The sequence below is a fragment of the Chiloscyllium punctatum genome, chromosome 51 (assembly GCF_047496795.1).
Source record: "Chiloscyllium punctatum isolate Juve2018m chromosome 51, sChiPun1.3, whole genome shotgun sequence".
NCBI classification, from domain to species: Eukaryota; Metazoa; Chordata; class Chondrichthyes; order Orectolobiformes; family Hemiscylliidae; genus Chiloscyllium; species Chiloscyllium punctatum.
The window spans coordinates 28,474,168-28,546,256 of NC_092789.1; positions in this window are offsets into that span (position 1 = coordinate 28,474,168).

Here is a 72,089-nt window from a genome sequence, read left to right on the forward strand (position 1 = left end):
CATTACAGACGCTCGACGTTAGCTTTTGGATAGTGGCTGCCTTCTCCAACTGGACAGTGACTCCAACATGGAACATCAGACCATAGTGTCTACAAGAGTCACAAAACATATTTCATCCTGTGATCTCCTGTCCACTGCTTCCATGCTCATAGTCTCCAACCCCGCTAAAGCCCGCATTTGCCTCCTTCCTAAAATTCACAAACTCTTCTGCCCATCTGTGTTTTCTGTCCACTCTTGCTCCGCAGAGCACGTCTGTTCCAAAATCGATTCAATGTTTTTCTCCTCTTCATCGGTTCATTCTGACATACATCCGCCAGTCCTCTGTCGCTTTACTCCAGTTTCACACCTTCCAGTTGTCGGGCTCCTCCCAGCTTCTCTTCACAATGGGACATGCAATGCCTAATCATCACCACCACATGAGGGTGGTCTGAAGGCGTACCACACTTTATTGAACAAAATGCCCCATCCACCACGGCAACCCCTCTGTCTGGCCCACCTTGGGCTCACCCTGAAGAGCTGTTCTTTAGGTCCCCTTACCTTCTTCAGATCGGCGAGGTCTGGAAGCCATTGTTCAGGCATGGTTCCTAGTGCAGCCTTCCTCTTTGTGAGGTACATGGGACATTCCTTATTCCGGTCCGACTATGGTCCACACCCAAAAATCTACCTGTGAGGTATCAACGACATTATCAGTATTGCTTCTCTCTCTCATTGGGAATTGTAAAGGTTTACCTATTTTGCTTCCACTTTCTACCCTCTCTTACCTTCAGGTGCTCCACCACTGACCTGGTCGGTTCCCTTCGTTGAAATCTCTATTTAAATTTATGACATCAGATTGTTCAGTAACAGCCAGTATAAGCCCACTGACACGCACAGTTACTTTAACTATGTATCCTCACTCACTGCCTTCTATAAATACGCTATTCCATTCTCAATTTCCTCCATCTCTGTTGCATCATTTCTGATGATGCCACCTTCGACAAGAAGGCCTTATGGAGTGTGCTTATTTATCCTCAACCTAGAATTCCTCAGCACTGCAGCTGGGGTCCGGATCTGACTTTGTCTCACTTCAACCTTATAACCTTTCTACTTGCCCGACAGGATCGGTAGGGTCCGCCTTGTCCTCACTCACCAGTATCAGCGTCGAGAGGAGCATTCACCACGAGTTACATATTCCCCTCCCGTTCCTTGTTAGCCATCCGCAAAGAAGATTGCATCCACGGCGCACTGATCTACTCCGTGATTGTCATTTTGTCCTTTTTTTAAAAAGAGAGCTCGTGAAGGCAGAGGTGCCGGTGAGACTAGGAAAAGCCTAGCTTAACATTGATAGTGGAAAGGTCATGTTTTTCCAGTTCAAGTTAGTTCTTGTTTGGTTCAGCTGTGGCAGTTACAAGATTCCAGAGCTCATCTTTACAAACAAGCACCCATTAAAGTGTTCAAAGATTTTGGTTCTGAACATGATTTCTTGAGCAGGACAGATTGAGAATGAAAGGAGTTAATCGAACAAACTCTAAACTGCTGCAGAGCTGTTCCAACAAACCTCTGTGTCTCACGTATTCTGTTCTCCAGTCTCCATCCAGACATCGAATTCAATTATTTTCATCTGTCTTTTGTGTGTCTCTGCCCATCATTCCATAAATGTCAGGATCAGTACTAATCATGTCGAAGTTTCAAGTAGGTGCAATGGACCAAGTTAGCTATTTCTGCTGTTGACGTTTGTAAGTGTTCGTGTATGGATGTGTGTGAGCGTCTGTCTTTGTGAATGTATGTTTATGGATGTGTGTGTGCATGTATGTGTATGTATCTGTTTGTGTCTGGGTGTGGGTGTGTGAGTGCTTGGGGTAGTGGTGATTCTGTTGACATGTACGGGTGCGTGTGCTTGTGTGTGTATGTGTGTATATAGGACGTCGGCCTGGGTATGTCTGTGTGTGCGTAAGTGTGTATGATTTTGTGTTTGCAGATGCATGTGTGTGCAGGGTATGTATGTGTAAGCCCGACCATGTGTTTGCCTTCGACTGTGTGAGAGCACGTGCATGCGTACGTGTGTCTGTGTGTGTGTGTGTGCCTGTGTGTTTGTGTGTGTGTTTGTTTTCCCCTCTCTCTGTCCCTTTTTTAATCTTGCCAGTTTCGAGTGATTGTTCAGATTCGATGGGTCGATTGGCCTCATCCAACTGAGAATTGCCATTTCAAATAAATAGCAATGAAGTGAAACAGCTCCAGGAGTCCAAGGACGAAGAAGAATATTAGCGTCATGTTCCTGTCAGGTCCTCCGAGACTGGACAGCACGAAGCGTAAAATGAATCAGACACCAATTGCAATCCCAGGTCCACGGGTATTATCTCCAAAAGCTCCACAGCAAGGGTCAAATGAGAAGTGGAGCCCTCCATCCTGGTACCAGGAAGAGAGCAGTAATAAATGGACTGATCGTATGAGCTAAGAATCCGATGACTCTCACCCAGTTTCTGTCATTTTGTCTTGTACCATCTTCCCATTCTTTCACTTTATGTATCTCCTCCTCTCTCGTCTATCCCTTACCTTTCTCTTAGCTTCTGTCTTTCTCTGATCTTCTGTCTCCCCGTTTAATTTGTCATTCACTCTGCCTTTCTCTCTGTCCGCCAATATTTGTCTGTTGGAGAGAGTCAGTTCTGCAGATGCTGAACATCAGAATTCAGTGTGCATTGCTGGAAAAGCACAGCAGGTCAGGCAGTATCCGGGGATCAGGGAAATCGACGTTTCGGCTCGGAGCCCTCAGGAATGAGACTGGGAGCCTCGGGGGTGCAGAGATAAATGAGAACGAGTTGGAGCTGAGGAGAAGGTGGCTGAGAGTGCAATAGATGGATGGGGGAGGGGATGGGTGTGGATGGGTGTGAAGGAAGATTGACATGTGGAACAGGTCACGAAGGCTTTGCTGAGCTGGACGTTTGGAACTGGGGTAAGGTGGTGGGCAGGGAAAATGAGGAAACAGGTGAAGTCCACTTTGATCCTCTCGGTTTGAATGGTCCAGAGGCAGAATATAAGGTGTGTTTCTTCGAGGCGTTGGTGGTGAGGGAGTGGCGATCGTAGAGGCCCAGGTCCTGCATATCCTCAGCGGAGTGCGACAGGGCGTTGAGATAGTCGGCCACAGGGTGGTAGGGTTGATTGATGTAGCTGTCCCAGAGATGTTCTCTAAAGCACTCTGCGAGAAGGCGCCTGGTCTTGCCCGGCCTAAGGAGGGTGGTGAGTGAGGAGGGGTTGCAATTCCTGAGGTAGCAGGGGAATGTGCCAGGAGTGGAGTTTAACTCATTAGGGAGCATGGACCTGACAAGCTCGTCCCGGAGGGAACGATCTTTGCGGAATGCAGATAGCGGTAGGGAGGGAAATATATCCTTGGTGGTGAGGTTTAATTGTATGTGGTGCAAGTTTCGGTGGATGATGCGAATTATGCGGATGTTTGTGGAGTGCAAGTGAAGACCGGGGGTGTTCGGTTCTTGTTGCGGTTGAAGGGGTGGGTGTCGAGATCATAGGTACGGTTGGTGAATGAGATGTTGTGGAAGGCATCTTCAAACACATGGTAGGTGAAATATGAGCCTTCAAGGGATGAGGTCATCTTTTCTTTTCTGTGGTGGACCTGGTCCTGATGGGAGCAGATGCGGCAGAGGTGGAGGAATTGGAAATACCACATAGCATTTTTGAAAGAGGTAGAGTGGGATGAGGTGAAATCCAGGAATCTGTGGGTGTCGGTGTGTTTGTTAAAGCTGACAGTGTTGAGTGCGCCCTCGCGGATGGAGACAGAGGGGCCTGGGAAGGGGAATCAGGTGTCAGAGATAGTCCAGGTGAATTTAAGGTCGTGGTAGAATGTGTTGATGAAGTGGATGAACTGTTCGACCTCCTCACGGCAGCACGAGATGGCGCCAATGCAGTCATCAATGTCGCAGTGGAGGAGGTGGGGAGTGTTGCCGGTGTAACTCCGGAAGATGGGCTGTTCTACGCAGCTGACGAAGAGACAGGCATAGCTGGGGCCAATTCTGGTGCAGAGGGCTACCCCTTTCGTCTGGACGAAATGAGAGGATTGGAAGGAGAAATGGTTGAGTGTGAGGACCAAATCAGCCAAACGAATGAGTTTGTCAGTGAAAGTTTTCTGGCCGTGGCGTCTGGAGAGGAAGAAACGGAAGGCTTGGAGGCCCTAGTCATGGCGGTTAGAGGTTTCATGGGACATCAGTCCATGGTGAAGATGAGGCGTTGGGGGCGGGGAAATGGAAGGCTTGGAGGAGGTGGAGGGCGTGTGTTATGTCCCTTACGTGAGTGGGAATTTCATACTTGTTGTTTCATTCTCTGATTCTCTTCGTCTGTCCCACATTCTCTCCCCATCTCCATTTCTCTGCTACTCACACTGTGTCTTGAGTTCAACCTCTGCCTCTCTGTCTGAAACTCTGTATCTCTTACTCTATATGTCAGTTTACCTCTTTCACTTGGTCTTCTGCTCGGTTTCTCTCATTCTGTTTCTGTCTGCCTTGGATCGCCATCCTTCCGAATTCATTTCAGGCTCTAATCATACTGATTTTGAAATTTGAGTCCAGATTCTCCATCGCTGGTCTATTCTCCAATAGTTTTTCAATCGCGCTTGTAAACCTTCTTGTTTCAGACACTTGCATGAAGTACCCTTCTTAACCTTGTTTGCTTGAAGACGAACAGGTCCTGTCTGAAGACTCTTCTTGCACAGTGCAATTCAGCATTGGGGTCCTGCAATAAGCGCTTCTGCACAAGTTCATTCCAAAGACGCTGGAGCTGAGTTGTTCCGAACTGAATACGTTTGAAACAAGATGAGCGAGCTCTCCTTTCTCGGATTAAGGAACTGGAAATATTGACTCTGCGATCGGGTTTCAGAACAGTACAATGCCAAGTGATATGTGGTGCGAACATGCAATGACTGGACTCACGATACCTGCATAGTGTCAACTCACCGCTGTCCCACTTTGACAAAGGGCCGATTGTGTTACCTCTCTGGACTTTGGTTGATGCCGTATGAAGATAGAGAAGGAAGGGCATCATTGGTCTGAGTATGTCCCACGAATTTGAGTGCCTTCCTTATTTCATTAAAATTTGATACAATCTGGGTATGCTCCATCTTACTGCCTTGGCACTTCAAAATCTGCATCTGAATTTCAGTGGTTCAAATTGCTGATCATGATACCCGTTCCTACACAGGGCCCCAGGCAGATGTCTATACCAAGATTTGGGAAATGTATGTGTTCCTTGTGGAGAAGGAACAGAGAAGCAGAAGTAGGCCATTCAGCCGATCAAGATTGCTCAGCCATTCAATGTGTCGTGGTTCAACTGATCATTCTTGCCTCCAGTTTCTGCTTCTACCCGTTAACCCACGATTCACTTCCTGATTAAACATCTGTCTCTGCATCTCAGCCTTTAATATACTGACTGGCCCAGACTCGACTCCTCCTTGTGGTAAACAATTCCACAGATTCATGCCCCTGGGAGCACAGCCCCTTCAGCAGTCTTGTGCTCCTTTAACACTGCCCCCACGTCCCAGGATAGTGCTCACTCCTTCAACACTGAACCTCCAAAGTCCGGCACTCCCTCAGTACTTACTTTCTGACAGTGTGCCACTCATTCAGCCCTGATGCTGTTACAGGGCCTACTCTTTCAGTAATGACCCTCTGACTGTTGAGCACCCTCAGCGTTAATCGTCTGACATGACTGCACATCTTTAGCACTTAACCTCCGATAGTGCGAACATCCGTCAGCACTGACCCTCCACAGTGCAGAGCTCCCTCAGCACGGACCGTCTGACAGTGTGTTACTCTCTCGGAAATTGACCTTTTTCCAGTGTGGCACTGTTGTAACACTACCTTTCCGACAATGGAACTCTCTCAGCGCTGACACTCCAGCAAGGCAACACTCCCTCAACACAAACCCTCTGGCAGAGCCCACGACCTTCCAACAATGCCCACAATCTCAGCGCTGACCATGCAATAGTGCTTCCTTCGTCAACACTAAGTCTCTGACAGGTCAGGTCTGACCCTCTGACAGAGTCCACTTCGTTAACACTGACCAGGTGACAGTCTTTTCTCCCTGGCACTCTGACAGTGCCATCTTCCTTAGTACTGAATGTTCAACGGTGCGAAGGGTTGCAGACACACCGTCCCCCTGATGGGACAGGACATCTCTCGACATCGTGATGAGTGTGACCTTCGAGTTTTGGCTGGTTAGACAAAGCAATGCTGTTGCTTGACTCTGGAAGTTTGGGACTGAGCAATAACACGGTCATTGTAGTGGAAAGCGAGAAACAAGATGTGAACGAGGGCATTTCTACTTACTGATTACCCCTCCACACCACCACCACCCAGCCCCACCCAAACGCTCCCCGTAATGGTGAGAACACCCTGATTCCAGTGAGAAATACGAGTCAGATAAGATGCAGTGATCAATGCATCGAGCTTTATTTTAATCTTTTCGGACGCAGTGGATGATAATGCTATCGATTCGATGGAATGGAGCAGAACCCGAATCATAGATCTGGCAGTGAGCATCAGTCGGATCTCAGTCATGCCTCTCTCTGCGACACACTCTGTTTTCTCTTACTCAGTTTTTCAAACAGTAGAACATGCTGGAGGCGCATAACCCCTTCAGTGTAAAATCCCTTCCGCGACAGTAGGTATGGTTACACGTTGCTCCGAAAGTGGACATCCGTTGTAGAAACCTGAAAAACACAAAGCATTATTATTACGATTCATTATTATAAACAGTCTGTGCTCAGAATAGGCCGAAGCAAGGATACATCGAAGAAAACAGTGCAGAGTGGTCAAATAGAGGAATATTGAAAGCGGAATTATCCATCGTGCTCCACGTGTGCAACAACTGAAGGACGTAAAGTGAACTCTGCAGTAACCTCTGACAGAGGATCATGGAGATCCAGGACTGTGCACAGATATCCAAGTGTGATCTTACCGAGCGATATGGAGACCAGAAATGTTCATCGTGCTTATTTTTTTTATGAGGGATATGGTGAGCAAAACTGCATGCTGAGTTCCCAAAGTTTTCCCAATATGTGGTATGCAGATCAGAACTCTGTACAGTGCTCCAAATCTTTTCGACTGAGGGAAATCTCCTTTCATTCATCTAACTCCAAATAGTGCATGCTCAATTAACTTAACCACGGCTTTGACGACAATTCCTCCATGCTCAGGCCAAGCAGTCGATCCTCTGTGTAGTGCTTCCAATGCCAATCTGTATTTGTGTGGTTAAATAGAGTTAAATATTTTTGCCATGTCCAGCCATAGTTTGACCAGTCCATTGCACGATTTCAGCAAAACCACACGGATTATACACGACATTCCTTTTGAAATGAAGCTCACATTCCAGTTGCTGTCCCTCGTTAACACTGCACATGGATGCTATATTTTCGAAATTCATGGATGGAGCCCCGCTAATCACCCGGTTCTAGAATGTTCTGCATTCTTTCTCCATTTTATAACATTGAGCTACTCTATTTTTCCTGTCAAAATGCACAACATCAAATTTCCCCACATTATGTCGCAACATCCATTTTTTTCACATTCACATAGGTTCTTTATGTTCCTCTGTAGTATCTTTACATGATCCAAATGACTTGTCTTCCAGACTATCATAATGTCATTGCAAACTTGGTTTAGGTGCATTCGCCTCCCTCGTTCAAGTAATTAATGTAGACTTGAGGTAATTACAGCCCAAGCACTGATCCCTGTGGCAGTCCCCGAGTTACAATGTGCCACCCTAAAATTATCCCCTTGTCCCGACTCTCTGGTTTTTATTATTTAGCCATATCGTTGATCCGTTCTAAGGTACTGTCTCCAACATCTCTTTCTGTAATCTTATAAAACATCTTAATATGTTTCCAATGCTTTCTGAAAACATTATTTTAAAAAAAGTTAAGGAATAAGTCAGCAGCATTACAAGCTTATTTTAAGGGTCTCATGAGCAATACATTAAAGGAGGTGCACCGTTATGTGAAACGGAAACGACGTTCATAGTTCAAGTCAAAACTTTAGTGAGGAGACAATGGCAACTCTTTGCTGAGACGTGATAATCTATCCGATTATTGCTGCAGTCCAATGATTGGTCTTTCTTGCTGAAGTTTTGTCCAGGTCAACGAAATGTCCTTCCGTTGAAGATTTTCTTGCTGTTAATTTAGAGCCATGTATTTCAGTCCCGGTACCCTGTTGTCCTTGGGCCATTCTCCCCTCATCCCCATGTAGCTTGCTTTCTTTTAATTTCAGATATTTAGGGAAGCTTGGAGTGCTCAGTGTGAATCTTCATTGTCGATTTGAATTACTTCTTATCACCCAACGCTCCAAGTCTTGTGTTAATGATGAATGAGAATAAATAATAGTGACCAATGGCTCCATCATCAACCCATGCCCTGTTTGGAACAGTGTTAAGCATTGTCCCATCAACGTTCCCAATCCATCTTTTTGCAATGCTTCACGTCACCGCCCCCAAGCTTCCCACTGGAGTCATGCTAAACTCCAGTCCTCACAGAAATTAGTCATAATCCCAGCGCCTTTAAAACCAAAACCAAAATCTCCCCAACTCAGTGTCATCGAGCTGCAGTACGTAGATGGTATTTTTACATGTGGATGTTATCTGAGGGTGTACTCAAGACCATTGTCAGCACCTTTACGGGTTCAAATGATAACATGGGTCTCGTCCTGATCATCCACAAAACTGGCTCACAATTATCCTGGCTCGGCATCGCTGAGTGAATCCCCGATTATCAATGTCCAAGGGGAGGCTTTGGACCTTCCAACCCCTCCGGAGTACCGTGTCGACCATAGCAGGTGTTGCAAACAGATCCAACACTGCCTCCAGTGTGCTGGTACCGCCCTCTTCCGTCTGAGGGAAAGGGTGTTCGAGGACAACAATAGCAGATCCAACCACAAACTCAAATTATACCGAGCTGTGGAGATACCCAACCTCCTATGTGTTTCTGGGAGGTGGACTGTCTGAAGCAAGGACTTCAAGGTGCTGAAGAAGTCCCACCAATGCTGCCTGTGCAAGAGCTTGGAAATCAGTTGGGAAGACAGATTCACCAACACCAGCGTCCTCGACCAGGCCATCATCCCCAGCATCGAGGCACTAAGACACCGCCTCCGATCAGCTGAAATGGGCTGGGTACATCGTCTCCATTACTGACACGAGACACTCCCAATCAGGTGCTGTACCCCCAGCTCTGAAACGGCCGGCGAGCCATAGGTGGACAGAGGAAGTGCTCCAGCAATACAATCAAGGTTTCAGTGGGCAAGTGAAGCATTCCAGTCGAAATCTGTGAATTACTGGGCCATTGGATCATTGGGAACGTTTCGATCACCTTGTGACTTGCTGTTGGGGAAAAAAAGGAAATCCAGGAGCAAACAGCACAAGGGGTGCGCTAGCACACCAACGCCACGCCCATCCCTTCCCATGGCTACCTTTTGCCCCAATGTAACAGAGTTTGTGGAAGACCTCATCCGTCTATCAGAGCTTAAAAATGTGTTGCTAGAAAAGCGCAGCAGGTCAGGCAGCATCAAAGGAGCAGGAGAAGAAGCTCTCCTCATCCGTCTATCAGCCAACTCCAGACTCTGCCTGCGAGTGGGAACAGACAGCATCGTCTGTGACTCAGCGTCAATGAGATGATGAGATAGGAAGAGCGGATCCTGTCACAATTATCACAGTGCCTCTGTCACAAATTCCAATAATTTCCTTGTATGCAGTACCTCAATACAATGCTGTACACTGGCATTAACAGTGTCCTTCTACTTCTGTGTTCTGACACTTTTGAGTCACAAATTGCGTTCATATTCGTTAATGATCTGAGGCCACGTATTTTTCGGTCATCCCATTGTTATCCGTAAGTATGAGTGCTCCCCATCCTGCTTCCCACTCTGCCTGACCTTCCACAATGTTGTGTATCCATGCATATTACTACCCCACCTTTATGTTCCCCCTGTGACCACATCTCCCTGATGAGATAGAAATCACGATACACATATTAACCTTTTTCAGAAACTTCATGATTCAAATTAAGAAACAGTAGCTTACTGTTTCACCACAATTCCCTGTCACAAACATTATTTGCTCAGTACAATTTTAGTGAAACTCAGGCCATTCCCGTTTCTTTCTTCAGACGTATCCCCATGGTGTTCCAATATTTCAAAATTTCCCTGCAGACTTTGGAATTTACTTTCACCTGAGCCGTGCTTCTCCTCATCGATGTCAGTTTATTAGTCTCTGCATAATTATGGTCGTATGATTAACCAGAGCACTGGCCCCAGCACCGTTCCAGATGAACCCATTCTGATGTAACAGCTCACTCAGGATAGTTAGCAGTCTTCATTGAATATAAAGTACTCACTGCATCAGTCTAATTTCTGACTCTTCCTATTTCTCGGTCTCCGGCAGGTACATAGAACGTTCTTGACTCAACAGACTTCCCAAAAACATCTCGTCCATCCCCTCATGGAAGACGGTTGGTCAGCCAAAGAGAGATGGAGAGTGAGATCTGGACCCTTCAGTCAATCCTGCAGTCGGTAAAATCACTCACTGGAGACAGCATGTGGAGGCGAGCGGACTGCTATATTCAGACCCACATAACAGAGCATAGATACAGTACTGTACAGGGAAACGCAATGCTCTCGGCTTCATTGCCACCAGCTTGTGAGGGACATGCACTCACCTCTGTTGACTGGTCTTTACTGAGACTTCATAGGGGATTCAAGGCATCAATCCTGCCCCGTGCTGAAAGAGTGATCCTTGTGATATCCTTTCGAACATTCTTCTGTTTGTAACCACCCCTGGAACACTCCCTATCTCTGTCAGCTTCAGACATCCCGAACTCTCTAAGCCATAAACGTCTCCAGTAGACACGACCTTCCTTTATCTCTGTAAATTCCGACAGTCATGTCTATCCGTGTAAGCTCCTCCTCCCAAGACATCTCTCCAGGGTCTGTATATTGAATTCTTTGAGGATGTTACAAAACACGATGATTGCCTGTTCAGAAATTACGGAGGCATGGAGTACAGGGAAATTTGGCTGTCTGGATACTTAATGAGCTGCCCTATTGAAGACAGAGTGGCAATAGACAGAAAGCATTCAGCCTGGAGCACGATGACCTGTGGTGTTGTGCAGGGCCGGCTCTTGGACCTCTGCGCTGTGTGATGTTTATAAATGCCTTGGATGTAGATGTGGAAGAGTGGGTTAGTCATTTTGCTGACGACATAAAGGTGGATCAAGTGGTGGATACTTTGTAGGGCTATTGTAGATTGCAACGTGGCATTGATAGGATGCAGAACTGGGCTGAGACGTGGCAAACACAGTTACAGTTGGAAAGCTTGAAGTGATTAATTTTGGAAAGTCAAATTTTAAAGCAGATTACAGGGCTCAAGGCAGAATTCTTGGTGGTGTGTAGTAACAGAGGGATCTTGTGCTTAATGTGCATTGATCCCTCAAAATTGCCACATAGGTGGACTGGGTTGTTGAGAAGGCTTATGGTACGTTGGCTTTCATTAGCTGGGGGATTGAGTTTAAGAATGGTGTGGGGTTGATGTAGATCTCTCGAGATCGGGTAAGACCAGACTTGCAACATTGCTTTCAGTTCTAGTCTCATCATTCCAGGAAGGATGTTGAAGCTTTTTAGTGGTTACAGACGTGCTTTACAATGACGCTGCCTGGACTCCGGGGTATTTGTTATGAAGAAAGGTCAAGGGAGCCAAGGCCTTTCTGATTGGAGCGAGGAAGGTTGTGGAGCCACTTGATAGAGGTGAACATGATGATTAGAGGTTTAGATAGAGTGAATAGTCAGCGATTTTATACCATGGCAGAAATAACGATCACAACAGGGTTACTATTGGAGGGCTTCGGAGAGATTTCAGGTTTCTGTTCTTTCCACAGAGTGGTGTGTATTTGAATTGCACGGTCAATGGTGGGAGGAGAGTCAGATACGTTAGGGACATTTAATAGACACTTGGATAGGCACATAGAGTATAGTAAAATAAAAGCTATGCAGGTTTGTTTGACCTTAGAGTAGGATCAAAGGTTGCATTGTACTGTGCTCCATGTTTCACGTTCCGTTTGGTGGACTGGGCAATGAGTTCAGATCAACGTTAAAGGCGATGGCATCTCGGAGGAGCTAGTCAAACGGATATAAAATTGGCTTGACAGTTGGAGACAAAGATGGTGCGAGACGTTTTGATTTGCTGACTGGAGGCATGTGCCCAGCGGTGTCGTGGGTCCATTGGTATTTGTTTTTTGGATAAATGATTTGGATGAGAATTTTGGTTTCCTAGGAAGTAAGTTTGTGAGTTACACTATAATTGGCAATATAGTAGGTAGTGAAAAAGGTTATCTGTGATCCATAAGAATTAACAGCATTTTTGGAATAGTGGGACGAAGAACGGCAGATACAGTTCAATTCGATAAATTTGAAATGATCAATTTTAGTGAAGCAAACCAGGACGGAACTAGGCAGTATTGTTTTGGCATTGGGGTCGTGTTGTTCATATGTTACCTCGGGATAGAGGTCCACAGTTCTTTAGAAGTGGCTTTGCAGGTGGACAGAGTAGTGAAGCAGGCATTTGGGTTCCGTTTCTTCATTGATCAGAGTAGTGAGAGTAGGAGTTGGGATGTTATGTTGTGGTTAAACAAGACTCTATTGGGGCCACCATAAAAGTATTGTTGATCAGTAGGAAGAAATCATCTGGTTCAGTTGCAATAAGTTTGGGATTCTTTAGAAATGGACAACCGACATTTTAACCTGGTCTGGCTCACAGTGACCTCAGACCAAAGCAACATGGCAAGACTGAGCTGCGCTCTGGGCGATTAGCTGTCGGGCAAAAAAGGCAGGTAAAATCAGTGACACGCTTAAATAAAAATACATATTTCCCTCCCTACCACTGCAAACACCTCCAGTTGCAGCATTTCCTTTGGGTTTGGTCATACCGTCAAGCCTGGCGACTCTCTGCAACAATAAAACCACCTCCAGCACCTTCACTTCTACCTTTTCCTCTGTATGTCATTATACCCCGACTATGATTACACTTCCCCCGACCCTCCTCCTGCTGGTATGCAATACCTTTAATATTTGTTCCTAAAACACTCCCTCACTTCAGATTTTAATGTAATGTTTGGTGATCTTCCAAGCGAGGAGAAAGTGAGGATCTTCCAAGCCTCATAATATACTATAATCCGTTTTGTCGTCAGTGAGGGACGAGTGGGAATTTCATGCTGAGTTTTTGTCTGTTTCAATGGAATATCATTTTGTTGGGTGATTTACATTGTTCCTTCAAATTTTTATCAATGATCATTTGCAGACAGACATTATTCTTTGTTTAGCCTGTTTCCCTTTGTCAGTTTTCCCCTCAAACCCATGGAAAAGGCAAATTTGTTTCTAGTTGTAGCTTTCTGTGATTCTCTTTAAAACTTTATTTTCCTTTAAACTGCATGTCATCAAAATTTCCCAGGGGATCTCACCATGTGACATTACTCATTCACTCTGTTTCATGACACATTTTTCGATCTGAGATCGTTATGTCCCTAGACAGTTTCACAATGTGTTATTCAAAGAAACACTAACAGAAATATTCCCAAAACCCATTCTGCTATGTTACTCATGCTAATGTGATTATCCAAGATTATACGAATACTGAGGATTCCCAAACTTATTGCAATGCCATGGTTAAACATTCCAATTAATTCCAGTTAAATGCAGTGATCAGCAATGAGATGCTGTTAGATGTCCTAAAACCTTTCTCATTCGTGAATCCTTGGCGGGTAGGAGCCAGAACTCACATCCATACTGACATTCATTCATGAACTGAGACCAAATGCTTTCTCGCTCAGATCTTTGTTATACATTACTGTCAGTGTTAGCCAGACTGCTTTTCCCATTCTGGCAAAGACCCCAAAACGTTGTGTGCCATTGAATATTTATGCTCCACCATTTATTCACCCTGTAACCGTGTATCTCAGGTGGCACAAATCAGTCTACCTTATTGTGCAGACTTTGTCCATTCCAGAGAAATCACATAATTCACTCTTTCCCACAATTTCCTGTCACAAACCTATGCACTGATACGCAATTTTAATTAAATTCCGCTCCATCCTCTTCCGGTGTGCTCATATTCAGCGACATCCCCATGTTTTCCCAATGTTTCACATTTTCTCTTTGAATTTGGAAAACGCCTTTCACGTGAACCCTGTCTCAGCATTTTCTCTCTCGGTTTACATACCTATCGTAAACTTATCGACTTCTATGCCGCTCATTTAATACTTGCACCATCCTCTCTGTGGATAATGTTCTCCTCCGATCCCTTTTAAGTATTCCTCTCTCATTTCATACTTATGTCCTCTCGTTATGCATTCCTCTACCCTGGGGTAGATACCATAGTTATTCCCCTTATTTATATCCCTCATGGTTTTATTAACCTTTATAATGTCATCCCTCAGTCACGTACACCAAATACAATACGAAGGACAATGACACAAATATCTCTGCTCCGTTTCCCGCCACTATTTTGCCACAATGTTCTGGATACACTTGGTCAGGACCTCTAGCTTTCTCTACCTTCATGTTTTAAGAACTCCAACAACAGCTCTTCAGGCATGGGAATCTCTTTAAAAGCCATCACTGCTTCTTTCCCTTTGTTTAAATGTCTTTGTCCACAGGACAGTCTGGCATGGATTATTCATTTCTGGTCTCGCCCAACTCTTGTGGTTCCACACATGGATGGCCTCATTGAAGTTTGAGGGCCAAATTGTGTCTCTAGTTGCTTTTTTGTACTTGTATCGGGAGAGAATCTGTTTGCATTCTCCTTAACCTTATCTGCCACAGCTATCTCATTCCCCGTTTTGCTTTCAGCTTATGGAGCCTCTTCTTGTACGTCAAATCCTCCAGTGTTAGAAGCACCCTTGTCAATCTTTGCTACATTTGCATTTTCCGAGAACATTTCGTACAGCAGGATGATCAGAATTCTACACAATACTCCAAAGAGAGGTCCAGCAACATCTGGTACAACTGTAGCATTATGTATCAACTCATGCACAAATTTCTCTCACCAATGAGGGCAAATGTGCCAAATCCAGCTTTCACCACCTTTTCCACATGTGATGCCACTTCCAAGGAGCAATGCAACTGCACCCGTTGTGCTCTTTCTATTCGAAAGAACTGCCCAGCGTCTACCGTTCTCTGCGTTAGTCCTCCCTGTTCTATCTTTACAAAAGCCTACACCTGAATTAAACTCCATCTTTCATTCCTTGACCTGTGGACAGATGATCAAGATCTCCTGTATTCACTACCCACTGGAACACTAATTTTGGCATCCGGAAACAAACAATGACTCCAATATTCTGAACAAAATCCTTCATGTAACTGATGAACAGAAGTGGATCCACCGCTGGTCGCCGGCCTCTAACACCACCACCTGCCTCCAACCTTCAAGCCAATTTTGTATCCATTTGGCGAGCTCTTCCAGTTCCCATGTGATCTAGCCTTACTAACCAGTGTCGCCTGGAAAACCCTGTCCAAACCCTTGTTGAATTAACTGTAGAGAGCGTCTTCTGCTCTGCCAACATCTATCTTCATGTTGAGCTGAACAAACTCAATCATGTTTATGAGATAGTACTTTGCATCCACCGATACCTACAAATGGACCCCACAACAAGGGATACAATTCCCTCCCCAACCCTATCCACTTTCCGCAAAGACGGCTCTCTCCCTGCCCCCTAACAAGTAACCCTCAACTCCTGGTACTTTCGCCTGCCACCGCAGGAATTGTAAATCCTGCCCCCACCCCTCCCCTCAGCACCCGTTCAAGGCCAGAAAAGAACCTTCCACATCCATAAAAGATTCACCTGCACTTCCAGATATGTCATTGATTGTATTTGTTGCAGTCTCCTTTACATTGTGCAGACTGGACGCCTTCTCGCAGAGTGCTTTAAAGAACATTTCCAATTCACCTGCACCAAAGAACTCCACCGCCCCAGTCTGAACATTTCAACACACCCTCCCATTCTTCTGAGGGAATGCAGGTCCTGGGCCTCCTCCATCGCCACTCCTTCACCACCCGACGATTGGACGAAGAATGCCTTATCTTCTGGCTCGGCACTGTCCAGCTCGAGGGCATCAATGTGGACTTAAATATTTCCTCATTTCCTTTACCCCAGTTCCAACCATGCAGCTCAACATCGCCCTCATGACCTGTCCCACTTGTCAACTTTCCTACCCACCTATATACTCGACCCTCCTCTCCGAACTATTACTTTACACCCTCATACATCGACCTATTGAACTCTCAACTACTTTCTCCCCAGCGCCGCCGCCTCCTATCTATCTCTCCACCCCCGAGGCTCCGAACCCCATTCATGATGAAGGGCTCTGAGTCGAAATGTCAATTTCCTTGCTCCTAGAATGCTGTCTGACTGCTGTGCTTTTCCTGCAACACACTCTCAATCCATGCACGAAGTTGTGCCGATTATCTCTTATCAATGCTTGCCTCTACAAATGGACGTGATTCCTGTCCCACAGAATCGCTTCCAACAAAGTACGCAGAAGTGACATCAAGATAATTGGTGTTTGGGTCTCTGGCTTGCATTTGGAGGCTTGTTTTAAAATAACATGCTGGCACAACATTAGCCAAGCTCTAGGCTTAATTGTGGCGGTCAGTAGAAATATCTCTAAGGGGCTCCGATATTTCTTCCTGAGCTTTCCATAATGATCCGGGATGTACTTGATTAATTCCCAGGGATTAGGCCATCTTTATATGTTTCAAAAAACTCAAGTACGTCCTGTTCTGTAATGGAGACTCTTTTGAAGACATCCTTCTTTATTTCCCTGATTTCACCAGGTTTTCTCCACAATGACGTGAAATTGTCGATTAGGTTCTCACCCACTTCATGTGGTTCCACGCATTGATGGCCCCATTGATCTTTAAGGGACCACATGCTGTCAAAAGTTCATGTTTAGTTATTAATATACATGTAGTTTCTCTTTGGATTTTCATGAACCCGATCCACCAACGCTTTCTCAGGTCCCCTGTTTGCACTCCTGAGTTCCGTGTTAAGTGCACTACAACACCTGCAATGTTATTCAAGTGATTCATTTAATGCGGCAGACAATATATGTTATCTGTCCCTTTTTCTTGAACAGAGCCTCAATATGCACAGTCATCCAGTATTCCCTCCCTGTGTCAGCATTATCTTTCATATTAATAGGAATATGCTTGCCCTGAACTCTCTTTGTTTCTCTCTTTTGAAAACTTCTCACTTGCCACACGTCTTTTTAACTGCAAATAGCCTCCAATAATTAACGTTTGAAAGGTCTTGACTAATAATATCTGGATTGCGGCAAGGCCAATTTTACTCTTTAACTTGAGGACCAGGCCTTTTCATTTCCATAACTATTTTCAATCCAATAGAATTGTGGTCTCTTTGATAAAATGCTTTTGCACTCCGTCCCTTTTCCCTAATTGTTTCCGAAGGGGAGGCAACGTTTTGGCCCTTTCTCCAGTTAGCCTATTTTCATATTGGCTGAGGCAGCTTTCTTGACCATAGTTAAAAAATTCCTCCCATCCAAGCTCTGAATACTATCGCATTCCCACTCTCGATTTGGAAAGTGACAACGCTATCATTCTTACAGATATCTGATATCTCCTGACATATTTGCTGCTGCACTTCCCGCTGACTGTTGGGGGCCTGTCGGATAGTCATGTGAAAGAGATCATCCATTCTCCAACGGGTAGAATTGATCGCTTTGTGGCCATCTGTTGCCACAAGTTGAAACCAAAATACTGTACCAAGAAAGCAGCAAACTTGGTGATTGCAACTGTGAGCATTGTTGTTTTCAGGTCCATTACGTGGTACTTTGTTTTTGTTCCTTCTGTTCTGTATCCATCTTAAAAGCTGCCCGCTAATCCCACTTGACTTCACCTTCTGTATGAACCTGCCATAAGCAACCATATCAAAGACCTTTCCAAGGTCCATATGGACAGCATCCAGCCCCATGGCCTCATCAATCACCTTTGTCACGTTCTCAAAATATGCTATCAATTGTTTGAGACACGGTTTTCAACACATAAAGCTATGTTACCTTTCGATAAAATTCCATATTTTTCCAAATAGGACTCAAACATATCTCTAAGAATCTCGAATATTTTCCCTACTACTGAGATAAGGCTCACGACCAGAACTTGTTTGCATTTTCCGTGTTATACTTCATAAAAAAGGAACAACACTAGCTCTTCTCCAGTTCTCTGCAACCTCCCATGTTACTGATTTGCATGCAAAAAGTGTGCACTATGGTCAAGCAAATTATTCCCTCAATTCTCGCAGTATTCTGGAATTGATCCCATCATAACCGGAAGCTTGTGTACCTCATTGCTTTTCAAAGCTCCCAGCACAGCATTCATTTTTTAAATCTCGAAATGCTCTGGAATATCAACATATCCATCTCAAGACTCACCATCCTCCATGTCCTTCTCATTTGTGAAAACCGATGCAAATTATTCGTTAAGGCCGTCACCCGCTTCCTTCAGATCCATGCACTAATTTCTTCCTTTGCCCTTGAGTGGACCGTTTCTTCATGGCTACCTTTTCCTCTTAACAAACCGGTTGGGAAGTTCCTTAATCATGATTCTCAAAGACAATTTATGGTGTCTCTTAGCCCTCCTAAATCCTTGTTTATGTTTTTCCTGATTTTTATTATGTTTTTCGAGACCCCGATCCAAACTCTTTCATGTGCCTCCTTTATCTTTTTGACTGAGCTCACAATTTCTCTTGTCATTAATCGTTCCCAAAGTTTGACATCATTGCCACCTGTCTCGATGGCCAGATGTCATATACCTCAATACAGTAACATTGCGAAGGGTCTAATGTGCTTCTCAGACAATTCTACCAGACTCATCATGATAGCCCATTTAGGCTTCAATTCAAACTCAAAACCATAACTTATCTCCTACAGTGACATGAGGTTTCCATTGATTGCCTTTTATGTTCTTTTACTTAATTTCATTTTCTGCTTTGAAAACAAATCTGTGAAAGATTGCTTGTCGTTTCTTGCTAGTATGACTTTAAACACAGTATTTCTTTCCTAATTTCTTTTTTGGAATCACCCCCCACCCCTTTGCATTCCAAACTCCCCTCAGATTTCTGTTGTATTCAGGAGAGGCTAATTAGGCTGGGGCCGTTTTCCCAGGATCGTCGGTGGATGAGGGGTGAACCTATAGAGTTTTAAAACTATTGAGGAACTTGGATAGGATAAACAGGAAACGTATTTTCCCTGGGCTGGGACAGTCCAGAACTGGAGGACATATTTTTAGGGTGGGAGGTCAATGATATAAAAGGGACCTAAACGGCAACTTTCGCACGCAGCATGTGGTGCGTTACCAGAAGAAATTTTGGAGGCTAGACAATTATAACATTTAAAAGGCATCTAGATGGGTATATCAATAAGAAGAGTTCAGAGGAACATTATTCAAGTGTTGATAAATGTGATGAGATTATGTTAAGAATTTCTGCAGAATGGACTTGTTGGACCAAAGGGTTTGTTTCCGTGCCGTGTATCTCTCTGCTCTACGGCGCTATTGTCTCCGCACTGTCTGATGTCAACATTCCTGTTCTGTTTGTGTGTTCCTCGACTTCCAAGAAGCTCTGGATTTAGCAGCCTGACGCGTTTTCACTGTGGGAGAACACATTTTCTTTGAACGAATTTAATCTCCCGTCAGAATACCTTCCACTGAACTGATTCTGATTTATTTTCCCTTTCTTGTTTCCTGTTCATTTGAATGAAATCCATTTTCAGCCGACTCATTTTAGAATGATTCATACTAAAACTTCTTAGTCTGGATGAATGCTTTAGTGTACTTACATATAGTCATGAATTATGGTCACCTTTCCTTAAGTGCTGCCAGTTTCCTTCCTGATGGTAGTGGAATGAGTGTGGAAAGTGCTGTATGGGGAGTGTCATGGCACGAACACCTGAAAGCAACTGTCGATGTTGGAAGGAAGGAGTGATTGTGGACAGGAACCATTCCAGTGGACTGTTTAGTCTTTAGTCCTGTCAAACAGTTTCAGCACTGTTGGCGTCCATTCATTCAAACAGGTGAAGATTACATGTTGCTAGCTGAAACCTGGGAGGTAATGGAGAGGAAGGTGGGGAAAAGTTACTGGCTGCAGGATTCTTAACTTCTGATCTGACGTTTTCACCATAGCAGCAAGATAGTCTTTGATAAAACTGAGAATGTTAGTGCCAATGATTTCAACAATTGTAACGCGTTTGGATGCTGAATAGTTTTAGCCCTCTGATTCAGTGATGGGATGTCCATTTTCTGACATTTGTGTGGCACGAATGTTACTTGTCACCTGTCAGCCGCGAAGCCTGGCTATTGTACAAGTCCTGCTGCATTTGGACTGATTTTGTGATCGGAGGAGTTAAGAATTGTAAAATGATGAGCAAACCTCATTACATCTGACCGAATGAAGGAACAAGCTTGCAGATTGCTGGTTTTACAAAGTACTTGCTGCCTTCGTTCTTCTGGATGGCACTGAGTTTAGCAGGATTTGTCTACTAAGCCTTGGTGCAGTGAATTTTGTTGATGGTATAAACTGCTCGTATTGTGCCTCAGTAGTGGAAGGGATTGGTGTTCATAGAAGTGGGCTCGTTTTGTCCTGGGTTTTTCCTGGGATGTACTCCATCACAGGCTTTCAGAAGTCAGCAGATGAGTTACTGACTGCACAATTCCTAGCCTCTGACCTGCTCCTGGAGGCAGTGTTATTTATATGACTTGTCCAGGACAGTTCCTGTTCAATTATCACACCCAGGATGCTGAAAAACACAGTGTTGGGGACTCATTGGTGGTAACGCGATTGAAAATCAAAGGATGGTTTGATTCTTTATTGTCATAAATGTCCAGCATTTGTCTGTCGTGAACATTACCTGCCATTTTTAGACTAAACCTGGAAGCATTTGAACATGGACTGTTTCAGGGATGGTGCAATCAATGAACATTCCCACATCTGACCTTATGATGGAGAGAGCAGCTGGAAATGGTTGAGCCTCGGACACACTTTCCTGAGGAATCGTTGTCGCGCTCACCTTGAGTTCGAATTACTGACACCGATAGCATTTTTATTTTTGCTGGTGATAATTCTAATCAGGAGAGTACTTACCGCAGATTCTGAATAAGTATAATTTTCCTCAGGTTCCTCTTCTCCCATCCTGTTAAATGGTGTGTTGATGTTAAGAGTAATTACTGTCACTGCCCCTTTGGACTTCCACTCTTTTGCAAGAAGTTTGCAATGGGGTCAGGAGCTGAGTGTTCCCGACGGGACACTAACTAAATGACACTGAGGAGGTTATTGCTTGTTGATCACATTATTGCGAAAAGCTTTCTTCACAACTGGCTGAAATGCATTGGTCCTGCTTTTTGTTTCCAGGACATACTTGCCATTTATAACATTGTTGGTAAGTATCAGTATTCTTAATCAAATTGAACAGCTTGGATTGACACGTGGCAATTTCTGGAGTAAAATCACAGTTCACCGTCTCTCCAACCATTTCTTGACATTGTGTGGAGTGAATCAAACTAGCTGAAGATTGAAGTCTGTGATGCTGCGGCCCACTGAAGGAGGCCGAAATGGATCATCTGCTGAGCCCTTCTGCCTGAAGCTTGTTACAAATGTATCAGCTTTATTTTTTCGATGATGAGCTGCGCTCTCCGAAAACTTGGGATTTCATTGTAGGACAACTGCCCCCTCCTCCAATGGTCTCCTTCATTGTCCACTAAATTTTATGATCACATGTGGCAGGACCTCAGTGATAGATCAGAACAATTGATTGTGAAATAATTGAGCTCTGTCCATTACTTGCTGCTAAAGCTATTTAGCATGCAAGTCATCGTGTTTTGTTGCTGAAGAGAAAAGAGTTTCTCCAGGTTGTCCCTTCATTTCTGGGTCTGCCATGTGTTGTTCCCGCCATGTCTTTCTGCACTCTTCCTTGACTCAGTGTGGATCCCTGGCTTGATATCTACTGTTGAGTGGGATGTATGTCAGGCTGTGACGTGCAGACTGCATGAGTTGTACAGAGTATCATTCTGCTGCTGCCGATGGCCAACTGCATCTAACGGACATCTCGCCAAATTGTGACGGTGGACCTTCCTCCACGCGTGGACTGTGCCGTGGCTGTTCTTATCTTTACAAGGGGCAGCATGGTGGCTCAGTAGTTAGCACTGTTGCCTCACAGTGCCAGGACCCTATGTTGTTTTCGTGCCTGGGGAGACTGTCTGTGTGGAGTTTGAACATTCTAACTGCATGTGCGTGGGCTTTCTCCGAGTGCTCCGGTTTCCTCACACATTCCAAAAATGTGGAGGTTAGCAACATTCGTCAAGAGTAAATTTAGGGTAGACTAATGTGTGTGGGTTACTCTTTGGAGGGTCTTTGTGGACTTGTTGGGCAGCAAGGACTGTTCCACACTGTATGAATTCTTTAATAAATGCACATATTAAATGTGGAGGTGTATCTGAAAAAGGTGGACGGTTGATGATGAGGTCAATTATAGGTTTCTCAATTATTGATTCCCTCCAAAGCTGCCGCAGAGCAGACCAGCAGCAGCAGGATTCAGCATCAATGCTGAGCACTTTATTGATGATATATCCAGGACCTGCCTCCTCTGTTTAGGACAGAACCTACCAGAGGGGGTGGTGCTGTTGTCTAGGACATAGTCCTGTTCACAGAATCCTGGTTTACAGACAACGTTTGACTGTTGATTGATTAGTCTTTGGGAAATATACAGCAAGTTATTTCCACATTTTCTACAAGGAACAATTAATGTTACTTTATTTCTTATATATTTTGAAGTAAGCTAACCATCATTGTTTTCCATTTGAAAACATTTGATGTTACGAATAATTAGATTACCAGAATATACATAAACCAATGACTGTAGTAAACAGCTAATTCATGTTCAGATTAATGAGCACATTATCCTGCAGTCAGCAATCTGTTGAAAATGATTTTGAAAAAGAGCCTGAATTCAGACACAGTGCTACTGGGCCTCACCAGTCCCTCCAAAGCACTGATCATATCCAAAATGTGTCCTGAGATATGGAAGCTGGAGCTGGACAGTTATTCAGACAATATCTCACAACAGACCAGATAGAGTTATTCCTGAACAACAGGGAAATGTGTGGGCCAGACTGACTCTTGGACTAGCACAGGGTTCTGTGCTGGTCCAAGCGCTATTCAACATTTGTAAAAATCACCTGACCACAATCATATTTTGCAAGTTTATCTCCTCTGGTGTGCCACCTAAACTCTGAACCCTGGGCCCGATCCTAAATGAAGGTATTATAAAGGTGATGGAGTCTGCAGCTCATGGCGTATTTCACTGAATCCCTCATTAAACAAATCCAGTGTGTATCAGCGCCACAGCATCAGTATCTAAACAGAATTATACAGCTACATTTTTAGTCGACATCATCGCAGCCCAACGTCCTTGTGGGTGAATCGGCATAGGAAATTCTGTGTAAACATTTGCAGCATAGTCCTAACCATTAAAAGCAATGTCTCTTGACTGAAGGTTTGACATCCCTTGATAAAATCCACTTTTAGATTGTCTTATATGTGCAAACTACTCCCATTTATTCAGTCCACTTTTATGACAACAATATGATGGAAACAGTCCCCAAATCACAGTAAGGGGCTTTGAAATGATGAGTCGCGTTACCACACCCAAGATCAAATTATTATTACGTACAAGGACGTTTTAAGGAGACAATGATTTTCCCTTGCATTAATACTGTGTGCTAATAACCATACACAAATATTTTCATGGTATTAATATCACTGTGTCTGAACATTCTATCGTCAGATATGTGTACATTTTCAATTGATTCTGCCTAACTCACAGCTCAGTAATGTGGTCTGTGAATGTCAGTCTCTATGTCACACTACTTTTGTAGGCCATGCCTCTGAAAGGCTGACAGATTGTTTCAAACATCACAACACTTTAGCTGTTCACAGCAAGCAAAGTACTGACTGGGCCTAACCAGCCTGCGCTCACAGAACCCAAAACTCAGTGCCCAGCACTGGCACGTTTGGACAATATTTTTCATTCTAATTTATTCATGGTGTATGGGACAATATTTATTGCCCATTTCTCTTTGCCATTGAGAGGTTGGAGGTGAGCTGCCACATTGAAGAGCTGCAGTCCATGTGCAGTAGGTAAACTTATAATGTCATTCGGGAGGGAACTTTAAACAATGACACTGAACGAATATAAACATGTTTCCAAATCTAGATGGTGTGTGGCTTGGAATTGAACATAAACATGTATTTCCGGTCTTTGTCCTTCTTGATGGTCGTGGATTCAGATGTATTTCGTAAGGAGCCTCGGTAAATTTCTAAAGACCACCGTTTGGATGGCAGGCATTAGTGCGTCTGAGTGTTAGTGGATGAGGGATGAAGCTGCATTCAGCCAGGAAATTGGGGGGTATTTCAACACACACTCATTCAATGTGTGGACAGGTTTTCGGAAAACTTGTGGAAAGTTATTTTTGCAGAATTCCGAGCCCCTGATTCTTGTAGCTAATGACTTTATGCAGATCGAAAAGTGTGGCGCTGGAATACCACAACAGGTTAGGTAACATCCGATGCACAGGTGAAACGACGTTTGAGGCATAAGCTCTTCATAGGAGTAGATGATGAATTCATATGGTCAGTCCGGTTCTGGTTGATGGCAATCCCCAGGATATTGGTAGACGGACGTTCAGTGATGGTGATGACGATGAATGCTTGAGGATGATGGTGCAATTCTGTACTGTTAGAGGTGATTATTGTCTGAAACTTCTAAGTACACGCCCGCATGTTTTACATATCTGAGTAATTGCGAATCTTGTCAAAGCGTCAACATTGTTTAATCTTTGGCGAACACCACTCTCCCCACTCCCCCCCCCCCCCACCCCCCTTGTGATTTTACAGTGGAGGGATAGTCATTTAGGAAGCAACTGAAGACTGTTGGGCCAAGGACGGAGAACACTCTTGTATGTCACTAATAGGGACCCTCTCTCTGAGCTAGGAAGCTTGCTTCAAGTTCCACCTACTCCAGAAGTGTGTAACACCATGTCTGAACAGATTAATATTAAAATATATACCCGAAGAAGCTGGGTGAGGACGTGCTTACCTGAGTTAGTTGGACGGCTGTTTTGTAATGCAGATTATTGTGAACAATGTGCGTTCAATTCCTGAGGTGACTGTAAATGAATCCTACTCAGCTTCTCCCTTACTTGAAATATGATGACTGTCCAGTTAAACTACCATCAGACATTACTGCCTAACCAAAGAGAAAACATCGTCCCGTCGGAATATGATGCCTTACCCTTCAATCTCTGATCTACAGGCTTACCCAGAACCAACTTCCTCTGGGTAACTTCAGAAGAGTCGAGATGGCTTCTCTCCACCAATCCCAATCAACTTCCTTTATACCAGGTATAACTTTAACCAATGCAGAGGCTTCCCTCATTCCAATTTGCTCCAGTTTTGCTATAATTTCTGGATACCATACATTGTCAAATGAATTTGTAATGATGTTAGGTGCAGCCACTCTCGCCTCAACTCCACACTTCACCAGTTTTTGTTTTTAAATGTTGTTTTCCAATCTTAAATCAAGGCTTCAAACGCTTCGGGGGATGCGTAGCCCTGACATAGCCCAAACAGAACTTCAGTGAGTAGGTTCATGTTGAGACGTGCTGTTTGATACCACTGGAGACGGCATCTACATCTCTTTGTTAATGAAAGCAATTAGACCAATGGGGGAGTCATTGATTGTCTGATGTTTTATCTGTGTTTGTCCGGATAGATGCCAGTGCTATAGTCCATAAGGAACAGCGTTAACGGAAGGTTATCAATGCCTAAGTCTTTGCATTATTCAATCCCTCCAGCCACTCGTAGATATTTCTGGATGTGTCGTGACCTGATATGGCAAATGTACGATTCAAGATAGAAGACGGTTACACAGAGTGGTGAACTCTGCCCGGACAATCACAAAGGCCAGCCTCTCTTCTACGGAATCAGCCTACTAGGCCCGCTGGGAAGGTAAGGCCGCCAGGATTCCTAAAGAACCATCCCAGCCTGGCAATGCTTTTCTACAACCTCTACCATCAGGGAGAAGGTACAGAAACCTGAACACATTCAACAAGCTGATTTCGAAACAGTTTCAACTCTCCGGTTGTTCGAATACTGAATTGACTCACAAAGTCTGAACTGTGTTTTGGTTTTGGCTGCTGTTTACTTATTATTAACTTATCTATGCTATTTAATTTCGTTATCTGAATGGTACACGTGACAATAAATGCAATTCATTTCAATTCAATACAATCTCAGACGAGATGAATCGAATTCCCTGAAGACTTCCTTCTGCAGGAGACGAAAATAGATCATCCCATTGACACTTCTATCTGAACATTGCTGCGAGTGTTTCAGCCTTATCTTTTATATTGTTGTGCTGGGTTCCTCCATCATTGAGGAAGGTGATATTTGTGGATCCTCTCCTCCACAGAGTTGTTTGGTTGTTCACCACTATTCACACTGACTGCATGTGACGGCATTGCAGTGATTTGGTCTGATTTGTTAATTCTCTCGATCACTTGCAGCTTAAACTATTTGGCGAGTAAGTGGTCCAGTTTACTAACTTCACCTCATAGTGAGGTGGACCTGGTGTTGCTCCAGGCAGGCCATCCTGTGTTCTTCATTGAGCAATGCTGCGGCCGATCATTTCTTTGTGGTAGTTTTGAAATGGCCCACCCAGTTTACATCCTCCAACTTTATCAGCCTCTCAATTCTTGCACCAAACATTATTTAATGTGTGTGTTTGTTGGGGGTGGTGGTGGTAACAATGATCCACCAGCTGAAGGAGGGGAGCCAGCAGGAGATTTCTGTGTCAGTGATCAATCTGACGCCATGAGGCTGAGGGAGGAGAATCAGCAGGATGCTTCCATGTCTGTGTTTGATCTGACTCCATCAGGCTGAAAGAGGGGAGTCAGCAGGAGATGTCTCTGTCAGTGTTTGATCTGAAACCATGAGGCTGAGGAAACCGAGTCAGCAGAAGGTTTCCGTGTCAGTGTTTAATCTGACAGCATAAGGCCGAGGAAGTGGAGTCTGCAGGAGGTTTCCCTGTCAGTGTTTAATCTGACACCCTGAGGCCGAGGGAGGGGAGTCAGCAGGAGCTTCCAACGTCAGTGTTTAATTTGACACAATGAGACTGAAGGAGGGGAATCAGCAGAAGGGTTCTGTGTCAACGTTTGATCTGATACAATTAGGCTGAGGGAAGGGGGGGTCAGCAGGATGTATCCGTAACAATGCTTGACCTGACACCATGAGGCTGAGGGAAGCGAGTCAGCAGGAGGTTTCTATGTCAATGTTTGATCTGACACCATGAGGCTTCGTTGTGTTACGTTGTTGCTTGAGCAGTCTGTTTGGCAGCTCTCCTAATTCTGGGATGTTAGGAAGTAGGACTTTGCTGGGTCCACAGGGCTTTTTTCCTGTCAACCGAGGGGCTTGTCTTATGCTGTTTCACACTGACTCAACGGCAGTTGTGATTGGACCACGCCTGGTCTCAGTCATTCAGTTCCAGTTCCTCCCAGTGTCTTTTCTATTCTACAGATTTCAACAATGTGTTATCTGTTAATCACTGCGCAAATCTGTGTTTCAGCTTTCCATCTGTATCCTTTATCTTTCCCTGTCATCAACTTCAGCTGCTACAACCATCTCTATCGCAGTAACATTCTGCTTCTCCACAATCTTCAGCAGCTACAGCAACCCTATTTATCACTGTACATTCCTCCAACACCTGCACCCTACCTATCTCTCTTAGCCCCTCCAAAGTGCTCCGCCCTTCGTCGTCTCTGTCAGCTTTTTCAGCTCATTCACAGCTGTATAATTATAATTTCCTGCAGAATCTTGACGACTTCCTTTTTTAACCATCTCCAGCACATACATCCCTCTTGATTTCTCTAACCTCCTACACACCCAACACTCCTCCCTATCTCTAAACCTCAAAAGACCTATACACCGCCCTATCTCCCATACATCTCCAACACCTACAACCGTCACTATCTCTGAACAGATCCAGACCCACACGCTTCCCTATCTCTCTAATCTCCTCCAGCACCCAAAGCGATTTCCATTTCTCGAATCTCTTCCAAACACTGCCTCCCTCCCAATCTCTCGAAGCACCTCCAGCCCCGATACCCCTCCCTGTTTCACTAACCACCTCCTAATCTAAAACCACTTCCATTCCTATCTCTCTACATACCTCCAGTTTCCAAACGCCTGCCTATCCCGCCTCTACACACTTACCTATCTCACTAATGACTTCCATCCCAACATAATTACATATCACTCTTTTGTTAGATAAGAAGTTTGTGCTTTCATTACGGAGAGCCCGACACATACTCACCTTTATAGGAGACATTTTTCTTCAAGGTATTTATTGAAGAGGAAGTTTTTTATTTCGTTAATTAGCTAAACGGTTGGTTTATTTAATAATTATACGTAAATGAATTTATACTTGTAAATGCATTCCATTGTGATATGATAGTTAATATTAGTAATAGTAGCATATTAAAGCCACATATAAGGTACAGAGAAAGATGGCTGAACGACTTAGGAAAGTTATTATCCAGCAAAAGCAGTCAGATAGATGGGAGATTGTCAGGAAAGTTAAGAATGTCATTCAAATGTCTTCGGTGGCTATTTCTCCATCAAATGGATATTCAGTCTTTGGAACAGTTGTAGGTCGGAGTCCCTCTGAAGAAAATGGAAGTGGCGCCAGTCATTGGACACTTGGAACGATTCTTATCTTCGGCGGCGTTTGACAAAATTTAGTAGAAAAGTTGCTACAGTGGAGTCTTCTGTCAGGGGTATCAATATAACATTCTATGGCATTGAACGTACATTCAGAATAGATTGTTTCCCGGTGTGAGGTTTACGAACGTCTCTGAACTTTTCAAGCATATTGCTAAAGGTGAGATTGCAAAGCCAGAAATTATTGTACATATTGGTAGGAATGACATGTTTAGAGAAAAGCTTAAAGCAGTATAGCGTGAATTTCCGTGGTTAGGTAGACGAGTAAGAAAATATCCTCAGTAAAATTCTTATTTTCTGATTTACTCCCAATGCAAAAAGCCTCAATCGCGGGAAGGAACGAAAGGTTATCGAGAAAAATTAACGGCTGAAAAGCTGATGTATTGTTCAAGGATTTCGGGTTTTGGGAAATTGGGATGTCAATTGGAATAGAAAAGGCCGGTTCAAAAAGGATGTGTCGAATCTAAACTGGAAAACGACCAATATCTTAGCAGGAAGATTTTCTCACTCAATGTAGGGAGTCTTTATATTGATTAGCCGATAGATGTTCAAGAGTAGCAATCCAATGTCCCAGGTGCTACGTGTTATGCAGGATAGAAAAGGAGACATGGGTTGGGAGCTGGCGTTTTTCATTAAGGAATAAATTATAGCTGAAACTAGGCAAACTATATTTGAAAACTTGCCCAGTGAATATATCAGGGTAGAAATTAAAAATACAGAAGTGAAGATCATTTTGCTGGGATTGTATTATATCCTCATTTCTCTAAAATACACCGGCAGAAATTAAAAATAAGAAACTAAAGATCACTTTGGTGGGATTGTTCTACATACTCGCAACAGTAAGAAAGAAATTGAAAAACAAATATGGAGGGTCATCTCAGATATATGGAAGCATAATAAGTTTGCACGAATGGAGAAACTTCATACCCCAACGTTGACTGGTACTAACAAAATGCTAATGGTTTGGATGATGAAGCCTTTGATAAATGTGTTCAAGAACTTATTTCTTTATCAAGACGGAAATGTTCCTCTGAGAAAAGGAACAAATTTCGATCTTCATTTGGCAGTGAGGCAGTTCGAGTGAGTTAAGTAAAAATAGGGCAATACTTTGGATCTGGTGATCATGATTCCATTAATTTGAAAACTGCTATTCAACTAATAAGCCTTCCATTAAAAAATCATTTTTATGATTGAAGTACAACAAACTTTAATGCCATGAGACAGGGACTATCAAAGTTTGACTGTAGAAGACTGTTCGCAGGGAAAAGGATCTCTGAAAAGTGAAATGAGTTCAACAGTGTGACGACGAGAGTTCAGAGACATCATATTGCTGGTAGAGTGAAGGGTACAGGTGATAAGATTAAGGGTTTAGACTAGATGATGCTGCAAAAACACAGCAGATCAGGCAGCATCCGAGGTGCAGGAAATCGATGTTTTGGGCAAAAGCCCTTCATCAGGAATGGAGGCAGGGAGCCTCCATGGAGGAGAGATAAATGGGTGGGTGTGGGACTGGGAAGAAGGTAACAAAGAGTATATTCGGTGAATGGGGTGGGGATGGAGGTGATAGGACAAAGAGGAGGATGGGAGATAATCTCCTCTGCCCTGATGCTCTTCACCCATGTACTGAAACAGTCTCGCTACCACAGCCACATTTGCTTCCTCAAAGCCTGCGCATCCACCAATGTCCTTTATTGTATACTTTTCTCCCTCTGCAGTCTCCTCTACATTGAGGAAACTGGGTGCCTCCTCGCAGACCGCTTTAGGGAACATCTCCGGGAACCAGTACAAATCAACCCCACTGCCCTGTGGCCCAACATTTCAACTCCCCCTCCCACTTTTCCGAGGACATGCAGGTCCTGGGCGTCCTCCACCGCGGTTCTCTCTCCACCCGAAGCCTGGAGGAAGAACGGCTCATCTTCCACCTCGGAACACTTCAATAACAAGGCATTAACGTGCAATCACCAGTTTCCTCATTTCCTCTCCCCCATCTTACCCCAGTTCCAAACTTTCAGCTCAGCTCTGCCCTCATGGCCTGTCCTACCTGCCGATTTCTCTTCCACCTCTCCGCTCCACCCTCTCCTCTGACCTATCACACTCACCCCCACCTCCATCTACCCATTATACACATTGCGACCTTCTCCCACCCTCCTCTCTGACCGATCAACTCAATCCACACCCCTGTTCAACTATTGTACTCTTTGCTATAGGCTTCCTGCCCCTGCCCCCATTTATCCCTCCACCCTGGAGGTTCCCTGCCTCCATTCATGATGAAGGGCGTTTGCCCAAAACATCGATTTTCCTGCTCCTCGCATACCACCTGACCTGCCGTGCTTTTCCAGCACCACTGTAATCTGAACTGTGGTTTCCAGCATCTGCAGTCCTCACTTTTGCCTGGTAAAATTAAGGAACGACGGATGAATTAAAGTATTGATGTAATAATCAAAAATAAAGGAGAATCTTAATTTATACATAGATAACATTGTTCAATTGAATCTGTAAACCAATATGAAGAGTGTGGGTGACTCTTAAGAGTGAAATCAGGAAGACCAAAAGGGCATATCAGTTAGCATTGGCAGATAAGAATGACGAAGGATAAAGTGACGACTGCAGATGCTGGAGTACCAGAGTTGAAAAGTGTGGTGCTGGAAAAGCACAGCAGGCCAAGTAGCATCTGAGGAGCAGGAGAATCGACGTTTCGGGTATAAGCCCTTCTTCAGGAATGAGGCTGGTGTGCCAAGCGGGCTGTGATAAAAGGTAGGGGGTAGGGAATTTGGGGGAGGGGAGCTGGGGACACGATAGGTGGAAGGAGGTGTGGGTGAGGGTGATTGACTGGAGACAGGATGGGGTCGGAGAGGTGGGAAGAAGATTGCAGGTCAAGAGGGCGGTGCTGCATTCGAGGGTTTGGCATGAGATAAGGTGGGGGTAGGGGAAATGAAGAAGCTGGAGAAATCTGCATTCATCCCGCGTGGTTGGAGAGTTCCTCGGCGGTAGATGAGGTGCTCTTCCTCCAAGTATCGTGTGGCCAGTGTCTGGCAATGGTGGAGGCCAAGGATCTGCATACCATTGGCAGAGTAGGAGGTGAAGCTGAAGTGTTCAGCCACGGAGCGTTTGGGTCGGTTGGTGCGGGTGTCCCAGAGGTGTTCCCTGAAAAGTTCCGCAAGTATGCAGCCTGTCACCCTAATATGGAGGAGACCACATCGGGTGCAGCGGATAGAGTTAATGATGTGTGTGAAGGTGCAGGTGAATTTACAATGGATATAGAAGGATCCATTGGGGCCTTGGAGCGAGGTGAGGGGGAGGTGTGGGCGCAAGTTTTGCACTTCTTGCGGTTGCAGGCGGATGTGCCAGAATTGGAGGTTGGGTTGGTGGGCGGTGTGGACCTGACGAGGGAATCGCAGAGGGAGTGGTCTTTCCTGAATTCTGATAGGGGTTGAAAGGGAAATATATCCCTGGTGGTGGGGTGTCTCTGGATGTGGTGGAAATGACGGAGGATGATACGATTAATCCAGTGGTTGGTGGGGTGGAAGGTGAGGGCCAATGGGGTTCTGTCCCGGTGGCGATTGGAGGGGCGGGGTTCAAGGGCGGAGGTGCGAGAAGTGGAGGAGATGCGGTGGAGAGCGTCGTCGACCAGGTCTGAGGGGAAATTTCGGAAAAGGAGGCCATTTGAGTTGTTCGGTCGTGGAATTGGTCCTCCTGGGAGCAGATGCGGCAGAGGCGGAGGAATTGTGAACATGGGATGGCGTTTCTACAGGGGGCAGCGTGGGAGGACGTGTAATCTCGGCAGCTGTCGGAGACGGTCGGTTGGTACTAAATATCTGTGTTGAGTCGGTCGCACGAGATACAAATGGAGAGGTCTAGGAGAGGGAGAGAGGATTCTGAGACGGTCCAGAAAAGTTTAAGTTCGGGTGGAAGGTGTCAGTAAAGTGAATGAACAGATAAGAATGACGATAAACCAGAGAGTTTCCACAACTACTCGAATAGCAAGAGTGGAACTCGGGAGAGGGTATGGCCTCTGAAAGTTCATGGAGGACATCTTTGTGTTAAACTCCAGGAGATGGGGATCACAACCATCCTGTTCCTGATGCATCAGACAGCGGCAAATACACGCTATTGCGTGCATCTCGCATTCATTCAGATTGAACTCTCTCTGCCATTTGTGAGCCCATTGATCCATTTGATCAAGATTCTTTTGTAAGCTTCGAAAATTTTCTGCACTGTTCACTGCATCACCAATGATTGTGTCATCCGCAAACTTACCATGCTGTGTAAATTCTCATCCAACTCATTTATATAAATGACAAACAATGAGAACCCAGAACCACCATCTGTGGAACACTGTGGGTCACAAGCCTCTATACTGAAAAGTAACCCTACACCATTGTTCTCGGTCTCCTGCAATTAAGAAATTTGAAAGTGCTGTAAAGGTACCCAGCAGTTCTGGCACCATCGGAGCATAATTAACTTTTATTTTAATTCAATATGACTTGTTTCGAACACGTTCATGTCAGAGTGGATGTGTTAGCTCTGTTTCTCTCTGGAGATCCTGCCTTATCTGTTGCATTCCTCCACCATTTTGTGCTTGCTAGTCAGATTTCCATTATCTCTGGTATTTTGCTGTTCTTGATGGTTCTAGCTGTTGAACCTGTTTATATTTGGACGATATGCTCCGTTTCTGTTGCCATTACTTGTGCCAGTGTCACTTGTATTGCACTGGAACCTGTTCCTTATTTAAATTCCAAAAGAAAACTCATTGTCAATATCTTCTTAACTGCGCGAGCCGCAGCAAATTGATTTTGATTTAAAAGACACGATAGAGGCGGCTACACTTCACGAAACAACAGGAATAGACTATTGATGTTGACATTATCTGTCCATTATGAATAAGCCTGTTTTCTCAGACTCTGAAGGTTTTTAAAATATTTCTCAGAATACTTAAAGTGAAGATGGTGGTCACGCAGCTTATCATCTCTACACCAGACGGAAAGAACTGTGGACTTACTGTTACTCTGCTGCAACTCCCTGTAACCCCCGAGAATTTGTTATCTGTGTCTGTTTTTAAATTTGAATATGCTGTACAGATATAAGCAATCTCCCTGACCCATTCATCATGGATTTTAAAAAACAATGTTATTGCAGATGTCACCTTTGAATTTTGAACTAAAGTCACAAAGTGTAAGTCTTATTGCAGTAAAGCCAATGAGTTGTTTTCACATGTTTGTGACTTTATCTTAAAATTCCTGAAGCACTTTCGGCGTTGGAGATCCAAATTTACCTTAATAAGATCAATGTCCAGACAAATCCACAGTTCCTGTGTATGGTCAGGGCGAATATGCCCCATGATAATCTATTGTTTGGCAAATGTGTTGGAGGAGGAGAGATTAGCACAGTAAAAATCCCTTCATTGTGATTCTTTTTTAGGGAGCGTGTGGGGGTTCAGTAGTTATAGCATTATACATGGCCAACACAGCAGAATCGTTCAGCCTGGTAAAAGGAATCGTCTATTATTCTCCTCACAACGAACTTCACTAGAGCAATTCGTGATAAGGGATTAAATCGATAGCCAAAATTGTCATTATCCATTCCACTCCAGCTTTTATTGTGAACTGAAAGTACCATACTGAAAGAAGTTAACTGGAACTGTTTGTACAGTGACTGCCTTTGGTATCTGTCTCCATGGATACTAATTGAGTCACTGGAGGGTTTACCTCTTGTATTAGTAAGGGACTTATTTCGAAGTTTTATCTCGTTGTAGCAGCAGATGCATCACCTCAGACAATATCAGCGTTCAGCAGTTGCAGAGATAGGGAGAGGAAAATTCAAATCTAATAACTTTAGACTGGAAAGTTACAATAGCGTGTCAGATTCTGAAAACAATAGACTGCAATATTAGAACAATGAACAGAAGTATATCCGAGGGACTTTACTATTTATCCTTGTCAAAGTTAACATTACCACGGCGAATATATGGTGTGCTGCTGATTATTCAGGCTGGTTACTATCTCATTCTCGCCATTGTGGGTGTTCCAGGTAAGTCTCTCCATTGCTTTTCATTTATTAATCCGATAAACGAGGGTGAACTTCATTGCTATTTCCACTATCTATACTTGGCAAAGACGGAAACTGTTGTGCTTTGTTTTAATTACGACCTCCATTCATTACCCACATACTTAAGTCCTCCCCCTCAACTAGCAAACATCTGAAAACAAGACTGTTCACAATCTTGAGATCTATTTTTGCCCTGAATTAGTTTATATCTCGCTATTCTCTCCATTAATAAACCTATCCACGATCAGATCCATAATATCCTCAGTTTCCATCCCTGTACCAGTACTGTTGTGAAGTAAACCATTATCGATGCCTTGGTATAATTCAGACATTACGGTTCCAGCCCTGTTCTGAACGCTCTTTCAGTTACAAATGTTTCAATCACAACCTTGTTCTTGTGTCTAAAATAACTTCATGATGGGGACATTGTGTCAGAGTAGTAACACCGCTGGACATGTAATTCACAGCCATTTGAGACATTTCGTAAAGTTATTACACGAAAAACTCTGCACCAAATCCGACCAGAGGTGATTCCAGAACTTAAATTCACATGAAACTGATTGGAAATATAAGCGAATTTTACTAATGCAACTGTAAGTCGACCAGCATTTTGTTTATAAACTTTTCAATTTCACTGATGACCTTGAAATCTCACATTATTACCTAGTTTGGATTAAGAGTGAATTCAGACCGACAACCATGTGTTTGCTTCTGTACTACTATAAGTATGGGGCAATCAGTGAGGTCAACAAATGCTGCCGTTGTCATCGATGCAAACATCCCATGCAATAACAAAATTAATGTTTAAACAAACCAGGAATAATGCGAGCTATCAGAAACAAAAAGACCAAGAAAGTGTCAGGGAAACTGAGCAGGTATGGAAACCTCGGGTCGAGAGAAAAACACAATTGGCATTTCCAGCCCACTGACCATATATCAGAATTGAACACAGTTGTGAAATGGTTTGTTTAATGTTGGTGACAGGGATGTCTGCTGTGACGAGGAGAAGGAGTGAGTTGAACTGATAGAGAAACAGAAATAGATGAAAAAACAAACCAAGCGTTTGTTGAAGATCAACTGGAATGGAACGAAATAACGGACTAATCTGATTTATTTTTCTCCTGTTCCCATATTAATGAATGTCATGAACATGTAGGGGAGACATCAAATTCCCGGTTTCAAGTGAGTTCGTGTAATAACCGCATTTCATTCATTAAAAGAATGCTGGGACAGCATTTAATTCCCTTTCCCATTGTCCTTGAGAAGGTGTCGATGAGCTGCATTCCTGACCCACCACCGTCCGTGGGGTGTAAGGAGTCAGTGTTTAGGTCCGTCCACTTTCATTTCTTTGGGATTTTGTCGTGAGCCATACAACTGAGTGGATGTATTGGCCATTTCAAACGGCACATTAGAATCAACCACATGACAGTGGGTCTGGACTCCCATGTAATTCCGACCAGGTGACGACCGCAGATTTCCTTCCTAAAGGATACTCGAGTGTCAGGTACGATTTTCGGACACTTGCCAATGGTTTTATGAACTATGGTGAACTCCTTTGATACTTAATTACTGTTATTTTTAAACCTGAATTAAAATTCCACCATTTGCCGTTGTGGGATTCGAAACTGATCTCTGCACCATTACCTGGTTCGCTGCATTGATAATCTGGATGTAAAAGTGCGGGGCCGTCGCTTCCCAAGTATCTCCAAGCAGCTCCATTATCGATAGTGGATGTTGCAATTGGCATTGCTGCGTTTGAAGCACAGTTGTTTGCAAGGCAAAGAAATATTTTGGCAAAAAAACACCATCCTTCTTAATTTTACATCTATTAGAAGGTTTAAGGATTAGAAGAGAGCTTAGCGAAAATGAGCTGGATGTCCTTTGTCATGAGTTATTAACAGAACTGGCACGGTGGCACAGTGGTTAGCACTGCTGCCTCACAGCTACAGAGACCTGGGTTCAATTCCCGCCTCAGGCGACTGACTGTGTGGAGTTTGCACATTCTCCCCGTGTCTGCGTTGGTTTCCTCCGGGTGCTCCGGTTTCCTCCCACAGTCCAAAGATGTGCAGGGCAGGTGAATTGGCCATGCTAAATTGTCCGTAGTGTTCGGTAAGGGGTAGATGTAGGGGTATGGTGGGTTGCGCTTCGGCGGGGCGGTGTGGACTTGTTGGGCCGAAGGGCCTGTTTCCACACTGTAAGTAATCTAATCTAAGTAAATCTAAATCTAAGAAGTCATACCAGGCAGCAATTAATTAGCACAGGAAATCGTGTGCATTCCATCATTGCAAATTGATTAATGTGAAACAGTGAAGACACTGTTTAGAGTGCTGTTAAGAAAGTACCTGGGGCACTGTGCACAGTTTATCCGTCATTCATAAGGAATGGTCACTTTGCCACAGAGAGACAATGTAAAGGAGTTTCACGTGATTAATCCCTGCGGTAATAATACCATGAGGAGAGTGTGAAGGAAATAATCTTTATCGATACAAAAGAATAAAAGATGATTGCATCAAAACTTGAGGGTTAAAACCAACACATGATTTTCAAAACAAAACATTGATTGTGTGAAATATGACGTGCTTTCCCGTAATGCATGTTTCCACATTTGGATAAATATATAGAAATGAAAGGATATGGAAGAAGTGCAGGGAAATGACTTGACTGCTTATTCTTCCGTGTAACAATGGACAGGTGGGTGCTGGAAGAATACAGTGTGCCAGGCAACATTGAGATTACCAACTTCAATGACATGCCTTCCAATCCCCCAACTCCCTTCCCTTCCTTCCATTCTGCTGATCAAATCTTCTTCCAGCTGCCAACCGATCATTCTGCACATCGACCAACCCGGTGGCACCCTCTACATGTTTTCACCGATCCCCACCTCACCATCTTGCCTCCTCCTCACTCGTCCTGCTTATTATTTCCCTTAGCTTCCTTCCACCTCTCCCTCAGTCCTGAAGAAAGGTGATACCAAGGCGTTGACTTCTCCACCTCCTGATGCTGTCCGCCTTGTTGTATATTTCCACCCTCCTGGGGGTTTAATATCGATTCCAACATTTGCAGTGTTTTGTTTTAATCTCTTGTTTTATAATAGGCAAAAGGGAGTGAATGGGCAGTTCCTCTTCGTATCTAATAGGTTTGATGACCTTACTAGATTTCTAATTCTCCTGTGAAACAAGTTTGAGAAACTCAATGAGCTCCTGTTCTTTTTTCATTGTGGAAAAGTGCAGTGTCTAGCAGTACTATGACATGTATGTTACCGACACGTTAACAGGACAAGTCTGAACGTTGTCCAGGTTTTGATTCTTTATCACCTGACGGGGTTACATTTTTTTCTGATATTTGTTTCATACTCACTGACCATCCTCAGGTCAGACTGTATGAGGGAGGGAGAGACATTGATGAAGCAGCTGAAGATGTTTTGCCGAGGAAGCTACCGTGAGGAATGCCCATAGTGATATCCAGAGTTTGAAAGGATGACGTCGACCAGTCACATTGTGCTCTGAATGACCCAAGCAGTTGAGGTTGCAACTGATTCCTGTTAAGTTGAATTTGTCTCAGTCAAATCCTGCCGTGACACTCTTACGCTGTGTTCATATCGTTTGTTCGTGTCAACAGGCCAAAGCGTATGTGTGGGGAGTGTTTCCTTCTCTCAGAGGGTAGTGACAGTAGGTGCCACTCCATCCCAGAGAGGTTGGGCGGATATATCACTGAAATGTTCGGGAGCTGTGCCAACGCATTTCGACATTTCAGAGCCGACAAAGAATTGGGCATGGAAGAGAAATTGGGGCCGACAGAAGATCAGCTCCGATCTCACTGAACGGAAAGGAGGCTTGAGGAGTAAAATTGCCTCCTGTCATTCCGGTATAACCCATACTCTCGTCATTTGGTGTTCTCTTCCAGTTTCTGTGTTACTGATATGAAAAGGCTGAATGGACTCATACTGTTGCTGTGTTCCAAGATACTGGAGCTGGATAAAAGCAAATTACCGTGGATGCTGGAATCTGAAACCAAAAGAGAAAATGCTGGAAAGTCTCAGCAGGTCTCTCAGCATTTCGAAGGAGAGAAAAGAGCTGACTGTCGAGTCGAACTGGCTCTTTGTCAGAGCTAAAAAAAAAGGGAGAAATAGGGAGGTATTTGTTCTCGGCTGAGAGAAGGTGAGTCATGGCTCCAGAAGCAAAGGTAGCAATAAAGAGATGATAATGACAGTGCATAGAGAGAATAGAGGGGGATTAGGAGCTGTGAATGACGAAGGCAACGTGGCAAAAGATGTGGAGGATGGGGGGGATGGGTGAAGCAGAGGCAAAATGGAAAACAAGTGAGAATGGTTGCAAAGTCAGAAATGGACAGGAAAAAGTTGTTGAGAGAGTGGGGAGCGAGAGAAAGACAGACAATCAAGAAATAATAGGTAGAGAACAGAGAAAAAGTATTTTAAAATAAATAACATAAATGAAATAAATAACTTAATAAAATTTATGGAGCAGAATGAAAACAGAGTAGTCGAGATGGGATAACCATCTGAAGTTGTTGAATTCAGTGATGAGACTGACAGACTCGACAGACTGTAACGTCCTTAGTGGGAATATGAAATGTTGTTCTTCCAGTTTGCACTGAGCTTCACTGGAACATTGCAGCAGGCCAAGGACAGACATGTGCGCATGGAAGCAGGATTGTGTGTTGAAGTGGCAAGCCACGGGAAGGTCCAGGACCTGATAGCATACCGACCAAATGTGCTCAGCAAAGCGATCACCCATTCAGCGTTTTGTCTCTCCAATAAAGAGGAGACCACGTTGGGAGCAACGAATGCAATAGACCAAATTGAAAGAGGTAGAAGTGAAACGTTGCTTAATCTGAAATGAGTGTTTGGGGCCTTGTATGGTGAGCATGGAAGAGCTAAAGTGGCAGGTGTTGCTCCTTCTGCGGTTGCATGGGAAGATGCCGTGTGTGATGGGAGAGGTGTTAGGTGTGATGGAGGAGGGGGCTAGGTTGTCTCGGAGGGAATGATTTCTGCGGAATGCAGACATGGGGAGGGAAGGTAAGATGTGTTTAGTGGTGGCGTCGTGTTGGAGTTGGAAAAAATGGCGAAGGATTATTCTTTGCACCCGAAGGCTGTTGCTGCATGGCCGACTTTGGTAGAGAGGCTGAATGGCCTGCTCCCGTAACTGTATGTCAGGCTCCAGGCGTTGAGCAGCCTCATCCTTTTCTAATATACCTGAAATCCATATGGACTAAATCGCCAACCCTGGGAAAAAGTTAGGACTGCAGCTGCTGGAGGTCAGAGAAGAAAACTTTGACGCTGGAAAAGTACAGCAGCTGTACATCCGTGAAGCAGGACAATCGAAATTTCGGACATTCCAAAACGTCGATTCTTCTGTTCTTCGGATGCTGCCTGACTTGCTGTGCTTCTTCTGCATCTCACATTCCGACGTCTCGTTCATCAGTGCAATGGGAACCTGAGGTGTAGTTCCAGTGCACAGGAGGATGAGAGTAGGGAGAACAGGGACAGGATGTCATGGTCACGGGAATGTGGGGACAGACAGCAAGCTGATTTGAAGTGTATCTACTTCAATGCCAGAAGAATCCCAAATATTGTAGGTGAGCTTGCAACATTAATAGATACCTGGGATTTCGATGATTTGGCTATTTAGCAGACATGTATAGGGCAGAGTGAGGAATGAATGGTGCAGGTTCCAGGGTTTAGTTCTTTCATAAGAATAGGCAAGGCGGCAAAACAGGGGTTGATGTGGACGTATTTGTAATGGATGGTATACTGGTGGCTGAAAGAACTTGTAATGACATCTCGTGTACTGAGGAAGTGTGGCCTGAGGTTAGAAACAGGAGGGGCGAGGTCACACTGTTGGAGATTTTTATAGGCCTCCACAGAGTTCCGGGGATGTGGAGGACAGGATTGGCTACATGATTCTGGGTAGGAATGAAATAAACAGGTTGGCCATTATGGGACACTTTAACATAAACATCATTGACTGGAAATTCTACAATTATTGCACGTCGGATGGATCAGTGTTTTGTCCAATGTGAACAGGAGGGTTTCACGACACAGTATGTCGAAGGGCTGAAAGAGCGGAGGCCACACTGGATCTGGTGCTTGGTAATGAACCAGGCCAGGTGTTTGACATAGTTGTTGGTCAGGACTTTGGAGATAGTGACCATAATTCAGTTACGTTTAGTTTAGCGTTGGAAAGGGATAGGTACATAACACAGCTAAGAGTTGTCGATAGGCCAAGGACAATTATAATTCAATTAGGCCAGAATAAGTGGGCAGAGAATTGGGTATCAAAATTCAGGGGATGCAGACAATGGCAGTGTGAAGCTGGTTGACGGAACAGATATTGTGTGTCCTTGATAGGTATTTCCCGGTCAGGCAGGGAGGAAGTGACAAGGTAAGGGAACCGTTGTTTCTTGCAGAAATTGCATCTCTTCTAAAGTGGAAGAATGATGCTGATGTGTCGATGAGGCAAGATGCTTCAGATGAGGCGGTGAAGAGTTACAGTTCACCAAGGAAGGATTTAAAGAGAGAGTTAAGAACAAAGAGAGGACACGAGCATTCTTCAGCAAATAGAATAGAGGAGAACCCTAACGCTTTCTACAGGTATGTAAGGAATAAAAGGAAGACTCGGGTAGGAATAGGGTCAATCAAAGACAGAAGTGGGGAGTTGAGAATGGACCCTGTTGAGATCGGACAGGTGCTAAACGAACATTTCTCATCGGTGTTCATTCAGGAAAAGGTTTTTATGTAGAGAGGAAGAAGGAGATACGAGATATTAGACGAGAAAGGATCGAGGTTAGTTACAAAGGGATGTTCTAAATACTCGAAGGAGTGAAAGTAGATAAGTCCCCTGGGCCGGATGGGATGTATTCGAGGATTCTCTGGGAAGCGAGGAAGGAGACGGCAGAGCCTTTGTCTTTGAGACTTGAGTCGTCATTTTCGACTGGTTTAGTACCAGAGGACTGGGCGATTACAAATGTTATGTCCTTGTTCAAGAAGGGCAGTAGAGAATACCCAGGTAATTATAGACCAGTCAGCCTGAATTCTTTTGTAGGAAAGGTTTTGCAAATGATTATAAGAGATAGAATTTCTAATCATCTTGCAAGCAACAATTTGATTTCAAATATTCAACGTGGTTTCGTCAAGGGCAGGCGGTGTCTCGCAAACTTCAATGCGTTTTTTGGGTAGGTGACCCAGCCTGTAGATGATGGTAGGCTGTTGACGTGGCAGACATGAACTTCAATCAAGCCTTTGATAAGATTACACATGGTAGGCTTTTGGACAAAATGTTGAAAATGTGTTGCTGGAAAAGCGCAGCAGGTCAGGCAGCATCCAAGGAACAGGAGAATCGGGCATAAGCCATGACCGAAACGTCGATTCTCCTGTTCCTCGGATGCTGCCTGACCTGCTGCGCTTTTTCAGCAACACATCTGCAGCTCTGATCTCCAGCATCTGCAGTCCTCACTTTCTCCTTTTGGAAAAGTGCAGAGGCATAAGATTGAGGGTGATGTCGCAGTTTGAATTAGAAACTGGCTTTCTGAAAGAACGCAGCGAGTGGTGGTTGATGGAACATTTCAACCTGGAGTCCGGTTACTCATATAGTGCCACAAGGTTCTGTTTTGGGACCACTGCTGCTTGTCATTTTTATAAATGAATTAGACGCGGGCATAGGTGGATGGATCAGCAAATGTGCAGATGAAAATACAGTCGTTGGAGGATTAGACAGTTCGGAAGAATGTTACAGGTTGCAGGGGGACTTCGATAAACTGCAGAATTGGGCTGAGAGGTGGCAAATGGAGTTCAATGCAGCTCAGTGTGAAGTGACTCTCGTTGGAAAGAAGAACAGGAAGGCGGAGTATTGGGTCAATGGAAAGATTCTTGGTAGTATCAATGTGCAGAGGGATCTTGGAGTCCATGAACATAGATCCCTGAAAGTTGACATCCAGGTTGTTAGTGCTATTAAGAAGGTCTACGGTGTTTTAGGTTTCATTGGTAGAGGTATTGAGTTCTGGAGCCGCAATATCATGGCGGAAATATACACAACGCTAGTGCGGCCGCACTTGGAATACTGTGTACAGTTCTCCTCGCCAAATTTGAGGAAGGATATGGAAAGCATCGAGAAAGGTGCAGAGGAGATTTAACAGGATGTTGCCTGGTCTGTTTGGAAATTCTTACGAGAAACGCCTGAGGGACTTGGGTTTGTTCACATTGGAAAGAAGAAGGTTGACAGGGGATTTAATAGAGACATACAAGATGAGCAGAGGATTAGATAGGGTATACTCTGAAAGTCATTTTTCCTAGGTTGATGACGTCATCTTGTTCGAGGGGTCATAACTGCAAATTGAGGCGTGATACATTTAAGACAGATGTCAGAGGTAGGTTTTTACTTCGAGACTGGTAAGGGAGTGGTATCCCTACCTGCTAATGCAGTTCACCCAGCCACATGAGGAAGATTTTAAAAATCCTTGCGTAAACAAGGATGGTGATGGGATAGTGTCGGGTGACGAGCTGAGAATAGTTCACAGGACGGCGCAACATTGAGGGCCGAAGGACCTGTGCTACGTTGTATTGTTCTATGTTGGATGTTCTACTGCCATACCCTCGTCAAGCTTCCTGCTCAATTCATCAAAGAAAATGTAATAATAAAAACGTTAGGATTGAAATTTCATGCATAAAGCCATGTTTACTTTTCCTAATCAAGACCTGTCATTACAAATGCATGTATGGGAGAAAGTGAGGACTGCAGATCCTGGAGATCAGAGCTGAAAAATATGTTTCTGGAAAAGCGCAGCTGGTCAGGCGGCATCCAAGGAGGAGGAGAAGAGACGTTTCGGGCATAAGCCCGAAATGTCAATTCTTCTACTCCTTGGATGCTGCCTGATTTGCTGGGCTTTTCCGTCAACACATTTTTCAGCAAATGCATGCATATCCTATTCTTGAGAATCTTCTCGATTAACTTACCTACCACACATAATAAGCTTAGTCATCTATATTTTCAGCTTTTTTACCAAGCCGTTCCTGAATAAGGGCACAACATTTGCTATCCACTAGTCTTCCGCAATGGCTCCTGTGGTTAATGATGATCTGAATTATCAGCCAGGGATCCAGCAAATTCTTCTCTAGTCTCTTGCACTGTTCTTATCTTTATCTAGTATGGACTGAGATTTATCCATTTTCATACATTGGAGAAATTCAAACACCTTTTGTACTGTGATATGGAATGTCTCGAAGATATCACAACAACCTCCCCCAAATTTTCAACTCTTCTAGTCTTTCTCCACGGTAAACATAGTGGAGAAACATTCGTTGAGGCCCTCTCCCATCTGCTATGTATCCACACAGACATGTCCAATTTGGCTCTTAAAGGGTCCCATTCTCTCTCTTGCTATTTTCTTGCTCTTATATACATAAAATACCTCTTGGATTGATCCTAAACTGATTCACATGGGCGAAGGTGCCCTCCAGGCCATCTCTTCCACTTCACACATCTCCATTCGCAACAAGAATGGAACACCCACCCGCCACCCCGTCCTCCTCTACCATCCAATCAACCTGCAGTTGCAGCGCGTCATCCTCCGCCATTGCTGCCACTTACGAACAGACCATACCATCAGGTATATGTCTCCCTGCCCACACGTATCTGCATTCCCTCACTGACCCCCTTGTCAGTTCCGAGCCATCCCCCCACCAACACGCCCTCCACTCCCAGCACCTCCCCCCTCAACTGCAAGAAGTGTTACCCCTCCACCACAGCTCCGCCCATGGCTCCAAAGGTTCCGTCACACATCTTACAGAGATTCACCTGTACGTCCGCACATGTCATCGACTGTGCCCGTCTCGCTCGTTGTGGTGACTTCTACATTCAGGGGACAGGACAGCAAAAGCATGGAATTTTCCAGAGAACATCTCGGGAACACACGTATGAAATAACCCCACCACCCTGTGGTCAAACACTTTGAAGCCCCTCCCATGTCCTGGGCATGTCCTGGGCCTCCTCATTCACCAAACCCTATGGAAATGACACCTGGTGGAAGAATGCCTCATCTTCCAACTTAAAACTCTGCAACCATATGTGCTCAATGTGGATTTCATCAGCTTTCTCATTTCTCCACACATCATAGTGTCCGAAATCCAACCCTCTAATTCAGCAAAGCCCTATCAAAGAACTGCCCTCCCTGTCTCACTTCCTTCTCACATATAAACTCTACTCTTCTCGACAACCGATCGCCTCTACCCCACTGTAATCTATCTTTCCCATTTCTAGCTATCTTCTGCCCAACCCCACAACCCTCCTACTTATCTCGCAGCCCCCTTGTGCCTCAAGCCTAATTCCTGTTGAAGAGCTTGTGCTTGAAACATCGATTCCCTTGTTCTTCAGATGCTGACTAACCAGCAGTGCTTTTCCAGCACCACACTCTTCGACTCACCCCTCAGTAATGGACAAAGTGCAGTCTGCATTTGCTGCAGAGTCCGAGTCGAAAGCTATGGTTCTGGAAAAGCACGACAGGCCAGGCAGCATACAAGGAGCACAATTGTTAGCGTCTTAGGCCTAAGCCTTCATCATAAAGGCGTTCGTGTCTTCCCATTATTTTCCATTTCATGATTCAATGGGATTGGGAACGATACCTCTTCAAGGAAGATAGCGCTGTATATAGCAGTGAAATGGAAAACAGTTTATCAGTTCCTTGAACAGAGCTTATGGAGTAGACAAGTGAAGGTGAAGTACAAACATAACGATAGACAAATCCCTCGGTCAATTTCGGGCACAGTGCAGATTTCGAGAGATGACAACAGGAAGCGAGGAAAGAGATTGCTGCACCTTTCTCAATTATCTTTGTTTCCTCACTGTCAACTGCAGCAGTGCCAGGTGTGTGGAGGTGGGTAATTGCCATTTCCTTGTTCAGAAAAAAAGGAATAGGGATAATAATGGGAATAACAGACCTGTTCGTCCTACATCTGTCGTAGGCAAACTATTGGAGTGAATTCTGAGAGTCAGTATTTATAATTACTTTCAAAACCACAGTTTGATGAGACAAAGTCAGCATGGATTTGTGAGGGGCAGGTCATGCCTCCCAAACATGATTGAATTCTTTGAGGATGTGAAAAAACACATTACTGATGGCAAAACAGTGGAGGTGGTGTACATGGATTTTAGCAAGACGTTTGATAAGGTTTCCGTGGTAGACGTATTCAGAAAGTAAGGCGGCATGGGATACGGGGAAATCGGGCTGTCTGGACAAAGAATTGGCTGGCCCATAGACGACAGGGGGTGAAGTAGATGGATAGTATTCCACTTGGAGGTCAGTGACCAGTGGTGTCCCACAGTGATCATTTTTGGGACCTCTACTCCTTGTAAATTTGATAAATGACTTGGATGAGGAACTGAAAGTGTGGTTGGTAAGTGTGTCGATGAAACGAAGGTTGGTGGACTTGGGGGCAGTGACCACACCTCGGGTGACTTTTACTCTAGTGATGGTGAGGGATAAGTGTGCACTGCAGGGCAGGAGTTATAGCTGGGGGCAGGGAAATTATGATGCGGTGAGGCATGACTTAGGATGTGTGGATTGGAAAAATAGGCTTCAACGGAAGGACACAAATGATATGTGGAGCTAGTTCAAGGAGCAGCTATTGGGAATCCTTAATAAGTATGTACCTGTCAGGCAGGGAGGGAAGGGTCTTGTGAGGGAGCCGTGGTTTAGTCAGGAATTGGAATCCCTTGTAAAAGGCAAGAGGGCGGCCTATGTAAAGATGAGGCGTGAAGGTTCAGTTGGGGCGATTGTGATCTATAAGGTAGCCAGGAAGGATCTAAAGAGAGAGCGAAGAGCAGCGAGAAGGGGAATGAAAAGTCCTTGGTTGGTAGGAATAGGGAAAACCCTAAGGCTTTCTATAGGTATGTCAGGAATAAAAGGATGACTAGGATTGGTATCAGTCCAGTCAGGGATAGTAGTGGGAAGTTGTGCGTGGAGGGGGAGGAGATTGGAGAGACACTAAATCAATACTTTTTGTCAGTATTCCCTCAGGAACAGGACATTGTTGCTGATGTGAATATTGAGTTACATGTGATTAGAATGGATGGCTTTGAGGTATGTAGGGAAGAGGCCCGGGGAATACTGGTAAGGGTGAAAATAGATAAGTCCCCTGAGCCTGATGGCATTTATCCTAGGATCCTCTGGGAAGCTAGGGAGGAGATAGCGGAGTCATTTGCCTTGATTTTTATGTCGTCGTTGTCTGAAGGAATAGTGCCAGATGACTGGAGAATAGCGAATGTGGTCCCCTTGTTCAAGAAGGGGAGTAGGGACAGCCCTAGTAACTATAGGCTACTGAGTCACACTTCTGTTGTGGGCAAAGTCTTAGAGAGAATTGTAAGGGATAGGATTTATGAACGTCTGGATAGGAATAATGTGATCAAGGATAGTCAGCATGGTTTTGCGAAGGGCAGGTCGTGCCTCACAAACCTTGTTGAATTCTTTGAGAAGGTGACCAAGGAAGTGGATGATGGTAAAGCAGTAGATGTGGTGGATATGGATTTTAGCAAGGCGTTCGATAAGGTACCCCATGGCAGGCTAATGCAAAAAATACGGAGGTATGGCATTGAGCGTGCATTAGAGGTTTGGATTAGGAATTGGCTGGCTGGGAGGAGACTGAGGGTAGTAGTTGATGGTGAAGGTTCATCTTGGAGTGCAGTTACTCGTGGTGTTCCACAAGGATCTGTTTTGTGACCATTGCTGTTTGTCATTTTTAGAAATGACGTGGAGAAGGGGCTTGACGGCTGGGTGAGCAAGTTTGCGGATGATATGAAAGTCGGTAAAGTGGTGGACAGCGAAGATGAATGTGGCAGGTTACAGAGGGATATAGATAAGTTGCAAAGCTGGGCAGAAAGGTGGCAAATGGAGTTCAATGTAGCTAAGTGTGAAGTCATTCACTTTGGTAGGAGTAATAAGAAGATGGATTACTGGGCTAATGGTAGGCTACTTGGTAGTGTGGATCAGCAGAGGGATCTTGGTGTCCATGTACACAGATCTCTGAAAGTTGCCACACAGGTAAATAGTGCTGTGAAGAAGGCATATGGCGTACTGGGCATTATTGGTAGAGGAATTGAGTTCCGGAGTCCTGAGGTCATGTTGCAGTTGTATAAGACTCTGTTGCGGCCTTATCTGGAGTATTGTGTACAGTTTTGGTCACCATACTATAGGAAGGATGTGGAGGCACTGGAACAGGTGCAGAGTAGGTTTACCAGGATGTTGCCTGGCATGTTAGGAAGATCTTATGAGGAAAGGCTGAGGCACTTGGGGCTGTTCTCATTGGAGAAAAGAAGGTTCAGGGGAGATTTGATAGAAGTGTACAAGATGATTAGGGGTTTAGATAGGGTTGACAGTGAGAACCCCTTTTCCGCGTACGGAGTCAGCTGTTACGAGGGGACACAGCTTTAAATTAAGGGGAGGTTGGTATAGGACAGATGTTAGGGGTAGGTTCTTTACTCAGCGGGTTGTGAGTTCATGGAATGCCCTGCCAGTATCAGTGGTGGACTCTCCCTATTTATGGTCATTCAAGCGGGCATTGGATAAGCATTTGGAGGTTATTGGGCTGGTGTCGGTTAGGTAGGCTTCGGTCGGCGCAACATCGAAGGCCAAAGGCCGAAATGCGCTGTAGTTTTTCTAATTACCAGGTGGATTGTGTTTGAAAGCCGCGTTGTTATGCTGCAGCTCTTTCCAACCTTGGTTAGATCTCACTTAGAATATTGTGTTCAGTTCTGACGTCTCATTATCCGAAGAATGTGGAGGTTTTAGAGAGCGTGCAGAGGACAGTGAACAGGATACTGGCTGGACTGGGGGGCATGTCTTATGAAGAAACGTTGAGGGAGCTAGTGCTTTTCACATTGGAGAAAAGAAGGATGAGACGTGACTTGATAGCGTGTATGAGATGTTGAGATTAATAGATAGAGTGGATAGCCAAGATTTATTTTTCCAGGGCAGACATGTCTATCAAGAGTGGGCAGAACTTTACGGTGCTTGGAGAATGTTTTAGGGGAGATATCGGATTTGATTCTTAATGAATTGGTGGATGGGTGGATTGTACTGCTGACAGTCCAGTCGAGTCAGATACATTAGGGACATTTAAGCGATTGCTGGATAGGCACATGGAAGGTAGTACAATGAAGGATATGTAGGGTAGTCTGAATTTAGGGTAGGACAAAAGGCAGGCACAACATCAAGGTCGAAGGGTCTGAACTGTGCTGTACTGTTCCATACCTCAAGTGTCTCTCAGTTTGTGGATTCTATCAATTGGTGAACATGTGTCGGAGTGTCGTGTGTGCGGTCAGGAAGCTGGCGAGGAGTATTACGCCGATTCTTCCAGTTATGGAGAACATTATTACATTTAACTCAGTGCCAGGCAAATATCTGCGTGTTTGCCTACACGAGACAAAATCCACCAAGTTCCGCTATTCACGTGATTCATGGCTTGATGTTTGGTCCTGTTTTCTTCATATACATTCTGTTGGTAGATCTATGTATTAAATCTAGACATCCACAGAGATGTGTAATTTTGTTTTGATACTGTTGAATGTCAAGGCGACATTCATTACATATGGTTTTAGAGGATTCACTGTGTGACTCAATGTGCTGCAGAAGACTGTCAGTTTGTCGGTCAGTGCCTAGCCCCGGGTGCTGATGAATAGCGTCTGTGGTGGTGGTCGGGGAGGGAGGGCAGCCGGATTTTAACACCATAAAATAACTTCTGCGGTGTGATTCCCAACCTCCTGTCCATACATCTATCTGGCTGGGCCAAACTCTGACTAAGGAGGAATTTGGAAGACGTGGTTGCTGGTCAGACATTGGTATCTAGCTTGAACAGCCTTTGTTCGGACATTGAGACTGGTGATAGTCTGTTGGCTAGTTGACCCCTTCCCAAGGTGAACTCCAAATAATCTGTTGTGAAGGAATGTTTGAATGACTACACTAATGTAATTTGGCAACTCTCTGGACAGAATCAGGTGCAGACCAGTGAATCACTTAGTATCACAATCAGCTGTGAAGTTTAATTGAATAGTGTTTGAATTCAGGCCTTCAGGAATCCATTTCTAATGTAGGTCATGTTTGCAAACGACGAATTTACTGACCCGTACAGTCATCAGGTGTTTGCCATGTTGTGAATTGGGAAAAAGTTAGATATGAATTATGATCATTCAACTGAACGAAAATTGAAAGTAATTAAGTTGATTCTACTTTTATGGAACTAATGTATGAACACCTATCAACATTATATAATACAAAAATAAAGGATGCACATTTTATTTTGAACTGAATAATGCGCATGCCTAACTTTCCTGGTGATTGTAGTTATACATTGACTGTTAGAGCATTCAAATGTATATATCATTGCACTGTCGTTTGCAAAGTGGTTGGCCTAAGAATGATTAGAAATTCAGAGACAGCAACCGACGGAGCAATCAAATAGAATCAGCATGCTTACACATTTAAATATAATCAATCAATTTAATTTCTGGACTGAAATGTGTGATCTTCAACTATTTGCCAAAAAATTATCAATAACAATAATGTGACATGCACCGTAAATACTAAATTATTTGTGTTATTAAATTCACTTGCAATTTTTATAATGAATGACGTTAAAACTGAAATGTAGTCAATGACAAAAACGATTAACAGATGGTCAGACCATTTCAAAGGGTTTTGTGCCAATACAAAATGTTTCCAACCTGTCTTAGTGCAAATATAAAGGAAAGGATTAAACCACTTGGGAAGAGTAATTTTCAGCCACCGTCCCTCCAAAGGGGAAATAGAGAGGACTTGTGACAAGGGCGCAACAGAAATTATCGGTGGTTTGAACAAGAATATTCACTCAATTAAGCAACTTGGCAAAGCTATCCTTGGAGAACGATTCAAAGTGGGTATGAGGGATTGTGTCTGAGAGCAGAATATGTCAAGGAACCAACGAATGAACCGGCTACTTCAGATATTATATTAGTAACAAGGTAGGATTGATAGATGGTCTTGTCGTTACCCTTCATCTTGGAAGGGTTAACCACGACATGCTGAAGTTTGAAATTCAGACTGCAAGAGTGATGACAGAGTCACATATGAGAGTTTTAGTGTTGGGAAATGGTAATTGTACAGACCAACGGAAGGATTTGGCCTCGGTGGATTGTGCTGAAAAAAAAGAACTGTCAGGTGCAGGACAGATGATGAAATTTGGCAAGTACTGAGGGAGATACGAAACACCAAATAATAATTGCATAACGGCAAAATATCATCCATGTGTTGACAAGGAATTCATGGATAACATGAAGGCAAATACTAGGGCATGTCATACGTTACGTGTCAGTTACAATCTGAAGGATTGGGCCCAGTGTTATCGCTGAATTCTTAATCGAGTAACCAATATAATATACTGGTGACCAGGATTTTAATCCTGTCATGGGAATGGTGACGCTTTAATTCAAATCTGGAATTAAGAGACTGATTGTGATTTTTGAATCGATTGCCAGGAAAAACTCACCTGGTTCATTCATATCGTTTATAGAAGGAAACTACCACTCTTTGCATAGATTTACCACTCTCTGGCTGAAGATGTTTCCCTTTATCTCCGTTCTGAATGATCTCCTCTTATCTCTGGGTCCTTTCTCTATTATCAATGAAATCATCTTCCCAATATCTGCCCAGACCAGGAATTCATTATTCTGTATGTTTCAATTAGACACCCGACAATTTTCTAACATTTGACGAGTATAAACCCAGAACCTCATAACATCACCACTTCCCACCTTTTCTTCTATTACGTTGATGTCTGCATCGGCGCCACCTCGTGCTCCCACGCGGAGTTTGAGCAATTCATCAATTGGACCAACACATTCCACCCCACCTTAAGTTCACATGGACCATCTCTGACACCTCCTTCCCCTTCCTTGAGGCTCTCCATCTCCGTCAATGACGACTGACTCAACACCGACATTTTTACAAATCCAGCTACTCCCTCGGCAACCTAGATAACACCTCCTCCCACCTACTCGCCTTCAAAAATGCTATCATGTATTCCCATTTCCTACGTCTCTGCCGTATCTGCTCTCAGGATGACCAGTTCTACCACAGACTACACCAGTTGTCCTTCTTTTATAAAGACCGTAATTTCCCCTCCCATGTGGTTGAAGACACCCTCCAACGCATCTCAACGAGGTCCCGCACCTCCACCCTCAAATCCCACCCCTCCAACCGCAACAAGACAGACCCCGCTGTTCCACATGTTCAACTCTACAAACGTCCGCATAAACCGCATCATCCGCCTGCAAATCCCCCACCTACAAACGGACCCCATCACAATGGATATATTCCACTCCCACTTTCCACAAAGACTGTTCACTTCGTGGCTACCTGGTCAGGTTCCCGCCCCCGCCATCAACCCATCCGCCCCTCCTAGCACCTTCCCCTGCCACCGCAGGAATTGCAAAACCTGCGCCCACACCTCTTCCCTCACTTCCATCCAAAGCCACAAAGGAGTCTTCCACGTCCATCAAAGTTTCACCTGCACTTCCACGAATGTCAATTATTACATGTCTTGCGAACAAAACGATCTCTGTTACTTTGGGGAGACTGGACATCTTCTCGCAGAGTGCTTCAGGGAACATCTCTGGGACACCCGTAACAATCAACCCCCCGCCGCGGGGATGAACAGTTCAAATCGCCCTCCATCTGCCGAGGACGTTCAGGTCCTGTGCCGACTCCACAGCCACTCCCTTACCAGCCGACACCTGGTAGGAGAACGAGGTAAAAACAATGACTGCAGATGATGGAAACCAGATTCTGGATTAGTGGTGCTGGAAGAGCACAGCAGTTCAGGCAGCATCCAAGTAGCTTCCAAATCGACGTTTCGGGCAAAAGCCCTTCATCAGGAATAAAGGCAGTGAGCCTGAAGCGTGGAGAGATAAGCTAGGGGAGGGTGGGGGTGGGGAGAAAGTAGCATAGAGTACGATGGGTGAGTGGGGGAGGGGATGAAGGTATTGGTCAAGGAGGAGAGGGTGGAGTGGATAGGTGGAAAAGAAGATAGGCAGGTAGGACAAGTCCGGGCAAGTCAAGGGGACAGTTACTGAGCTGGAAGTTTAGAACTGGGGTGAGTTGGGGGAAGGGGAAATGAGGAAACTGTTGAAGTCCACATTGATGCCCTGTGGTTGAAGTGTTCCGAGGCGGAAGATGAGGTGTTCTTCCGCCTGGCGTCTGGTGGTGAGGGAGCGGCGGTGAAGCTGGCCCACGACCTCCATGTCCTCGGCAGAGTGGGAGGGGGAGTTGAAATGTTGCGCCACGGGGCGTTGTGGTTGATTGGTGCGGGTGTCCCGGAGATGTTCCCTAAAACGCTCTGCTAGGAGGCGCCCAGTCTCCCCAATGTCGAGGAGACCGCATCGGGAGCAACGGATACAATAAATGATATTAGTAGATGTGCAAGTAAAATTTGATGGATGTGGAAGGCTCCTTTAGGGCCTTGGATAGCGGTGAGGGAGGAGGTGTGGGTGCAGGTTTTTCAGTTCCTGCGGTGGCAGGGGAAAGTGCCAGGATTGGAGGGTGGGTTGTTTGGGGGCGTGGACCTGACCAGGTAGTCACGGAGTGAACGGTCTTTGCGGAAGGCGGAAAGGGGTGGGGAGGGAAATATATCCCTGGTGGTGGGGACTGTTTGGAGGTGGCGGAAATGTCGGCGGATGATTTGGTGATGAATATGTTTCGTCACCAAATACATGAAACTCAGTAGAATTGGCAACTTCACTGTTCCCTTCAGGTCAGACAAAGATACACAGTCCAATATAAAAGAAAATTGAAAGTGCTGGAAAACCTTAGCTGGTCTGAGCAGAAAGAAACAAAATTCACTTTTTGAGTCCAGTACAAGTTTTTCAGAAGAGGATCATATCAGACTCAGTATGCTAACGCCGTTTCTATCTCAGGATCCTGACATATTTCTTGTATTTTGACATTGTTTTCTGTTTACATTTCGGATTTACATTTTCCCTAGTATTAAAAAGCACAGTGGCTCAGTTGGGGACGGGGGTGGCGTGCTGTCTCAGCGGTTAGTATGGCTGTCTCACAGCATCAAGCACCCTCTTTGCTTCCACCTTAAGGAATGTTCGTATTGAGCTTTCCAATTCTCCGTGTCTGCAAGTGTTTCCTGCAGGCGCTCCAGATTTGTCCCACAATCCAAACGGTTTCTGTGGATTGACCATGCTAAATTGCCCACCGTGTGCAGCTAGGTATTGTAACTATGTTAGACGCAAGGTTAAGGAAGGACGCGGGTTAGCAATGGGAAAAGCATGAATAGGGTATTCGGTGAGTCTGAGTGTCATGCTGTTCAGGGGGTCGGTGTAGACTCGATGGGTCGATGTCCCAAAAATAATTAAAAAGGTTAAATCAAACAAAGAAAGTTTCTGGACATCTGAAACAAAAAAAAACAGAATGCTGGGGAAACGGAGCAGTTTTAGCAGGCTACGAGGGGACAAAAAACAGATTCACCATTTTGAGTCCACTGACCATGCATCGAATCTGAAATCAGCTGGGAACGAATGCAATGCATGTAGATGGAGTGAGTTGAAACTTTGGGGAAATAGAGAGATAAAGAAACGGAAAGGTATGGATTGTTGAAAACCAGCTGGGATGGAAATACAAACGTGGGAACAATCTCATTGATTCTTCAACTTTTCCTGTAAACCTGAGTATCACGCATATGTACGTACATAACCGAGACCATAATTCAAGTGAGTTCTGTCCTCTTTATCGCTCTTTGATGAGTGTGATCATCTTCTTTTTGTATTAATTGAACATGGGTGTTGTTGGCTGGGCCAGCATTTATTTCTCATTCCTAGTTGCTCTTGAGAAGGTGATGGGGAACTGCCTTTTGAACCACTGCACTTCGACCTGCTGTAGGCTGCCAGTCCTTACGTCTGTCTGCTTTCATTTCTTTGAAACCTTGTAGTGATATCATGAGATGGCTGGCGTGTCCATTTCTAAGGGTATTTGAGAGTCTGCCATTGCTGAGGGTCTGGTGTCACATGTCGGCCAGACCAGTGAAGTTAACAAATTTCCTTCCCTGAAGGACACGAGTGAGCCAGATGCTTTTAGTTTCGACAATATTCTATTGAATTTAAATTCCAGCATCTGCTGTGGCTGGATGGAAGACTGGGTGTGGGTCATTATCTGGGTCACTGAAGTTATTGTTTGGAGTTAATACCGCTGACCATCAACTCCGCACCTTCATCACGGGCAAAAGCGGTGTCGCTATTATCCTGAGGTACAGAATATCGTGCAGTTACATTATAAGCTACTTCCATGGAGAGCAGAACAATTCATATTTCTGGTCACTGTGACTGTGCAGAGATGTAACGGTTTGTCAGTCAGGAATTGAAACTGAGGAGAGGTAGGTTTTTTCAACACTGCGTCGGAGTGCCATGAAGATAGGGATTCGACTTATTCATGTCACTGGAGTGTCAATTGAGAGCATCTGCATGGTTTTCTCGGATTTGTTTTATCAGCCGCTGCATTCATTCATGGAGCCCAGTCAGTCTGACGTCCTACTCTGCAGAAGGTACAGCAACAGTTTTTACAATGTATTTGGGTCTGCAGAGACTGCACAGGGAGGAGCAGGACACTGAAATAGCATTTCTGAGATTTCCACAAATATTTCCCAATGTTTTATCTTTTCCAGGTGCAAAGCGTGAAGCCAGTTTATTTCAAAAATGAGGAGGACACAGAGTTGTGTAACCTCCTTCAGCATAACCTGCTGTTTCTGACCAGGGAGAGGACTGGACTGAAATTGCCCATCAATTATTTCGATTCTGCTTCATGAGGTGACAGACGCCATCTTTTCCTGGTGCGTTCAGTCTCCATAGAGGCAGCATTAGAACATCTCTTGGTAATATGCGAGAACAGGTTGACTGATGATTGTGAGGAACATTAAGAAATCGTAAGTTAAAGTTGAATTTTGGAAAAACGCATTGATTTGTAAGTTGATAAACTGCTGGAGGTGATGTGAGATGCCTTTGAGGGCTACAGAGATAGGGTTGGAGAATTGAGCTTGCTGGATTAGTTTTTTGGAGCCGGTACAGTCACGATAGGTCGGTGGCTTCCCTGTCAACTCCTTAATTCTATGAGTGACGTAAAAGGTCATCCAAACTGTTGAGATGATGGAAAGGATCCTGCAGACTGGAAAGTAGATACTATGACCGCAAAAAGAGATTAAACAGATACCAAGCAATTTTTAACTTTATGTCAGTTCTAGAACATAGAACATAGAACATTACAGCGCAATACAGGAACGTCGTCCCTCGACGTTGCACGGACCTGCCATACTAATCTGAAGCCCATTCCACCTACAATATTCCATGTACGTCGATTTTCCTGTCCAATGACGACTGAAATGCACTTAAACTTGCTGAATCTATTAACGATGCCAGCAAAGCATTCCATACCCGAACGACTCTCTGAGTAAAGAAACTACCTCTGACATTTTTCTTATACCTATCTCCCCTCGCTTTAAAGTTGTGTCTCCTCGTGTTTGCCGTATCCATAGTTGGAAAAATGCCCTCCCTGTCCACACGATCGAACGCTCTGATGATCTTTTATGCCTGTATTAAGTCACCTCTCAACCTTCATCTCTCTAACGAGAACAGCCTCAAGGCCCTCAGCCTTTCCTCGTAAGACATTCATTTCATACCAGGCAACATGTTTGGAAATGTCCTCTACACCCTTTCCAAAGCTTCCACATCCTTCTTATACTGCGCTGACCAGAACTGTACACAATACCTCAGGTGTGGCCGTACCAGAGCTTTGTAAAGCTGCAGCATAACTTCCTGGTTCCGGAACTCAATCCCTCTCTTAATAAAGGCCAAAATACTGTGTGCCTTCTTAACAACCCTGTCAATCTAGGTAGCAACTTTCAGGGGTCTGTGTACATGGACATCGAGATCTCTCTGCTCATCTGCACTCCCAAGAATCCTACCATTAGCCCAGTAATTTGCATTCCGATTACTCCGGCCAAAGTGTATCACCTCACACTTGTCCATATTAAACTCTATTTGCCAGCTCTCAGCCCAGCTCTGCATCCTATCAATGTCTCTCTGCAAACTACAACATCCTTCGTCCCTATCCACAACAGCACCCACCTTCGTGTCGTCCGCAAATTTACCAACCCACCCTTCTTAGCCCTCATCCAAGTCCTTTATAAAAATCACTAACAACAGTGGACCCAACACCGACCCTTGCATTACGCCGCTAGTAACTGGACACCAAGATGAACATGTTCAATCAACTGCAACCCTCTTTTCTTTCAGCAAGCCAATTACTGATCCAAACTGCTATGACTTCCACAATCCCAATCCACTGCATTTTGTACGGTAGCCCACTGTAAGGAAGCTTATCGAACGCCTTGCTGTGATCCATATACACCACATCAACTGGTGTATATCTGCATTTTTTAACTTTATGATAACAAGATCCTAGGGGAATAATGATATGGTTTAGCAGAGCCAGCCTAGATTCGGGACAGGGAAATTATCTTTGATAAACATGGAGTTGACAAACTCCACTCGTCTCCATGACAGCGACATTCGAAAAATGACGATCATAGAAATGGTGCATGCGACTTTTACGAACATTTTTGACATGGTTGCAAACAGCTGAGTGAAGAATGTAACAGAGATTGGTTATGGGATATAAACTAAATACATTGAGAATTGGATGATGGAGAGAATGCAGAGAGTAGGGTCCTGTTCTGAACTGGAGGCCATTATTCATTGGATATCACAAGCATCACTGTTTGGAACAATGCATCTCGCAACACAAAGATGTGAATTGAATGTGAACAAAAAATACAGTCTTTTTCATTTTGTATTTATAAGAAGGAGAGAGTTTGGAAGTGCTTTTGGCCAATAGGACCTGCGTGTCGTTGGTCATAAGTCAACTCCAGAATTCATTTGAGCATCAATTAATCAGGATAGTAAATGAAGTGCTATCCTTCATTATAAAAACAATCAAGCGTAGGAGTAAATACACCTTCCTGCATTTTAGGGTGTTCTTGCGGCAGTACTTGGGCATTGTGGACAGACGTTCTCTACTTTATAAGCAATAATCTTCATGTCACAGAGACAGTAAAGGCATTTCACTAGACTAATCTCTGGGATATGATACCATGAGGAGATTGTGTAGGAAATGAGTATTTACTCTGTCGCACTGAGAGAATAAGAGGTGATTGTATTGAAACTCCAAGATTATGTGCTAACACCCATTATATCCAGTGGAAGACATCGATACAGTGAGAAATTGCATTTTCCCTATGATATGCGTATCCTGACAGTTTACGTAGCATTGTGGCGTCTCATGTAGGTTGGGAGAGAACTCCAGACACTGAATGAACTGCCATTGCCTCAACGTGTAGTTTTTGTGTGGCTCCACAACGTTCACAAATTTGTTAACAGCTTCACTGCCTTACTCCTGAAAGAGTTAGCAAGTCCCAGCAGCTTTTGATCGCCACAGAGAACACTAGCCTGTTTTCTCAGAGGTGGAAGATGCCTCCTTGAGACTTGGCACAACCCATCCGTCCCTACACTCCATTAGCAAACAATGTTAATGTAACACGTGTGTGCCATGAACAATGGGGCCAGGACGAACAATATGAAGCAGTCTATCCGTACAATCTCTGCTTCATTGGTTTGTCACGTTCGGGGCGTCGATATCACCCGTCTATTTGAGGGGTTTGAGGGCCTGAATGGCTGCCTCCTGATCTCATGGAAGAAGCTCAATGACCTGATTGGATGACTTCTGCTTCCTGTAAAACAGCTCAATATTTTGACAAGGCGCTTTCACTTCTTGAGTAAGAGGCAGGAGGGTGTGAATCGGCTATCCATCTCCTTATCTGATAGTTTCGTTGGTCTGAATGGCTTCCCCATATTCTTATGAATCAAGCTTGAGATGCTGATTGAGCTCCTCCTTTTACTGTGGAAATGATTCGTGTCAGACAGTGTTGTTACATGTGAAATACGACACTTAAACAGGGCAAGTCTGAATTGTGTCTGGGCTTTGGTTCACATGGGCACCGACAGGTTCATCAGCTGAGGGATCACATTGTTATGAACATTGTATTCTTCAGTGATCATCCCCACTTCTGATCTTATGGTGGGGTAAATATATTGTTAAAGCAGCTGAAGATATTTGTGCCGAGAAATCTACCCTGAGGATCACCGACAGAGATGTCCCGGGACTCAGATAGTCGATGTCTACAAAGCAAAAGTATCTCTTTCGTGCTCTTAACCATTTCAACCAGTGGGGAGATTCCTGCTGATTCTCATTAAGTTCGATTTTCTTCGGGTTCCTTGATGCCATCTTCAGTGAAGTTCTGTCTTGATAGCAGCACTGAACCCTTACCTTCCGTTCATATATTTGGTTGCTTTCAATAGATCACAGTGTATGTGTGGAGAGTGTGTCCTTCTCACAGAGGGGAGTGACCGTCGGAACTTATGTATCCCAGAGAGTTAGACGAGATAGGTCACAGATGTTTGCAAGACAGAGATCAAAAGATGTTTGACATCTCAGGCACTCCAGGAGTTGGGGCCAAGAGCAGATCAACCATGATCTCATTGGAGGGACAGGCAGACTAGAGGGACTGAATGACCTGCTCTTGATTCTTATGTTCTTTCATTCTGTTATTGGAAGGTTCATCGTTGTTATTTTCATGGACGTTCAGTGAACGCATGTCGCAGTCAGGGAGACCAGTAGATTTTGTGAACAATGTCTGGGTACGGTATGGGCGCAGTACTCACTGCGAATCGGGGTCTGCAATGTGGTTAATAAATGGAGACGGGAACTTCTGTAAAGAGAGAGCAGGTTTTGGATGTTGATTTGCTCGCTGAGTTGCAAGATTCATTTCCAGACGTTTCATTACCGTACTAGGTAACATCTTCAGTGGGCCTCAGGCAGAGCAATGCTGAAAATTCCTGCTTTCGGTTTATATGTTTGAGTTTCTTTGTGTTGGTGGTTTCATTTCCTGGATTGATGTTATTACCTGTGGTGAAGTCACTTCCTCTTTCTTTTCTCAGGGGCTGCTAGCTGAGTTTTAACTCGATGTGTTTGTTGATAGAGTTCAGGTTGGAATGCCATGATTCTACCAATTGTCGTGCGTGTCTTTTATTGGCTTGTCCTAGGATGGTTGTGTTGTCCCAGTAGAAGTGGTGTCCTTCCTCATCCGTATGTGAGGATTATAGTGAGAGTGGGTCATGTATTTTTTTGATTGGTGGTGTTCTAGCCGTCCACCTGTTTGTCCAATGTTGTGTTTGTTATGGTCCTTGCACGGTATTTTGTAAATGGCATTAGTTTTACTCGTTGTCTGAATAGGGTCTTTCAAGGTCATTAGCTGCAATTTTAGTGTGTTGGTGGGTTTGTGTGCTACCATGAGGCCAATGGGTCTGAGTAGTCTGGTTGTCATTTCCGAGATGTCTTTGTTGTCGGGGAGAGTGGTTGGGTTTCTGGCGGTGTTTTGTCTGATTGTTTGGGTTTGGTGCTAAGACATCGATGGATTGTCTTCAGCGTCTTCAGGAAAACAACACATGCGGACCAAATATTGAAAAACAGAAGCAGTCATTCCAACACTCTCAAACGACGCTGCATAAAAACATTTTTCCAACAGACACTGCAGGAACTACGCAGAGCAGAGAAATATCACCTATACGGTGTATATTCAAAAGGAGTGGGTACCCAATGAACACGGTCTGCTCATTTCTCAGGAACAAACCCAAACAAGCAGACAAAACAGCTCCAGAAACCCTCGCCACTCTCCCTGACATCAAAGACAATTCGGAAATGACAAACAGACTACACAGACCCCTTGGCATCGTGGTAGCCCACAAAACCACCAATACACTAAAACAACAGCTAATGAACTTGAAAGACCTTTTACAGACAACGAGTAAAAGCAATGTCATTTACAAAATGCCTTGCAAGGATTGTAATAAACACTACACTGGACAAACAGGCAGGATACATGAACAACCAACTAGCCACAAAAAGACATGACCCACTCTCACTAGTATCCTTACATACGGATGAGGAAGAACACCACTTCGACTGGGACAACACATCCATTCTAGCACAAGCCAAACAAAGACACGCACGAGAATTCGTAGAAGCAGAGCATCCCAACCTGAACACATTTAGTTAGACACGGCACGGTGGCACAGTGGTTAGCACTGCTGCCTCACAGCACCAGAGACCTGGGTTCAATTCCTGCCTCAGGCGACTGACTGTGTGGAGTTTGCACATTCTCCCCGTGTCTGCGTGGGTTTCTTCCGGGTGCTCCGGTTTCCTCCCACAGTCCAAAAATGTGCAGGTCAGGTGAATTGGCCACACTAAATTGCCCGTAGTGTTAGGTGCAAGGGTAAATGTAGGGCAATGGGTCTGGGTGGGTTGCGCTTCGGCGGGTCGGTGTGGACTTGTTGGGCCGAAGGGCCTGTTTCCACACTGTAAGTAATCTAATCTAGTTAGACATTTAGTTAGACTGCATTTCCCATGCCCTGAGAAAAGGCACAGGAAGTGACTTCATCACAGGAAATGACATCACCACAGGAAATGGCATCATAACCCCAAAGAAGGACAATCATACAAACAGAATGCAGGAATTTTCAGCATTGCTTCACCTGATGCCGACTGAAGATGTCACCTAGTTGTGTACTGAAACGTGTGTTAATGAACCTTGCAGCTCAGCGAGCAAACCTACATCCAAAGCTTCAACATTAGCTACAAATCTTCTCAGAACTCGCTAAAGGAGTTAAGGTGCATGCTTCACAGGAACACCCACTCTTTTCCCAATAAAGTATTCCAATCCTCATCAAACAAATGTCGACTGCCTGCAGTGTCTGAGTGTTCTCCTCTATTTGTATGCATCAGGTACCAGGAGCAAGTGGTCTCCAACTTGCCCTGAGCAGATTTAAGGGGCTGAATGGAATGGCCTGTGTTGGGGTCTGGAGAATGATGTGTTCATGCGTTTCTGTGAAAGTGTCCATATCTGTGTTTGTATCTGTGTTTACGCATGTTATGTGTATTAGTGTCAGTATCTATGTTCGTGTAGCCTCTGACTGCATTTCTGTGCAATCTTGTTTCGGAGTAAATGCATAGAAATTGGATTCAAAGTCGCCCAGCTGCTCGCTCTCTGTCTGTCCATGTTGTGATTAGATTCGTACAACACTATCCTCCGTTGGCCTCCCCACACGACTGCATGAGCGGCAGATTTTTTTTTCCTTCTCTCTGAGAAAACACCAAATTATGAGAATGTCTAACATTGCACGGCTGTTTGTTTTCCAAATAATAACTTTGGAAGCGCACAACAGCTTCTTCTGATACTGACCAATATTGTTCCTCATATGTTACTACCACTATTGGGCCAGTCTCAGGAATTTTCCATCATTTACCACGTTAATGTTCAGCATTAAAAAACATAATTATGTACAGAATGGCCAAACATTCATTACATTTCCTGAGAATATGGTATATTTTCAACCCTGGTTCGACCAGCCGTCTATGTGTCTGTGTGTGCATGCCTGTGTTTGTGTGTCTGTGTGTGTTTGAATGTGTCTGTCTGTGTACCTGCTTGTGTGTGTGTGTTTGTGTGTGTGTTGCTGTGTGAGAGCGTGTGTCTGTGTGTGTCTTTCTGCGTGTGTGATTGTGTTTATGTGTGAGAGTGTATCTGTTTGTCTGAGTGTCTCTGCGAATGTGAATGTGTTTGTGTCCGTATGTGCACGTGTGTGTGTGTGTGTGTGTGTGTGTGTGTGTATGCGTGTGTATATGTGTGTATGCACACACGCTGTCAGTTTGAATGGGACTGTGAGCTAAGATGGGGTTTTGTACGAAGGACATTAAAAGAAAATATAAAACCATCTGTACTATTCTGGACGGGGTGCAGCAGCAGAGGTCCCTGGAGGTATATGAGCTGAGATTATTGAGAATGTTTGGATACGTGGGGAGAGCAGTACATACACAGATTAGTTTCAGTAATTGAGCTGTTTACAGGAGGACGTGCAGAAGGGAGCCCCCATGGAGGTGGTGAGACAATGTGGTGTCAGGGAACGGATACCAGGCTTGACCTTTCTGTCCTATTCCAGGGTGTTTCGCCTGTAATGGGAGAAAGCAAGTGAAGGTGGGATTGTGTGTGCCTGCTGTTAGTGCTAGAGTAGGTGGGCTGTGGATGGAAATAATGAGGTGTCCAGAGGGAGTCAGTCCAGATTCTTGATCCATGGCATGTTAATAGTGTTGGGGATATAGTGGAGGGACGAGAGAGAGAGACAAGGAAGGTCCTGGATGCAGTCGTGAGAGTGGTGGAGCACGAATCTTGTTTCGGTTTAGGTGCTGTTACAGATATGCAGTGTTTGTGAGGGAGCAGCGAGAATATGGTGACATTTATCCTGACAGAGTGGGAAAGGTTACTGATGCTTATCCTGTATTGTTGAACATTTCTTCAGACCGCAGATAGTGCACTGACCAGGGTGGTGATCTCAGATCATGTTCGATGAGACTGGTGTTGTTGCCCTGTCTGAAAGGAGAATGGCGCCCCTCAGTAAAATCCCATCCATCAGAACGTCCGTGCCATTATAAATCAATCGTGATGTAATTCTCCCTTATCTGCCATGCTCGGGCGAAACTGTGCAGCGCCCGTCTGAACTGAGAAATTTCAACCATGTGACCATAGATCTTTCAAAGATGGCTCTCGTGCCACGGATCACGGAATATTCAGGGGCATCCGTCCGATGGTGAGTCTATTCAGCAATGGTGGCTCGGGGAATTGGGTTGGCATTGAATTAGAGGTTCACTATCGGATGGAGTAGTTAGTTAATGAGGTGAGTTCGATAAGTTAACACCAGGAAACTAGGTCAGCCTCGAGCAGATGATCCCTTTGATATTATCAATGAAAATGGCACTGACACAAGTTATTCTTAGAGTCAGTCCAATGAGTCGAATTGTTTGCTGACCCCACCCCCAGTTACAAAGCTGCAGAACAAATGCTCATTGAAATCTCTCCATCATCTGACATCACACCAGTAACCTGTTCAACCACATTCCTAGAAATACCAGTTCATACTACCGGATGCTATCGACATGTCTGCATTTCAACATTCTTAAACCTGTGAACATATCTTTCCATGATAGTGTCTCTCAATCTCCCCCTCTCCATATATCATAGATCCCTCCCATTTGTTGTTATTTCAACTGATACTACCACCGTCTCTCTCTGGCAGTGATATTCACACTGACAGCACCCATTGTCATGGCAGACTGGAGATTTGGAACTGTAAATGGATAGTAGCTAAACATTCTGTCACTTCCAACATTGGCTGCACGTTTCCACACGCTGGTCAGTGATCTAACACGGTGTTACCGAGCAATGCACTGGGATGGTGTACACAGCTCAGCACCCCAGGAGGATAACTGCTCCTGATCTAGAGATCAATTAATCGGTGTTCATAACTACATAAGAACGAGGTGGAGGAGTAGGCCATCTGCATCTTCGACTCTGCTCCACCATTCAATAAGTTCATGGTTAATCATTTCGTGGACTTAGCTCGAATTAATCGCACTTTACCTGTATTCTTAATTCGTTTACTGTTTAAAAAATCTATCTTCGCTTAGGACACGTTCGCTGAACTAACGTTAACTACTTTTGGGGCAACGAATTCCATGCATTTGCAAACTTCTGGGTGAAGAAGTTCCTTCTCAATTCAGTCCTAAATCTGTTCCATCTAATTTTGAGGCAATGCCCTCTTACTCTAGTTTCACGTGCCAATGGTAACATCATCTGCAATTATATTTATCTCTTCCCTTCATAATTTCATATGTTCCCATAAAATACACCCTCATTCTTTTGACTTCCCATGAACATGGTCCCAGTTTATTCAATCTTTCTTCATAAGCCAACCCCCACAACTCTGGAATCAAGCTATTGGATCTCCTTTACACCCCACCATTGCTAGTATATGCTCGCGTAAGTAAAGAGATGAAAACCGCAAGTGTGACCTCACCAGCAAAATAACCTCCCTGCTTTTAGACTTATTTCCTTTAGCAATGAAAGATAAAAATTTCATTTGCCTTCCTCAGTCCTTGTTGTCCCTGCAGACCAATCTTCTGTGAATGCTAAAATACATTACATCATATTTATTAAGATGGTATTATATCTGCCAGATCTTTGCAACTCATACAAAGTATCTATGTTCCTCTACAAAGTTTCACAGTCTCTGCACACTTAATCTGCCACTCATTATAGAGTCATCCCCAAACTTTACACACTGCATGTGACCTCCAACGTTAAAACACCTATATAAATTGTGAATAATGGTGGATTCCACACTGACCACTGAGGCGCACCACCAGTTACTGATTATCATTTATTCTTTGCTTCCTGTTCGACAACAAGCCCTCTGTCCATGCTAACACATGACCCATCGTGGATGATAGATTACACCTACCAGTTTTTAAATTCTTCTTAGATGCTCTAATCTCCAACCGAATGGATTAAATCTTATTCTCCATAGAAGTTATATCATCTTCCAGCAACGCCCTGATTTCGCACTTGTATATCAGAGCGACACCAGCTCCCATACCTTCCAGTCTGTTCTTCCCTGTCGGCTGATGCCATTGGATATTTAACTCCCAGTTTTTACGGGCTCAGCTAAACACTCAACACATTCTGAAACAGACAGCCCAGACCATAAACTTTCAAATTATTTTGGTAAATGCACTGTGAAAATGAACCAAAGGAAGTTAGCTGGGTGGACCACCAGGTTTTAAAGCTGCCAAAATTTATTCACAAAATTGCACAATTAAACAAAAAGAACAGAATAAAAAAACCCGACAGGACTCAGTCTAAACAAACTAGACTTAATTATGCTCTTGCGCATATACACAACAGTCCTAATAAGAAACCCCCTTCTAACTGTAGTGAAAATTGAATAAATGTTTACAGGTTGAAGTTAAACGGGCAGCAGGAGAGAGCGTGGAGCGGCCTTTCTTCACGCATTCCACGACTGAACTCTTTAATTGTTTCTGGATGAGCTGCTCAGCTGGAAACCTGAGCACTCCCATTTCATTATGCAGGTCACTTCTAAAACATTATCACTTTCGCCTGAAGTCTCATCTGTTTACATATAAACAAAAGTACTGTCAAATCACTATTTATCTCTGTATCAACCTCGGCTAATTGGAGCCGGGAGCCGTTTACAACCACTCTGAAAAAAAAACAACAAACGATGAAATATCCTCGAGAAAACGAACAACCTTTAGAAGAAGGACCAGCTTTTGTCACACAGTCATGACCATCCTGCCACCATGTCTCCGTAATGCCTCCTCAATAATAATCATTCACGATAAATTGCACCGTTAACTGATCGACCTTACTTCAAGCATTCAGGTAAAGTGACCTCATCCAGGTTTCTCACAGCATTCCCTGAGCCATGGGTTTACTCCCATAATATTCTTACTCCTAAAGCAATTTGCACGCGCCTCGTGCCTTACTCCTAAGATTTTAACCCTCGAGGACCTGATCCTTAATTTCGTACCTAGTGCTTCATAATTCCCAAACAGTTCCTCCTTCCTTGTCTTGCCTATAATGTCAGTCTCAACGTGGACCATAACACTGTATTCTCCCGCTCCCCTGCCAATATCCTTTCCAGTTGATCAGAGATGTCCTACTTCATGGCACTGGGCAGACAACACACCATGCGCGACACATGATCCTGCTTATAAAGTATGTTATATCTCCCCTTCCTTATAGAATCACGATAACTTGCCGCGTGTTTCTTTTTTAGCTCCCCACTCTTGAATGGCCTGCTGCACCATGATGACGTGCTCAGCTCGTTCATCCTGCCACAGCCCTTTTCCTCAACAACACAGGGAGCATGCATCTCGTACAAGTTGGATATGGTCCTCCATTTCTGTCCTCAAGAGCCCCCTACCTGCCTCACTTGCAATAACACCCTATTCTCCCTGGTCACGAACTGAATTTGAACTACTTAATCTACGAGGTGTGACTGCCTCCTGAACCAAAGCGTCCAGGTAACTTTCTGCCTTCTGGATGTGCTGCAGTATTTGAAGTGCAGATTCCATATCATCAAATCAGAGACGAAATTCCTCCAATAATCAACATTTTCTGCTAATGTGGTCTCTGTCGTTCGCACTGGCATCATCCAGTTCCCACATCATACAACTACCGCACATCACCTGCCCAGCCAGATCTACTTAATGAATTAATGTATTAACGTATATGCATTTATTAGCTAATTGATTTCTAATACTTACTGGTTATTCCCTTTTTCAAATAGTTAACTAATAGATCAATGAAAAAGGGGAATAAAGTAATTTTTCTTACCAATCACGCTATAAAACTGAAATACAAAAAAATTAATTTATCAGGACATCACAGTCTTTACGGTGAGAGGTGGAGAGTGGGTGGGAGATACCAGACATGTAGTGTGTTGGGTTCAGCACACTACAGCAAATATAGCAGTTAATTTACCCTCCTGGCAGTCCCCCGGTCCTCGCTCGCACCGCTCTCGCTGCGACTGCAAAATGAAGTCCTGTTCACTGCTCAGCTCCCCATACTGAACAGGTACCTTGTCCGTGTTTATAGAGCAAGGCAGTTGTGGCACTCACAAATCTCCCCATGCTGGATAGACCGTTTGATCTATGTTTATGCTCCCCATGTAGGACAGATAACTCGTGGAATTGTGAGCTCTGCACAGTCTTCCATCCGTGACAGTTTGCCAGCTTGTATTGAGCCTGGTCGACACAGTGTTCCATGCTGAACAGATAATTCTTCAGGGCTTATATGTGCCCGGGCTGGGTCTTTCAGCTAGATTGTGTATCTGATAAAATTCCGTTAATAACTGTCACTCCTCCAGCTCGTCCTATTTCGCTCTCAAATCCCATATTTCTACACATGCTGTAAATTAAAGAATTATCCAATTAAAACATTACGATCTGCCTCTCTGGTTATGGACGACGGAAGCCTCCTTCAAACTAAATGGAGAAGGTAGATTCGACATGAACTTTTTTTTAGTTTCAAGGTTGATGCGAATTGCTGAATTTCAGAAACAATACGATTTTTTCAAAAATATTGTACAGTAAGAAAAACACAATGTATTCAAATACTGTAGATTAAACATAACAACACTAAGACGAACTTGAAAAAACTTGATTCTATTGGAAGATTTAACAGAATGATCGTTTATTGAACTAGTAAATGCTCCAATATGGTAACATACCATAAACACACACAAACAGATTGTCTGACTTGCAGTTCTCCAATCCAGGAGGAAGTAACATTAATAGACTATTCTGAGAGAAATTTCATACAGAAGGAAGAAGGTATGAGTAATTTACTGCTTTCTAACTCTGCTGAGACACAATAAATAAGTGACGAAAGGTAAAACTCAGAATCCTGGTGCTATGAGAACTTAATCATCACTCCACTGAAGCGGATCAACACTCACCAGGACGTGGCCACATGCCTACACGGAACGTTCCAAACCCACACCGCCTATGATACTGTGGGAACTTCTCAAAGAAGGCCTCTGCCCACTGAAGCCGTTAAATGATGTTCAAATGAACGTTGAAGTTAAACATAAATAGATAAAACAAAATGATGCAGCAGGCCTGGTGATCAGATGTAGATGGCTTCGGGAGTCGAATTCCTACCCTTCCAAAACACAGTCGAATCATCAAGCTTGTGAACGGAAATCGTCATCTGTCTCTCTCACCTCCAGCTTTACGATTGGAGATTAGCCATTAACCCAATAGTCAGCGCTGTCAACATCCCACTCAGGTTAACCATTATTGTGACACTTGAGAGTATTAGTGAAAGGAGTTAACTTGAGCTGTTTGTTCAGTGACTGTGATTGCTGTCACTCTCCACCGATCCTAACTGTGTGATTGCAGGGTTTCCTCTTCTATTACTAAGGGGCTTCCTTCAACATGCTATCCCATTATATCAGGGGCAGTGTCATCATGAACATAATTGTGTTCAGCATCAACAGAGACAGGGAGAGGAAGAGATTCTCAGAACAACACACTGAAATGTTTCAACAACGGATCAGAATCTGAGAATATTTGATTGCAATGTTCCATCAACGAATCAGAATCTGAGGACATTATGTAGAATGTCCCAACACAAGATCGGAAGCTGAGAACATTAGACTGGAATGTTTCGACAATGGATCAGAATCTGAGAACAATCGATTGTAATGTTCCAACAATGATCCGAATCTGAGAACATTCGACTGTTTTTTTCCAACAATGGATCGGAGTTTATTGTTGGACCTCTTCTGGCTTTTTCAGCAATGGTCATGTTTAGAGTTGTAAACAGAAGCTGTACTGATGATTAATCAGGCAGGTTATTATCTCATCCTTGTTATTGTTGGTGTTCCAGGTAAGTCTATCTCTGTCAATTCTATCAACGATGGTGAAGTATATTGCTATTTCGACTATTTATCCATAATTAACGCTCCTCTAGCTCGGCGTAGTCCGCTGTCAAATCCAATATTTCTACAATATGTTGCCCATTAAGTAATGATCTAAAGAAAACGCGAATATCTGCCCTTCTTGTTACGGACCATGTAGGTCCCAGATTTCTGTTTTAACTCTCCGTCCTGTTTTAAATATTTAGATTTAGAATAGCTGCGGTCAGGGCTGCAGGATCATTTTCAGAATTTTACCAGCTTTGAAGAATAATCAGTAATTCTTTGGCCAGCTCTATTCCCACCTCCTCAATAATCTGGCACGTAGTCATCAGTTGCACCAAATTACCAAGCTTCAATTGAATTCGATTTTGAAAAACATATCTTCGTTAATCATAATTTCCTGAAGTTCCTCAATTTCACCAGACCCCCAGTTCACGAGTATTTCTGGAATTCTCTACTGTTATCTTCAGTTTCCATCAAAAACCTCACCTCATTTCCATGAATTTCAGGATTCTCACTCAAAACTTTAAGAAGGAACAAGCCTGTTCAGAAACTTGAGTCTCCCTTTTCCCTGAACTGTTCTATGTCGCCGTCTACTCACTCTTATAAAATGCGCCCACACCCACCTCTACAATATCCCCAATCTTCAGCTCTGACAGAGTACTGTTGTTGAATTAACCGTTATATGCCCCTTTATTACAATCACACGTTACTGCTTCAGTTCTATTCTGACCACTCTTCCAGTTACAAATATTTTGACCACAGTGATGTTCTTGCCTCTTCAGTTATTTCACAATCGGGGCTCTGCATGAGAGTAATAATGTCAATGGACAGGTATTTGCGAGGCACAGGTTATGACTCTAAAGTCATTGGTTCGAATCCTACCACAGTAGATGAGAGAACTTTAATTCAAAAACAAAATTGGAATGAATCCAAAGTTCACTCATGGTAACCATAAACCATCAGAGTTTCATTTAATATTTAACTGACAGCCTTTGGTAAAAGAACTAAACATTATTGCACAGTATGGACTAAGTTTGACTGAGGACCCAGCGTAATGTGATTGGCTGCATACCGTTTTGATAAATGATCACAAAGTCAAGGGCAATTAGGAAGAACCCCAAATGCTCCCATTGACAGTGATGCTGAAATCCGCGAAACAACAACATGAAAAATTAAATAAACAAAGGAACTGTGAATGCTGGGAGATCGGAAGTAAAATTCTCCAGCGCTTGAAAGTGTTGGACCTTATTCTAACATTTCCCGTTTTCCCATATTCCTGAAGATCACGTATATTTAGGTATATCCCTACTCAAATTGAGTTATCCTCCCTCTATCTATCTTCTCTGAACGTGGTGATAAACAGCATTGGCAATACGAGTATTGCCGTTGCTGAGATACAGAGAAATGAGTTTTTACATTGTCAACCGTTTCTTTGGAGAAACGAACAGTTATGGTGGTGCCCTGCAAAGACCTAAAGGCTCTCTCCACAGAAAGTGAAACTGAGGAGAGGGCGGCATTTTGAACACTGAATGGGTGTACCATGTGAGGGACTATTTGACTTGCTCCTTTCATTGTAAATTAAGAGGAAGTTCATTGGTCGCTTTTCTCGTCTTTATGTTGTCAATTGCTGCATTCATTCTGGGAAACTCCAGGGTCTGGTCACCCCACTCTGGATACTACATTTCCAGTGTACCTGGGTCCATGGTAAACAGCTGGACCTGAGTCTATACAGATGGGAAGTTCTTACACAGGAAGGTGCAGGCCACTGCACTTTCCCTCACAGAGTTCCATGAATATTTTTCAATTTCAGGTGCGAAGTGTGAAGCCAGCTTCTTTAAAACATGAGGTTGTCACAGAACTGTGTCCCGTTCTTCAGTAAAACCTCCAGTCTCACACCAGGGACAAGACTGTGCTGACAATCATCATGAAGTGAAATGGATTGATTCTGAAACTTTCGAGGCAGCACAACTCGTGGATGTATTCACGAGTTGACAGAAGCCATCTGCCCACTGAGAGGAATACCTTGGTTCTATATCCCCCGAGGAAGGTACATAATCTAACTTCCAGAAATACTAGGGGATTGGGGAATGGTAAAAATGAGGAACTTCAGAAAGTTAGAATTAATGAAGAGCACGTTTTTCAAAATCGAATTCAAATGAAGCTTTGTAATTTGCTGCATCTGATGACAACATGCCAGTGTATTGAAGAGGTGACAATAGAGCTGGTGAACGAATTACTGATTGTTTTTCTAAGTCATGTAGGGGTGGAAAATATCATATATGAATCAAAAATTGGATAATGGATAGAATGAAGAGAGTAGTGTTGATTTCTCTGGACAGAAGACTTGTGAGTTTTCAGAAGGACCAGTGTTTGGGCAATAGTTGTTCGCAAGATATAAAAATGGTTAATATGTAAACAACAAATGTAATCATTCGCATTAATGTTTATTAAATTGTGAGAGGTCAGGAAGTGCTGTCGTGGAAAAGGACCTGGATGTCCTTGGTGTGAAGTCACGAACAGAATTAATACGGGATAGTAAGTAATTTTAATTGCAAATTATATGTGGTCCTCCATGCAAAATATTTAAATTATCAGTGTAAATGTATCTGACTTGATGGTAGTTTTCTGTTGAGTCAGTAATACATGCGTACAGACCGAATCTGCTTGATAAATAATTATCGACATGAACCGAGACAGAGCAAAGGAAC